The sequence below is a fragment of the Corylus avellana genome, chromosome 5, assembly GCF_965113065.1.
Source record: "Corylus avellana chromosome 5, dhCorAvel1.hap1.2, whole genome shotgun sequence".
NCBI lineage: Eukaryota > Viridiplantae > Streptophyta > Magnoliopsida > Fagales > Betulaceae > Corylus > Corylus avellana.
The window spans coordinates 18,320,600-18,392,688 of record NC_142494.1 but is presented as its reverse complement, the minus strand read 5'-3'; the positions used below and the strand labels follow the sequence as shown (position 1 = coordinate 18,392,688).

At 34.0% G+C, this 72,089-nt stretch overlaps 4 protein-coding genes, 1 long non-coding RNA gene and 1 other non-coding gene across 9 annotated transcripts; 3 read left to right on the top strand and 3 right to left on the bottom strand.

Moving 5' to 3' along the window:
* Nucleotides 1–10,313: 10,313 nt before the first annotated feature.
* Nucleotides 10,314–13,680, bottom strand: LOC132183140 (Pectin lyase-like superfamily protein). Its single transcript, XM_059596540.2, has 5 exons — nucleotides 13,274–13,680; nucleotides 12,436–12,607; nucleotides 12,127–12,333; nucleotides 10,854–11,113; nucleotides 10,314–10,511 (listed from the first exon to the last, which is right to left on the bottom strand). Exons 1-5 carry the CDS (start codon nucleotides 13,678–13,680, stop codon nucleotides 10,349–10,351), a joined length of 1,209 nt encoding a protein of 402 aa, XP_059452523.2. The 3' UTR covers nucleotides 10,314–10,348.
* An 11,332-nt stretch (nucleotides 13,681–25,012) lies between these two features.
* On the bottom strand, nucleotides 25,013–25,986 carry LOC132182532 (uncharacterized). Its single transcript, XM_059595804.2, has one exon. The coding sequence runs from the start codon at nucleotides 25,876–25,878 to the stop codon at nucleotides 25,195–25,197; it is 684 nt and encodes a 227-aa protein (XP_059451787.1). The 5' UTR covers nucleotides 25,879–25,986; the 3' UTR covers nucleotides 25,013–25,194.
* A 16,043-nt stretch (nucleotides 25,987–42,029) lies between these two features.
* CYP97B3 (cytochrome P450, family 97, subfamily B, polypeptide 3) lies at nucleotides 42,030–50,333 on the top strand. The gene is made up of 14 exons (XM_059596220.2): nucleotides 42,030–42,280; nucleotides 42,386–42,566; nucleotides 43,601–43,708; nucleotides 44,437–44,521; nucleotides 44,828–45,066; nucleotides 46,019–46,192; nucleotides 47,598–47,645; nucleotides 47,846–47,905; nucleotides 48,118–48,204; nucleotides 48,358–48,446; nucleotides 49,157–49,248; nucleotides 49,563–49,624; nucleotides 49,729–49,878; nucleotides 49,980–50,333. Exons 1-14 carry the CDS (start codon nucleotides 42,132–42,134, stop codon nucleotides 50,202–50,204), a joined length of 1,749 nt encoding a protein of 582 aa, XP_059452203.2. The 5' UTR covers nucleotides 42,030–42,131; the 3' UTR covers nucleotides 50,205–50,333.
* Nucleotides 50,334–58,321: 7,988 nt separating this feature from the next.
* LOC132180875 (protein FAR1-RELATED SEQUENCE 2) lies at nucleotides 58,322–63,728 on the bottom strand. Of its 2 annotated transcripts, XM_059593859.2 has the most exons (9): nucleotides 63,417–63,723; nucleotides 59,861–62,010; nucleotides 59,709–59,765; nucleotides 59,532–59,600; nucleotides 59,352–59,417; nucleotides 59,203–59,271; nucleotides 59,049–59,114; nucleotides 58,883–58,957; nucleotides 58,322–58,804 (listed from the first exon to the last, which is right to left on the bottom strand). In XM_059593859.2, the coding sequence occupies exons 2-9, from the start codon at nucleotides 61,961–61,963 to the stop codon at nucleotides 58,718–58,720; spliced, it is 2,592 nt and encodes an 863-aa protein (XP_059449842.2). In that variant the 5' UTR covers nucleotides 61,964–62,010; nucleotides 63,417–63,723; the 3' UTR covers nucleotides 58,322–58,717. The 2 variants fall into 2 exon arrangements, 1 of the variants encoding a protein (XP_059449842.2); XR_009440209.2 differs by lacking the exons at nucleotides 58,322–58,804; nucleotides 58,883–58,957; nucleotides 59,049–59,114; nucleotides 59,203–59,271 and having other exon boundaries at nucleotides 59,393–59,417; nucleotides 59,532–59,605; nucleotides 63,417–63,728.
* Nucleotides 63,729–65,793: 2,065 nt separating this feature from the next.
* LOC132182688 (uncharacterized) lies at nucleotides 65,794–71,597 on the top strand. Of its 3 annotated transcripts, none has more exons than XR_009440324.2 (3): nucleotides 65,794–66,077; nucleotides 66,218–66,349; nucleotides 71,388–71,597. It is a non-coding gene; the product is annotated as an uncharacterized LOC132182688 (long non-coding RNA). The 3 variants fall into 3 exon arrangements; XR_009440322.2 differs by having other exon boundaries at nucleotides 66,206–66,349; XR_009440323.2 differs by having other exon boundaries at nucleotides 66,171–66,349.
* On the top strand, nucleotides 65,848–65,948 carry LOC132183469 (U6 spliceosomal RNA). Its single transcript, XR_009440433.1, has one exon. It is a non-coding gene; the product is annotated as a U6 spliceosomal RNA (small nuclear RNA).
* Nucleotides 71,598–72,089: the final 492 nt, after the last annotated feature.

The window sequence follows — 72,089 nt, the reverse complement described above, 5'->3', positions numbered from 1 at the left end:
GTGCCCCAGCCATTGTACGCAACCATACATAACACTAGTAGCATGACCGAATCTGACCTCGGGTGGCCCACACCGCTAATGATGTTCGTCTTGTAGTGAGCGCTCATTAAGGCTGTGCCGGCCACAAAACAACCATTGAATCCAAGGCCCATTTAACACACACACACATTTGACCATAAAATGAAGTCTATATAATAAGCCTATGACCATTATACCTTACGTACCAGTGTATTATATCATACGATGCATTTTATTAATCAATTGATAAAGTAGTTACCAAGTTATTACGAAAAGTAGACATGCTCATATCATACTCATGGTCAGCCAACTGACATATCCCAAGTTTTTAAGGAAAGAGTTCGTAAGTGTTTACTTACCTCGTACGCTCGATTGAATCCTCCAACATTGCTAAATCCTACTATAATGCAATACAACACGTTGTTATGCGCAGTTCTAGAGAACCCTTACGAGTAAAATACTAAGCCTTATCTAACAAAAGGATTGTTAGCCTCTAAAATACATGCAAGTGGGGCTAAATCATCCAATACAAGGAATCAAATAAGCTTTCGAAACTATTTTGAAAACATCTCTTGTTTTGTAAGGAAAAGAGTAAAGAGATTAACATAACATCTTTTGAAATTCACAACATTTAATAAAGCAATAAAAACAGTAATACAAGCATATAGCGGGCAAGGGGTTACCTTGGAAATTGCCAAGAACGCACACAAATGCTTCGTTCCTTCCCAAATCACAAAACTCACAAAGATATTCACTCAAGGGGTTTCAAAGGGCCTAGATGCGAGAAATATGTTTGAAGGGTGATGGGGGGTTGGATATTTATAGGTCAGAAAAGCTCAAGGCGCTACCAACTATTCTGAAAAGTAGCGGACGTTCAGTATTATTACACATTGGGTAAAAGGGTTCAGCGTACGTTTTGGGTATTATCCAAGGCTAACCCAAAAGTAGTGTACGTCAGAGTGGTCCCCGGGTGTACGTCCTTATACTTTTTGCAAGCGTACGTACAGTGATCCCCCTAGCGTACGTTCGGTCAGAAACGGTTAAGCTCGGGTTTATGCTTCAAAACGCCTAAGAAGTTTTAGGTTATAAGTATAGGCTTAGGTTCTTTGTTATGAAACCGGGCTTTTCATAAATCCTTTAACCATTCATTGTAGAAAATCTTTTAACAATAAAAACTAATGGGGTATTACAAAATTTGATCAAAAACTTCTCCACAAAGCACGTTTCACTCGGTAGTATGATAGATCTTGAGGACAAATCTTTCTTGACCAAACCCTTCGCTTGTAAAATGTGAATAATTAAAAACCTAGGCATAATCCTCTTCTCCAAGATTGCTGTAAATTAGAACTAAAGGAGTTCTAGCAATATCAACAGATGGCGAACCCATTTTGTTCACAAGGAAGTCCATTGCTTTCGTGATCTTCTCTTCTAACAAAACCATACAATTTGGATACATTTTAAATGCAGAGAGGGTCATGTCCTTTGACAAACCCCACCTTATATAAAACTCCAATTTTAACTCCAAGTTTGGTTTACGCATCTTCATTAACACTTGGATTGCTAGGACAAACACAGTTTTCAAGGGCTCGAATCCCATTTCCATAACCTGATGGACGGCCTCAACAAACTTAGTATGTGTAGTAAAGAGTTTGGGGGTTGTGTGTGTGTGTCTAGAAGGGATGGGGGGGTATTTTGGGGAAAAAAAAGGACAACAGTGATCACATACAAGTCACGTGATCACTGTTCCATCAGTTAAAGCCGTTTTGACTGACGAAATGGTCGAATTACAAAAATTTGAAAGTTTGGGGGTGTATTACAAAAATTGAAACATTTGAGGTCAAATTGAAAATCGCTCCAAACTTTGGGGGGTAAAGTGTCTTTTTCCTCCTTTTTTGTTGTTGTTGTTGTTGTTGTTGTTGTTGTTGTTGTTGTAGTGATTGTGGCCACCACATGTGCTTTTAGAATGTGCACTTCAACCCTTAAATGCTAACATCGACTTAAAGAAATTAGTAATGTTAATAACTACATTTTTCGGGAAAACTTCACTTAACTTTCAGCGTTTTTACAAAAATTATTAAACTTTAAAAACTCTCAAATTAATATATCTAGCTTTAAAAAGTTTACAATGTTACCCATATCATTAGGGTTTTGAGTTAAATGAGACGGAATATAAGTGAAATGTCTCTTATACTCCTATATTTAAAAAGAGTAATGATACAGGTTACGCGGCGTGCGTGAACAGTAACGCACGCCGCTGTCGTGGCATGTGCCATGTCATAACCCCTATTTTTTTTTCTTTTTTTTTTTAAAAAAAAATTTCAAAACCAATCGTCAAAACCAATCCCCGCAATACCCATTTTTCATTTCCCCCCATTTTCTCCCCCCAACCGGCACATTGGTTCTCCCCCACCGGCGCCGGCGTGACTCCTCCCTCCCACCGTGCGTCTCCCCACCGTCACCGCCGCCAACGAACCCGTCTATTAGCTCCCGCCGGTTCTAGTTCTCCCCCACAAGACTTTTCTTCCCAAACCCGTTTTCTCCTCTACCAGTACCGTGCGCCCCTTCTCTCCACCGCCCAGTTCCCCAGCTTCCACCGTATGCTCTGATTTGCAACAGATCTAGAACAGGGTGAGAAATACATGTGGAAGCCTCTGGGTTTGCCCCAATCTGCATGGCCTTCACCGCACGTTCAGCAACAAAATCAACTCCCACATCACACAATGGTTTGGGCACCCAAGCTGTTTTTCTCGGTGGATTTGGCATGAAAAGTTGGTGCTTCAGAACTAGAGTATTCTTGCCTCGCAACACAACAATAATGCTCTGGAATGTTGCAAGAAAATAGGTACATTGAAATAGGTTTTGGGGATCTTTCGGGTGTTTCAAATTTTGACAAATTTTTTTTTTTCTTTGGAGTTTAGCTGGGCTGTTCGTGACGTGAGGGTGGTGAGCTCCACTAGCGGGGCCACGCAGGCGTCCCCGAAGACGTTGCTGCAGAGCTGGATGAAACAGATAAGGCGAGGATTCATAAAACTATACATGGATTTTTGTTTGTATGTTTTTCTTTGCACAAAACATGAATTTATAGCCCAGCTTCTCTCTGCACCCAACACCACAATCTTTGGGTTTTCCATTTTTTGTGTGTTTTTAGCTCAAATCTTTGTTTTAGTAATGAACTCTACTCTCTTGCCTGCTATGCACACCTTGTGTTCGGCAAAATGCCTAACCGACATTTTTGAGATATGAATTTCAATTTATGTTTTAAAATGCTCTTGCTAAATACCTATGGTGTTTAGTGGTGCAGGGGACTCGGCCGCATTTGTTATTCTGGTTAATATTTGGAGGGTTTTTCTTCTTGTTGCTTTTGGGTCTTGTGTTATATTTTTTGCATATGTAGATTGTCATTTGTAATTAAGCTATTTGTTTGGCCTTTTATTTTATTTTTTAAATGTTGTTCGTCGGTTTTGTGTTATGTTCTTTTGTGTTTGAAGGTTCTTGTTTGTTCAGTTTTTCTTGGGATGGTGTTTTGGATTTATTAGGTTTTAGTTATCTAGTTTTCTTAAATTGGGGGTTGATGTAGGTGGTTGTTATTGGGTTTTGGCTGTTTTTGTTGTTTGGTTGCATCCTCTTTTTTTTTTTTTTTTTTTAAGCTTGGAAAGCCATGATTCAAGTTCATATGTAAAATAAAAAGGGGTGGAACAATGGATTCGGTGAATGAAAAGAGAATGAGATTTTTTATTTTGGGGGCTTTGTTTAATTGGTTTGGTGTTAATTTTCAGTATTTGATATATTTAAAATGTAAATCAACATGTACTTGGGTTCTTGTATTCTGATTTTTTATTTTTTTATTTTTATTTATTCATAATCTATGTTTGTGACGGAAAGCATGGTGATGATGCTTTACTTATTTTGATTTTCCTTGTTGACGCCTTTAATCAAATTTATTTTTAGTTTCGACATTATGCAGAATCAGTTTGTTTGCGTCCTATAGGAGAGCTACAATGGAAGGATTGGCACTTTGGTTGGCACTATTGCTCCTTTAGTGTCAGATTCAATACCTTTTTTATAGGCTTGGATACATTTTCATGGGTGGCTTATAATTTGCTTGGAGAAGCTCATTATTTTGTCTCTAAACAGGTTGAAATAATTCTTTGTTATTTTCTTAAAATCTTAGTGAGTATGTTATAACTTGATTGATGAAGGTTGCTACTTTTCTTACATGTTTATACAAATACTTTTCTGTTTTGGAATATTCTGTGTAGATTATAATTTAATTGAAGAAGTGAAGAGGGTTGCAGAATCTGCTCAAAGAGTGAGAACTAAATTGTGTGGGAATGCTCATTTTAAGTCATCGTGTCGCCTTAACAGCCACAAATTATAATAATGTTTTTTTAGATAGTTTCTGACTTTAGTGAGGGGTTATTATTCTTGTTTGTTATGCAAATCCTTGATATTGCAAAATTCAGATTTAGGAGGGCATGCTTGTGTATTCTTTGGAATTCTGTTAGGAATCCTGTATTTGTGTGATCTGCTGTGTCAATGTTTATGATTTCAACTGCCAGAGGTAATTGTATTTCATAGTATGAGCTTTTTAATCTTTTTAGATAAAACTACATCTTTGACCAACTTTTGTTGCATTGCGTAACTGTATTAAGTCGAAGAGATAGAGCACGTAGTGTGTGGCTTGATCTAGTGTTTTTTTTTTTCCTATGATTTTAGTTAAGCAAGACTACTATGCACTGGATGATTTACTTCATTAATTGACAGTGTTTAGAGTTGTCGTGTTGATATGATTATGCATTAGAAGGGGAGATGTTAGATTGCAAATTGAGTCTCATCTTAGTTACTTCTTAAATCCTCATAGGGGAATCCATTCGTTGAAGCCATGGTTGGCCTGGTTGTGATAAAGCTCTTAATTTTGGTTGGCCTTTAGTTTTACTGAACAATTTTCGTTTTGCGGATTTTCTTTTTTAACGATCTACTTTACATATTTTTATTATTGAGGATGCTAAGTTCTTGAATAATGCTTCTATTATTGTAGGTTTTCTCCACGACAGCTGACAACCAAACTTAGGTGAGGATCAAGGTACTACAGGGCGAGCGTGGAATGGCTACTGACAACAAGCTTCTTGGAGAGTTTGAGCTGTTGGCATTCCGCCTTTTCATGTAGCCTAGAAGCACACAACAAAGTTTTCTTTTTAATCGAAAGCAGTTTCGTTGTGTAATACTCTTTGTATATATGTGTATGTGATTGGGGTAAATGTTTTGTATTAGTACCTAGACTAGTCTTTTGTATTAAGAAAAGTTCTAGCTAGTGAATTTTTTTACTAGTAGCATCTCAACAGAATATTGTCAAAAGTTCTACTGTCAAATTCAAGTACACGATATATTGTCAAAATTACAATTTAGGTTTTGCTTTGGAAATACATTGAATATGGGTAGGCATTACTTTGTTTGAAATGTATCCAACAAGTGAGTTGTGCTTCAGTTTCTAGGAAGCAAGAGCTCCTGGAGCGTGAATTTACTTGATGAAACCTTCTTCTCATTCCACAATCTTTCCATCACCCAATATGTATTGACAATATTGTGCTAAGAGACTGCCTTCTAGTCATGTTAAGTCATGAAAATTAAAATTTCTGCATGCATACAAGAAAAAATTCACTTTCTTTGTGCAACATGAACTCATAACTAAGATCGAAAAACCACCCCTTTTTCCCTTGAAAGAAATGCATACTATTTTCATAAAATAATATACTATTTATGGCCAATAAACTTTAGAATTGCATACTATTGTTTCTAATTTACCCTCAACAACTTTTGGAAGACGATTGTATATTCTTCTCAAAATAAGCAATTACATCAAAGAGGGGTGAACGGATTCTTTCACTAACGAACAATGATACAATCAAATTTAAGTGAAAAAATAAAAGAGCAGCAATAGTCTTTCCTTGTATGGCCACACTCTGAATTGCTTCAACATCTCGGTATGCCTCCTGATCATACGCATCAAACAATTAGAGATCAATGCCCACACAAATGTAATTTTTGCTATTTGATAATGCAGACATAATCTATTCATATGTACAAGCTAATTAAAAAACACCAACTAGCACAATACTAGAATCTCAGTTCATCTTCAGTACTATTATGTAAAATATACATAACCATTACAAACATGCATAGATTCTGCAAAAACAAACTTAGAAATATTACGTCTGAACACCACATAAGTCGGGATTTGGCCCCAATTCAGTCGTATGGTACCCACTAGAAACATTTTCATCTAGGCTCCAAAAAAAAGAAGCTTATTTCTGTACATGATGGACTGTACATGACACACCACATTTCTATTGAATCAAGTATCATATTTAGAAGTGCTGCATGTTTTAGTAAGCATTAACAATACACAAACGTTCAAAATTTTCTACCATCTTTTTTTTGTTTTTGTTTGCGTATTCTTTAATGATTTTGAGCATCCAAAGCAACGTACAATGAAGTAAACCATCACTAACCCCAAACAAAACATAATTCTAATACTAGGTAACTTTACGGAAACTATCTCAACAGAAGAAAAGTCAAGTCCACTTGCAGCTGCACGGGCTAAAAATATTAAAATCAAAGCACAGTACTACTCTGTTTGATCTTTTCCCTTATTATTTTTTAAAGAGACAACTTATTTTTAGAAGTAAATACAACACGACAAAGATCTAAAAGAGCATACTGGAATTTAACAAAAACTAGCCTTTAAACAAGAGCAAACCTGAAAGAAACAACATTTTTGCAAACAAAAATAAATATGGTGAACATAGAGAATGACTCAAATAGCATTAGGGTGAACCGCTTACCATGTAAAAGTATGCTATGGCATTCAAAGTGGCATAGAAGAGGGATCCCGTATTCAGTGTCTTGAAGAACATATTTGTAGTCAGCAACAATCCATGTAGAAACTCCAACAAAACATCAGTGGGAAAACATTAACCAGCCAAGTATACCCTACCATTTAAAAAAAAAAAAAACTTTTTTTTTTTTTGTTTTTCTGTAAAACAAATCAGAATGGCAAAACTATTAATTGGAAAACTATGCCTTATTATTTTTTTAAAGAGACAGCTTCTTTTTAGAAGTAAATACAACACCACAAAAATCTAAAAGAGCATACTGGAATTTAACAAAAACTAACCTTTATATAGAGGTAAAAAGTAAAGATCAAAGCAAATATAGCTACAACTTCATTGTCATAGTTGCCAGCCAAAGATCGAGATATATATATGATGGAACCTGGAAAGAAAATATAAAAAGTACAATGAATATAATGCATTTGTTCATATTTATGTGTTGCAAAGAATTACCAGTAAAATACACAATGGTTCTGCACACTGGTTCTAACTTCTTCCTTTTACAAGACCAATGTTCTAAACTATAGAATAAAACAATTCATAAAAATTCCAGAGATAGGCAGCAAGACATATTTCTTCAAGAAAAATGAGATGTCTAGCAAATAGGGAAGAGTTTTATATGGATTAAGGAAAAGGGACGTGAAGTAGGAAGTGTTTGAAATACATCATTTAGAGATGTGACTTGAGATAAATTGTTGAATGACATTGATTCAATGTGGTCAACTGAGTCTTTTAGATTTTGTTCAGTTTGCCACAAGATTGTTCTCTTTAACTTTTGACCTCGTCCATTTTATATCATCTTGCTTTTATTTCTTTCTATCTTGATTTCTTGTTGCTAATTTTCATCTGCAGGTTTTCAGTATTTACACCAAATTTGCCATCTTCATCAAGAATTGAAGAATTTTTCTGATGGATTCATCCTATGGTCTATAAATTTCAATGGTAATGTCATAACCCAAAAATACAGTGATTACATCATCTCCAACCATCAACAATCTAGGGATTTTTCAGTTTTTCACAGTTTAGGACAACAACAAATTCAGTCGCATAATAAAAAAAAAACAGCATTCTTATAATCACGTAGAAACAACAAAATCAGATATTACTAAACCCAAAACCATTCTCAATAGTCATGAAGTTTTTGTGTTAGCAAGAGGGATTTTGCCCTACCAAGCCATAGATTAAGGTTAACCCAGACATTGAAACTAAAGCAACATTTGGGAGAAAAACATACAAACAAAAATCCATGTATAGTTTTATGAATCCTCGCCTTATTTGTTTCATCCAACTCTGCAGCAACGTCTTCGGGGACGCCTGCGTGGCCCCGCTAGTGGAGCTCACCACCCTCACATCACGAACAGCCCAGCTAAACTCCAAAGAAAAAAAAAAAATTTGTCAAAATTTGAAACACCCGAAAGATCCCCAAAACCTATTTCAATGTACCTATTTTCTTGCAACATTCCAGAGCATTATTATTGTGTTGCGAGGCAAGAATACTCTAGTTCTGAAGCACCAACTTTTCCTGCCAAATCCACCGAGAAAAACAGCTTGGGTGCCCAAACCATTGTGATGTGGGAGTTGATTTTGTTGCTGAACGTGCGGTGAAGGCCATGCAGATTGGGGCAAACCCAGAGGCCTTCCACATGTATTTCTCACCCTGTTCTAGATCTGTTGCAAATCAGAGCATACGGTGGAAGCTGGGGAACTGGGCGGTGGAGAGAAGGGGCGCACAGTACCGGTAGAGGAGAAAACGGGTTTGGGAAGAAAAGTCTCGTGGGGGAGAACTAGAACCGGCGGGAGCTAATAGACGGGTTCGTTGGCGGCGATGACGGTGGGGAGACGCACGGTGGGAGGGAGGAGTCACGCCGGCGCCGGTGGGGGAGAACCAATGTGCCGGTTGGGGGGAGAAAATGGGGGGAAATGAAAAATGGGTATCGCGGGGATTGGTTTTGACGATTGGTTTTGAAATTTTTTTTAAAAAAAAAAAAAAAATAGGGGTTATGACGTGGCACATGCCACGTCAGCGGCGTGCGTTACTGTTCACGCACGCCGCGTAACCTGTATCATTACTCATTTAAAAATTCTAAAAAAAAAAAAATGGAACTGACTTGGCCATGGGTTCGCCTGGCAACAATATATATATTCATTTGAATTTCAAGTAAATGGAAACCCCTTCAATAAGAAAGTGATCATTTTTACATTTTTATTTCAACAAGTTGGGCTTGGGTGCCCGCAGGCCGCAGGCTTAGATGGACACCCAACACGCAGCCTATTAAAGATGGCAATTGTGGGGAGTCAAACCATTGCCATTCTTCTTGTAAAAGGCACCTCTAAACCATTCGGCCAACTGTAAGCGTGTTGGGCTCTGAACCTTTTCAGTAAGTGTTCTTTCAAAAGTCTATTAATAGGGGATCTATCCAACAGATTTTATAACTTTATTTTCTCGTTCCTCTCAAGTCAAATACACGATTTTGTAAAGAAACTCTGAAAAACAAACGTCATCTCCAGTTGATGTCTTGATGACTTTGTAATATCTTAGATGTGAATTGCTTGTAACCAGCAACAAACTCCTTTGAGTGAAGTCAATTATCACCTTAAATATAATGTTTATATACGCCTCAAATTCGTATTAATTTTGCTGATTATTGTTTCTTTCAACTCAATTTTCTTCAACAAATACTACATATACTTCTATTTTCACGTATTCTTGCTTTTTCTGACATAACTTTTAAAATCACAATTAGATCAAAATTCAAACAGCACCAATAACTAGTTAGCATTTAAAATGAAATTGCCTAATCTCATATTTCTTATAAAAAAGAAGTTTAAATTATCAAGACCCTCCCCCACAAAATAATAATAATAAATAAAAAATAATAAAAAATTTGATAACTAAGACATCTTGGGAAACTGATGTTATAGTTATTCTATTTTTATGTAAGCGCCTCAAAAGGTTTTATTCCAGACATCTCATTATTATGAGACACGATATTCCTCTATCTCCTATTTATTTATGGACATAAATTTCTTTTAAAGAAGAAAATATTTTTTAACCCATTTAAAATAGTGCCAAGTGTCAACAAACATTTAAAAGATACATTAAATTCTTAACGTTATTAATAACAGTATACTAACTTAGACTAGATTTAATTTGTCTTTTAAATATTTCTAGACATTTGACACTATTTTAAATGAGTTGAAAAATACTTTATCTATACTGGTTTTTGAAAATTTATACCCTTTATTTATATTCTTCAAATTCATTATTAAATTTATAAGATTCACAGACGTGGGTCTTACCGATCTATTGGTAGATTTAAAAATAAATGAATGAAAGAAGATTGGATGAGAGAATAAAAAAAAAAAAACAGCATGTCTCTATTATTACTGCTATTTTTCCTGGTATATAGTCTTGTCTTGTACATATAGGTTTTGTCACATTACAAGGCCGAACTGTAGGGTTGGAGCCACTGGTCCGCTTCGATAAAGGAGACGTTAAGGAAAGGTGAAGCTTGTGTGTCATCCAGTCTCTGAACATAAGAAGCCCTCATGCTCATATTAGCTCCACCACCCAAGCAATTGTATTCTCCATAGAATACAGTCCTGCAATAATATTTTGCAATCAAAACCAGACAAAAAAAAGACTTAGATTTTTTCAATAAAACCCATAATATATATATATATATATATATATATATATATATATAAACTAATGATTAAGTGATTAAATTTACCTTTTCTTATTAACTTAAATTTTTAAGATAATTGGTAATTTAATATATATAAACTAATGATTAAGTAATTAAATTTACCTTTTCTTATTAACTTAAATTTCTAAGATAATTGGTAATTTAATATAGTATCAGAAATTAAACCTTGATTCTGTCAATTCACCCCATTTAAACTTTTAAGATAACTAGTAATTTAATATATATGTGTACGTACTGGTCTCTGGTTATGTCGTTGAAATCATTCCAGCCCTCTGGAGCAATGATGTCTGACATTGTTGTGAAGGCAAAAATGACACGAGAAAAAGGCCTCCATGCTCGACCAAGCCATACTCTTCCATTTCCTCCCACGGTGCAGTTGAAGAATACAAAGCCAGTATTATCGTCCTTGGAAGATCTCCCATGAGCAGTAACTGCTCCATTTATCCCCTTTACTCCGGGGCTTACTGGGTTTGCCATGGAAATCAGCTGGCAATTCTGCAGCAGTGAAAAATGCATGCAGGGCATATATTACTTATTGTTTAATTTTTTTTTTTTTTTTTTTTTTTTCAAATCCAATAAAAAAAATGGTTAATTTAATCAATATTTACATGCACAACACGTAATATATTTAATTAAAATAAGAGATGAATGAAGGAGATAAAGTTTGAACTCAAGATTTTTGTTACGATACTATATATGTTAAACCACTATTTTCTTAAAAAATTTAAATCGATAAAAAATAATTAATTTAATTAATATTTTAATACAAAACGCTACTTTGGGTCTTTTTCTCCGATCCCCCCATGACATTTGCATGAGCAGGAAGGTTGCTTAAACCTATGAAAGCAAATCTAACTGATTTTGGTGATTGTTTTAAGCAAGCTGAGTCTGTCAAGTTAACACAAAATAGGATTTGTCTAAAATCCCTAGATTAACCAACTTGTTGTCGTGTCATTGAAGGCATGTGGAAGTATGCTAGCATTACGTCACCCTAAAACAAAGTACTTAAGGAAGCCAGCAAATTGGCTGCTTATCTCATTACTCTGCCGTGAGTAATGATATAAGGAAATTTAGAGTCATTTTAAATGTGATGTGGCTTTAAATTACCATTGAATTTAAAATAGTCATTATTGAATTTTAATTTATTGGTGATTTTAAAAGGCACATCATATTTGTGAGGACTTTAGTCCCCTGCCACCCTCTCTACAACAGTTTGGCATGGTGATCAATCAGTCCCACCTAATGTGAGGAGACAAATATGGGAAATACACATTTTCTAAAACCCTAGTGTCTTCATTTGTTAAATCACCAATTATTTAAAAAATTGAAGTTGATCATAAGAATAGATGAACTTAATCAAATGCTTCTCCTCATATGTGGGCTTAAACTGTCTCTTAATAAATAAAGTCAACACATAAAATATTTAATTGAAATGAAAGGTAAATGACAAAAACAATGTTTAAACTCAAAACTTTCGCTCTGATTCCCTTGAAATCAGCGACGATTACCTCGTAAAATGACCTTGCATTGCCAAAGATGAAATCAATGGAACCTTGGATATAGCAATCCTTGAAGTAATGACGACCCTTATCGTCATGGAGGGTATCTTGGGCTCCAAAGAATCCACAACCCCAGAACGCAGCTTCATCTCCAGATATTCTTATTGCTACTGCTTGGGCTCCCATATCACCAGGGCTTGGAATAGGAGCTACATTCTTCCATGACAAAGATTTTGAAATGTTAATTATGTATGTGTTATGTATGTATGTATCTTACCATGCATGAAGCTTAATTATGCATGTATGTATGTATGTTACCATGAAGCTTATGTTCTTGGCAATGAAGTTTGTAGAGAAAACTTGAACGGAGCCGCTAAAAAATGTGCCATGAGAGGAATTGGCGGTGTCATTGAATGCAATGGCAGTCGATGCAAAGCCTTGTCCTTGAAATGTTATATTCGGTTTGGTTCTTGGAACAGTCACTTTCTCGCTGGTAAAATCAAATGGAATATTGCCATGCAAGTTTCAAAGCCAGGGGAAATTAAGAAATGCCAAAAGAAAATAATGAACAAAAGAAGGTTTAAATACATTTAAACTCCCTAAAGTAATCGTTATTTTCAAAAAGGCAATACAAACTGACAGGTGTGATATTTAGATACATCAAGATATCATTTTTTTTATTTATAGCAAATTAGCCACTTTGTTAGCTTTAACCGTTAGGTCGGAAGGAAAAGTAGACTTTCTTGCATCTTCCAATAATACTCCTATTTTCTTAAAAAATAAACAAAATAAAAAGGCTATACAACCTCAAGGGCGGGGTGGTTCGGCCACCTTAGATTTTTTTTATTTTATTTTTTAATGTACTATTTTTTTAGAAGTTAAAATTATAAATGGTAAATTTTTGGTTTTGAAAAATGGTGAAGATATTCGAAAGATTTTGATCAAATTTTATTTTTCTTTCCATTCTAACCGGTCAACGTTAGCGGAGTGACATTTTTGCTTCAGAATGGTAGTTTGATATATCTAAACATCACACCTGTTAGTTTATATGACTTTTTTGAAAATACCTGATAGTTCAAAGAGTTTTAAGTATATTTAACTCACGAAACAAATTGGACGAGGAGGAAATCAATAAAGAAGATCGAGCAAAACTTACAAGTAAATGCCAGAGTTGATCCATATTATGGTCCTTTTCATGCTTAAATTTGGAACAGCATCAACAGCTGCTTGCACCGTCGTAAAATTACAACACCCATTTTGATCAACACAAATGTACGAGGTTGTGTTTGTTTCCGGAGGAAAGTCAGGTGGAAAATCATCCCAGCAGAACGATCCTATTCTTCCCTTATTAGGATGCTTGTGTTGGTGGTGATGATGATGATGCCCTCCCATGCTGTATGGGAGAAGTGTTGAGATAATAGCAGATGAGAAGAAGGTGAGATCAGTAAAATGATTATTAATAACATATTTGAAGAAGGATGGATTGGGGTTTATGAAATGGATGTATGCCAAAACAGCAAATATGGCAACTAGGAAAGGTAGAGATGTGAGATGGAGCTTCATGACCACTAATTTTCTAGTACGAGGGAGAGAAGATGGGATATTGATACGTTTTCGAAATGAAGGATATATATAATATATATACACAAATACTGTATGCACTTGAAGTGAAAGAATTGATAACATGTCTTGCAAATCACCCTGTCGTTGCGCATTTTTGTGGTTCAGCAATATCCCAACCTACCAAACTTTACTTAAGGATGTTATACTTTTCTCTTTTTTATGGGACAAAATTCATACAAACTACATGTGTTTTTAAAGTGTGTTCTTTTTTTCTTTTTTGAATAGAAAAAAAAAAGTTATTAAAAAAAATATATGTGTTTTGATATGTTATTTTGTTATATAGACAGGTGTAGAGCTATTTTTTGTCCAAAATATTTCTATGTAAGCGCTTTGAAGATCTAACTCGACTTTTGTATCGAATACGTACGAGGCCCGTTTGAGAAATAATTTTGTTGTGTGTTTTATGTTTGAGTAGTAATAAAAAGTAATTTATGTGATATAAAAGTGAAATTATATTTAAATTTTTTTTGTTAAAGAACAATAAATAAAGTTGTTTGGTAATTATTATTATTATTTTTTTTTTTTTTTTGAAAAATGAGGTCCCAAACACACCCATTATAATGCTACTTTTTCATGGTAGCCTTAGGGCCCGTTTGGGAGTGCGATTTCAATAAGTGCGATTTTAAAAATTGTAATTTTAAAAATTGCGTTTTTAAAATCGAACAGACGTTTGGTAAAACATGCTAAAAAGTATTTTTTTTTTTATCAATTAAGTGTTTGGATAACATTAGAATATAATTGCGATTTCATGACCAAATTACCAATAAGGACATTTCTTTATAACAGTAAAATAACTAACATTGTCTATAAGCCTCCATTTTTAACACCTATGCAAACAAAAGTTTGACTTATAATTTGACATTAACTTTGAGTTTTCTACTTAGGCAATTATATATTGCTATATTACTTGTTTCTATATGCTTTTTTGTTTTTGTATTTTTTTTTTCTTGAAACATATTCTAAACAGACATATAATAAAAAATACAAGAACAATCCATCAAATTAAACTAATAATGTTTATCAAATTTAATTGTTACATAATTCACCAATAATTTAAATTAGTACTTGATAACTGTTTACTACCCATTAAAAAATATATATATAAAAAATTATCACTGTTTATTACCCATTAAAAAAATATCACCAACTGTTACAGTGCAATACCCATTAAAAAATAAAAATAAAAATCCATCACAAATTGTTACTGTACAGTACCTTTAAAAAAAAAAAAAAAAAAGCCATAAAAAATCCTCACTGTGCACATCACTATGCAGTGCATAGTGACCTGAGAAAAATCATCATCTTGGTCACTGTACAGTATTCTTTTTTTAAAAGAAGAAGCTTCACACGATTACTGTACACGCATTATCACATTACTGTGCGTGTACAGTGATCTATCACTGCATACTATGTTGGATTGTAGATCACTATGCATCCATGGTAATCTAAATAAATTTTTTAAAAAAAAATCACAACTTTACTCTGCAGAAATGGTCGAAGAACATAAAAGCATATATAAAAAGGCAAAGTAATCATACAAACCACATAAAATAACACCGAACACTAAATAGTGGAAAGTTTTACAAAAGCAAAGGAGTTATATAGAGAGAAAGAAAATATTATGGTGAGATTATTACCTGGTAGAGGGGCAGAGAGATGGACAACATGGACGTACACTGCTATGAAGAAAAAAAAAAAAAGAAAAAAAAAGAAGGGTTTTAATATATTTTAGGTGGGTATTCTTGATATTTTTTTCATTCCCGCTCAAAAAAATGTAACTATTGCGCCAAATATCTTTTTAATAGAAATCATGATTTTGTTTTAAATTCGCACTTTTTCAAATAAGTACCCTCTAATCAGCTTATGAAAATCGCAAATTTTTTTGCGATTTAAAAATTTGTGTTTTTAAAATCGCAATCAGGGTCCGTTTGGGAATGCATTTTTTTTAAAATAATCTGTGCTTTTAAACAAAATTGCAATTTTTGAGTGTTTGGGATTGCAATTTTAAAACCGTAAATTTTTAAATTGTGAAAAAATCTGCGATTTTTATAAGCTGATTAAGGGGTGCTTATTTGAAAAAATGCAAATTTAAACCAAAATCACGATTCAGCTTAAAACAATATTTGGCGCAATATTTACCTATTTGGCCATGAAACCGCAATTATATGCTAACGTTATCCAAACACTCAATTAAAAAAAAAAAAAAAAAAAAAAGTATTTCTTAACATGTTTTACCAAACGCCTATGTGATTTTAAGAAGTAAAGATTTCAAAAGTGCAATTTTTAAAATGGCAATTATACATATTAACTTTTTTTATTTTTTATTTTTTATTTTGATAAGTAAAATAGAAAGTTAAGTATATTAAAATGAGCTAATAATTTTTGTAAAATTATAATTTTGTCATATTTACAAGGCCTAAAACGGTGCGTAGGGTTGGAGCTACTTCGGTAAAGGAGACGTTAAGGGAAAGGTGAAGCTTGGGTGTCGTCGAGCCTCTGAACGTAAAATTAATTTTTCTGCAGCACGCGGGGACCACCGCATGAGGCGTGTGATGGCCGGAAACGGTAATTTTTTGTTGTCTCCGCATGGGGGCTGGACGGAGCGGCTGCTTTTCGCCGGCACAGGCTCTGGTCTCTGGGCCGTGAGGCACTCCGGTTAAAAACCCATAAAGTTACCCGGCGGCACAATTTTAAGGAATTTTGGGTCAAGCAAAAAAAAGGGCCGGTCAGATTTATGGGCTGACTCAAATGGGTCAACCCAATGTGGCGGACCCATTTTTCGGCCAGATTAAGGAAGTGGACTGACCCGATAAATCAGCCTATTATTGTAACCCGACCCGAATGTGGCCCATCTCTTAAAGCCCAGTCCAGATCAAGAAAAAAAACATAGGACTAAAGGGGACTAGAATCTTGGGTACTCCAGGTTCATAAGTGACAGCCCCTGGGCTTTGTTTGGTACTTGATTTACAGTTAAAATGGTTATGAAAATAACTATAATGGGCCCTCGCTTTCATGTGGATTGCCTTGCGAAATAGCAATAGAATTTTTCCAGCCATTAGTAATTCGGGGTCGAATTAGATAACATCTTGCTTCGAACATAAGAGTTAATAAGAGTAAAATTTGGAAAAAAGAGTCGATTGTATGGAAAGTACTTCAAGAAGTTATGTAGGGGCACCCCGTGTTGCTCAATCGAGATGCTTATTTCAATCCCGTGTGATTACTTATTTCAATTGAAATCTTTTGTTGAGTATAATTTTAATTTTATAATAATAATCACATAAAGATTATCTGCACAAACTTTATAAAGAAAATTAATATCTCTGTTGTCATTAATTCATAATTTTAATGACTTTGCCCTAAAGGGAGGTTATTATTTTTATGATTTAATGAGAATAATATGGTAAATTTGGCATTAAAAATATAAAATTTCATACATAAATTTTTTCTAGGCCAATAGGTATGAAAGATTTTATATATTGATGTTTAAATTTACTAGTCTTACTAATAAATTTATTTAGTATATCATGCGTAATGCAACATTTTAGTAATCTACGCATTTTTGAAAGTACTTCAAAAGTTTAATAACTCTCAATTAAGGGTATCAAACTTTTAATTTATTTCAATTACTCCATTATGTTAGAATTTTCAAAATTTCCAAAATACACACTTTTTTATTAAAAATAAAAATTTACAAAGATTCATGCGTTTATTTATTTATAAAAAAACATCTTTGCAAATTTTAATTTTTTTTTAATAAAAAAATAGGGGTATTTTGGAAATTTTGAAAAAAAAAATTAACAAAAAATGCTAACGGAATTGAGTAATTGAAAGAAATTGAAAGTTAGAAAGTTTTTAAACTTTGACGGGGTAATTGAAAGAAATTGAAAGTTTCATACCCTTAATTGAGAGTTTTTAAACTTTGAGAGGGTAATGTCAAAATGAGTTGAAGTTCAGGAGTTTTTTTTTTTTTTTTTTTTTTTTTTTTTTTTTTTTTTTTTTAAGTTTCCCCTAAAAGATTTATCTAGACAGATCACTAAGAGCTAAGACATACCTAACAGTTATTATGCTTCTTCTAGGGATTATTCTAAAATCAGATTGGTAAAACAAATTTCACAAAATGAATAAAGCTTGAGCCAAATCAATATGTTATCCAAATCCTAGAGCTAAAATAGATATACTAAAGTTCAAAATGTGTACTAAAGTTTTACCTGCACTAAAATGTACGTTGTTCAAATCAAATTAACAAGTGATTACATGCCCAAAACAACAAATGTTAGTAATAGATGGTATTTTCCTTAAACTAGTTTTGCCATAAGTTTGAGGAGAACCACTATCTATTACCATCAATGTGCATCGAAGCTAGTCACAGACTTTTGATATAAAACATGATGAAAAGCAAAGATAGAGAAGGGTTTTGTTGGGAGTAATCTATGAGATGTAAAATGAAAACACATATAATGAATGAAAACACAATGAATAAAATAAAACACATATTGGCTTCTCAAAAATGGGAGTAATTAATGAAAACACAACTCAGTGAACAAAACATAAGAAATGAAAAAACATATGGGGAGAAAATAAATGTAATAGCTAAAAGCATAACTTTGCTATTTCAGTGCAAATTAAAAGCCTAGGAGCATAACAATGTCTTGAAAGCAAATCATAAGAGGTAATAGAGAAAACCTTGGAATTATATTTAGAAGAGAAGGCATTATTAAACCTCTCAAGCAATAGATACAGACTATACAGTACAAAGATGAATGATGTTATATTGGAAGATCCCACACTTCAGGAGATAGGTACTCAAATGTTCAAAAGAATCAAAAGTACAGATAATAAACTGAAACTTTTCCAATCAAAAGACAAAGAAAAAACTCATCAACAATAACAGTAAGGTCAACCACAAACAGACAATATGGAATTTCAAAATGAACAAGTATGTTTCACTAATCAATCAATGGTAGTAGACTAGCACTAGCAGTAGAAACATTATACCAACAGATATTGAAATTAGGGCTGGCAATTTTAACATAACCCGCTAACCCGACATGAAATTAACAGGTTTTGGATTTGATCTTAATGGATTCGGGTCATAATTAGGTTACCCGTTTATGACCCAGTTATTTTTCGTGCCTGACGGGTCAACCCGCCGGGTTAAGCGGGTGACCCACCAAGACCATTTTTTTTTAAAAAAAAAAAAGTTAAAAAACCCTAAACTAACATTTTTTTTTCTTTTTTTCATTCAAATGTGTTGGGTCGTGTTACCTTTTAAGTAAACGAGTCGGGTCGGGTCAACCCGATATGACCCGGTTATTTTAAATGGGTTAAACGGGTTGTGTCGGGTTATACGGCTATTTTTTGTGTCATGTTCATCTTTGAAAGTTCGACCCATTTAGCTAAACAGGTCGTGTTTGTGTTTAGGTTAATCATGTCACGAGTCATAACGGGTCGTAATCGTGTCAACTCGCCAACCCGTTTCGCCACTCCTAATTGAAATGTTCAAAATTAGAGGTAATCAAATGAAACTTCTCCAATTAAATTAACAAAAAAAAAAATGTTTATCAACAATAACAATAAAGTCAACCACAACCAGACAATATGGAATCTCAAAATGAACAAATATGTTTCACTAATCTGACAATGATAGCAGACTAGCAGTAGTAGTAGAAACATTATCTCAATAGGTACTGAAACGTTCAAAAGTAAAGTTAATCAAATGAAACTTCTCCAATTAAATTTTAACAAAAAAAAAATTATCAAAATACAAAACCATATTTAAATTACATATATAGTCCCTACAACTTTGAAATTCATGAATCATGGTAACATCGGGAAGTCAACTTTAACCACTTTCTACCAAAACAAACACAAAAAAGTTAATAAAGTGACTTTATACTTAAAAAGGAAATAATTCATGCATATAATAAAAATGGCATAGTAAAATTTATTTTATAGAAATATTCATATAATAAAAGTGTGATTTACATTTACAACTAATGCAAAAATTTTCTTGATTCCTTTGGGTTGATCTCCCTCAATATAAACCACATAAGAGTATTTGAATTGTTTCGGTTAATAATGATGCTCTATGAGGATCAATAACTCTACCATCAGCACTTAAAGAAGATTATGAAGCAACTGTAGTGATGAGAACAGTTGAAATATCTTGCACTATCTTAGACAAGATGAGATACTTCAAAGTATTAAATTTCTACCATACTAGAGCCTCAAAGTTTGTATCAATATCTTCTCAATTTTCATCATTCTCGGATATGTAAACATCCTCTTCAAGATATACATCTAAATCAGTTTTAATGGGCCGCATAATGTCATTATTTATAACGTGTTCCAAATACCTTGATCACCTGTGGGAATCTTGAATACAACCTCTCTAGTAGAACCACTAGAAGAACTAGTATTTTCATAAGCACTCTGTTATATATATAACAGATGAATTATGAGCCAACACATAGACCTCATACAACTCATGAAGAACATACATCAAATTATCAATGTGCATAGAAGCTTCATGCAGTAGATAAATTAGAGGAAAACATAAATTTATCAACTTCATTTTATATCTCGAATCCAAAATATCAACTATGATGACCATAGTGCCAGATAAGCATTTTGCCAAATTACCTTAAAATGTTTGAGTTGATGAAAAAAAAAAGAAAAAAAAAAAAAAGAAAAAAAAAAAAGAGGTGTTCTAAATTTTTTATTCTTTTTATTTTTTCTTTGCTGAGGGGGTTGAGGAGATGAAAAGCCACATATAAAAAAACCCTAATGTAATCTTTAATCCTTTCGATGCATATGCATTTCAGCGAAAATATGCTGCCATGTCATTATAGCCTCTTAACTCTCCGCAAGAGGAATTTGTCAATGACTAAAATAAAAGAGAAATGCTAGGTGTTCTTCTAGTGTTTTTCTGGTGTCCTCTCAACTGTACGTAATGTGACTTTTAAAATCACTAATATATTAAAAGTCAATAATGATAATCTCAAATTCAATGATAATTTTAAAAGTCACATCACAGTTAGGAGGACACTAGGAGAATACTAAAAGAACACTTAGCATTTCCCAACAGAAAATAAAATAATAATTACAAATTTATTTACAATCTAATATAACTTTAATCCCAGAAAACCTTTATTGGGTGTTTGATGATAGGATTTTTGTTATTATTTATATTTTCAAATGAAAGTGTTATTATTATTTTATTTATTTTTTCTTTCTTTTTTGTTTTTGGAGAAAAGCTTGATCTTTATATATGAACACCTAATTATGATAAATGTAGTGGGTTCAAGTAGGGGTGTACAAATGTTTGCGGTTTGCAGGAATTACCTCTAACCGCAACCACCTTAGGTGGTTATTGAATTTTCGTAACCGCAACTGCTCTGCCTTAGGTTTTAAAACTGCTAGTTTTTTTTTGACATGTCTGCACAAGAGGGGGAAGAGGGATTCGAACTAGTGACCTCCGCTTCATTAGGCGTGGTCCTAGCTGATTGAGTGGGAACTTTAAAATCGCTAGTTAGCGGTTATTGAAACTCATAACTGCTTTTTAGAAATTAGCATTTTGGGCCAATTTTGGTGTTTTGGGACCTTAAACCTCTTTTTATGACCTATTTTAAATGGTTTTGGATCACTTTTAAATAATTAGAAGGCTTCAAAATGTAACAGAGTTCAAGAATATTATTATTATTATTATTATTATTATTATTTTAATGAATAAAGCTCAATTTCATTAAACTCAAAACGAAAACCTTATATCAAATGCACCAAAACGACGTCATTTTGAACAGCCTACCTTTACCCCTAAAACTGCTAACTGCACCGCCTACCTTTACTCCTAAAACTGCTAACTGCACCGCCCCAACCTTAAATGTCTGGTTCTGCCCCTACATATCACGTCATCGTACAAGAGTTATATATTTATCATATGTTTGTATATTTGAACTCAAACAAGAAGTCCTTGATTAGGAATTGATGATAATGGTAATGACAACAAATAATGATAGCAAACAAGAATTTACAAATGGAGAGAAAGTTGACCAGAATAAAGAAGAGGGATCAAGAGCATTCACACACTCCATAAAGTGGTTTAGTATTGTAATTAGGAGGTGTAGAAGAGTAATTGGAGTGCATTAGAAGCAAACAATATTCTAACCATCTTTACCATAACATTATGTAAAAGTTACACACCCCACGTGTTTGACAATATGTGTAATAAGGTTGAAAATGAAGGTAGCTAATAATGCCCTGCCTACCAATTAAAGATTGATGTAATCTTAGTGTATCAAAAGGCACCCATTTTGGTTCAAATTAGCAAGGATTAGGGTTCCTTTGACTTTCCCAAGTGCAACTTTTCCTTTCCATCCCCAATGGGCCCCCTTGATGACCTCTCATTCACCCCCTCTTCCCAACCCATTTCTCACTCATATCTATCGCTTTCTATGAAGTTTTCAGGAAAGCGCCGATCAACCCATTGGCTTGATGATGATGCTTGAAACATTTTGAACATTTTCGATTAATTTCAGGAAGGCAAAATGGTTTTTTTATTTTATTTTTTTATGGTACAAAAAATGTGAAAAGAACCTTCTTTTGGCCTCGTGCGAAGAAGTTTGAAGTTGAGAAAGGGTAGGATTGGAAAACAATTTGTAATTTTTTGAATTTTTGAATTTTCTAATTGTTTGGCCAAACATGGGAAAAATTGGGCACAAGTTGAAATTCTTGAAAAAGGAACAAAAATTTGTCAACTATAATGGGTTCTTGTTATCTCTTGTGGTATGACTCATAATCAATTATCGTAATAATCCTTTAGTCATCAAATTGTATTATTTTGTTTTAAGATATATGAGAAAGTTTGTAAATAACACGTGGTTTAATAAAACAAAATGTTCTTTTTTTAGATGGATCAAGACATGTGATTTAAAATTTAAACAAGGAAAATATATATATATATATATATATATATATATATATATATATATATATATATATTTTAAAAAAAAAAAGATGGATTCAAAGAAGTTAAATGACTTTATCTTTGAAAAGTTTTCTTCTATTATGATATCTCAAAAGAGAAATAATAATATCGTGTATTATAAGACAAAGAAGAAATGTTTATAGCATTTTTCTTTTACAAGTGGAGAGTTATCAAATATGATAACTTTGAAGTTATCATGGTGTTACGATATTAGTGTTTTATATGGGTTTAAGTCTAATCTTAACCATGTGTATATAAGTTTTTGTGCACCTTTTCCTTGTAAGCCAGTTTTCAAGGGTGAGTTCTACCCAAGGTTTGTAACATTTGGTATCAAAGCTAGCCACCATGTCGAGAGGTTTAAGTTATGAAAGGGGCAACCTATGGGCTAGATTAAAATACTGATAGGCGAGTGGAGCCGCCAAAAGAGAAAGGGTTACCATCGAGTCGGTATTAATAGAGTGGTCCATCGTGGTAGGTATGTTACGATCCACCGTGGTAGATATGTTATGATCCTAGCATCCCACATGGGTTAAGTAGAAAGGGTTACCATCGGATCAGTGTCAATAGAGTGGTCTATCGTGAATGTCGGCCACAGACGCGTAGTAGGTATGTTACGATCTTAGTATCTCACATAGGTTAAGTCTAAACTTGACCATGTGTATATAAGCTATTGGACACTTTTTCCTTGTAAGTTGGTTTTCAAGGGTGAGCTTTCTACCCAAAGTTTGTAACACATAGTCAATTTAGTTCAAAGTACTAAGAACCGTAGTTTAAAATAAATCAACTAGTAATTTCATATAGATTTTCTCATGTTATTTTTTTTATTTCATTGCTTTTGTTAAACTAAATGGAAATAGAAAAAAGTAACATTAAACTAAAAGATCATTGGCATGAATTCTAAATAATAAAACAATGGGATTTGTAAAAAGAAAAAAAGAAAACAAAAGAGGGTTTAACTAAATTCAATAAGTAATACGTACTCAAACGAGGAGAGTATTGGAATATTTATTAAATTATGAAATTCATTATTTTTTATAAGTTTAAATTTTTAGAATAAATAGTAATTTAATATGGTATCAAAAACAAATATTATGAGTGTGCAAACACTGTTACCTTCAATTCACCCTCAAGTTTATTTAAAATATTTTCAGGTGTTGGGTATCCCTTATTAAAGGAAGTTTCAACCCACACGTGAAGGAAATTGTTAAAATATCAATTAAATTATTAAATCAAGCATTTCTTATAAGAAAGCTTTTGATATAAGTGATGATATGGTATCAAAGCAAATCTTATGAGTTCGTACTCAAACTCTCACGGCTTAGAACATTTCAATTAAATACTTTACTTATAAAGAATGAGTTATTTCCAACACATGAGGAAATAAGATCCTCTCCATTTTCAAGTGAGATTAGAAAGAAGTCATGGAGAATATTATTTAAATAATTAATGTTTAAAAAAAATATATTTATCAACTTAATAAGTGTTAAAATATTAATTAAATGATTAAATTTATCATTTTGTATTTACCAAAACTTTTAAAATAAATGATAATTTAACAAGTCTACTGTTTTAGTAAACAACATTAACAACAAAATATGCCACGGTGAAATGTAGCGGACATGATTGCTGTCAAGTGACAATGATATATATAAAGGGCTTGTAAAAATACTGATCCAAAGCCTGATTTTTGTTTTTACATCATCCTAGTCGTATGCATGATTGTTACATAACAGCCTACTAAACATCATTTCTTAGAATTCTGACTCTCACAATTTACCCTATTTTAATTAAATACCTTATTTATTAAGAAGTTTTGACATACATAAAAGGACGAATTATGTCTATTTCAAGAGAAAATACTGTGAAATAGAGAGAAGCCGTGTTATATTTAAATGACGTGGCATCATTTATACGGTTAAATGCAAAAATATTAAATCTCGATAATGAAATAGCTTCTCTTTATTTCAAGTAAAATAGAAAATATTATTTAAATAACTTAATTTGTTATTTTCTATCAACTTAATAAGAGTTTGATCGAAAACACTAATTAAATAATATTTAAATTTATCATTTCTTATAAAATGATAATTTAAAGTAGCCCATTATTTAAGTAAACAACAATAGAGTTTTGAGTTTTTTTTTTTTTTTGAAGAGTTATTTGTTAATATTTTGAATTTTTGGATAAAAAAAATTAGCCAACAAGCATGTTAACAAAATATGAATCCATTGTTTTGGTAAACAACCTTCCAGCAACAACAAAATATGAAATTCAAAGAGAAAAAAACAAAAAACAAAGGAAGCAAATCCTCACCAAGCCACATTGAAATGTTTAGTCGACATGATTGCTAACAAGTGACAAGGATATATATTTAGATATATATATATAAATATAATATTATATATATTTACATTGGTCAACAATTTCTCCCTAAAGACAAGTCAGTACCTAACATTCTCCTTTGTCTCTTTCAAAATATGAAACTGTTACTCCTATTCCCATTGCCGGAGCCAGAAGGTCTAGCAGGACCAACTTGGCCGGAGGAAGATGAAACGCCGTCCATCACAAACCCATCGGAGCCGGCCCCCAGCCCGGCAGCTCTCGAGCCGCCAAGCCTTTGAAGAAAAGCGTCGCCGGCTGCGTTGTTGTTGTTGTTGTTGTTGCTTAACGAAAACATGTACTGCGGCGCTTGCTGCTGGTACAGCTGCTGCTGTTGCTGCGGATGATGATACCCATGTCCCGGCGGCAGCATCATTGCCGTCGGATTGTGAACCTGAGCTTGCCGGCCGGCGGCTAACCCAAAACCAAAGCTCGGTCCACACGGGTGCGCGAACGGTGCGCCAGGGCCGCCGGTGAACTGCTGAACCATGGCACGGAAATTCGTAGTGTCTGTGTTGAGTAGGGTGGTGGGTGTTCGCCGGGAAGCCCTGGACCGCCGGCGAACGGGCTTGGAGACGCGGCCGTCGGGGCTGAGGTGGCCAGTGTTCGAGCTGGAATTGACGGCGGTGGTGGAAGTGACGGTGGTGGAGACAACGGTGGCTTCGGATACTCGATTGTCCACCACCTGAGCTCCCGAAGACGACGTCGTTTGAGTAGAAACGTTTTGGTTATAGAATTGGAGCCAATCGGAAGGGCTAGACATGGTTTCGCTCATGGCCCAGCGAAAACCAAAAAAAAAATAAAAGAAAGAGTGAAGAGAAAAGGAGGAAGGAAGAAGAAGAAGAAGAAGAAGACGATTCCTCTTCCTTCGGTGAGAAGGGAAGTAAAAGGGCATAGGGGTATCCTATTTATGGAGGATTTCAACGAGGTCAAAGCTTGACTTTGAAAGAGATCCTGGCCTTTGATTAAGGGGGAAAGGAAATCAACGAGATGACACGTGAGGTGGCACGTGGGGGCTGTGGCGGAGAAATTGTTTCTGGAAGTCCTTTTTGATTGCGTAGATCACCATGACGAATCATCATCAGCATTCAGCAGCATTGGGATTCGTGGCGGTAGGTGGAGAAAGGGCGACTTTTTTCGAGTCTGCCGAGCACGTTTTGGGTTGGGCATGAAAAGTATGAGACTAGAGTATCACTTTTTTGGGCTTCCGGGAAACACCCAAGTAACTTCCAAGCCATCTCTTGCTCCTCCTCCCTATCTTATTCATTCCGATAATCATTACATGTCGGATTTCGATTGAAATAACTCAATTAGTCGAAAATCACGACTTATGAAGCGGGGTTATTAATTTGAATTTATCTTTCTCTTTGTGCGGACATGTCAAAAAATATGTCAGAGTTAGAAATCGTGTTAAAAATTATTAGCCTTAAAATGTGTGTCCGGTAATTTATATTTTAGGGATATTTTTATCTTTTTACTTGTTGATGGACCAAAATACCCCTAAAATATAACTAGATGAATATTTTTCGGTTCTTGAGAGAATCTTAATTTAGTCGGATGGGGACCATACCTCATAAAGTTAATTCGAATCCCTCTCTCCCATTTCCCTCCACTTGTGCCGACAAATCCATTAATTCTACTTTAGATTTGAGAATTGTGTTAAAAATTACTAGCCCTAAAACGATGCTACTATTTTGTGGTCAAAAAGATTACGGTTTCATTTTTAATGTGTTTTGAAAACTGTGTTGTTATTTTTTATTTGAAAAAGTATTTTGTCGTGGCTAAAGAATAAAACTATTTTTTTTTTTTTTATGTTTTGAAGAGTATTTTCTGTTTAAATTTTTTGTTATTGTTTTTGTTTTGAAAAGAAAAAAATCAAAGACAGAAAACAAATATTTTTTTAAAAAAATAATATTATTATATTTAATAGTGTACATAATATCACTTCATTTAAAATATTTTTAAATAATTACATCATTAGGTAAGGAAAATTAAATTCTTACCATAAAGTGAGTCCCTATTGCATAGGAAGGGGACATAATTAATTTTCTTTTAGGGTAAAGTAAGAAAACAATAGTTAATTAGGGTGGCTTGTGGTCATAATTCTCCACTGTCAATTCGGTAATACAGTTGAAACTAGTGTTGTAGGATAGGAGTCTAGATTTTAGGCTCAACCACTTGTTGCATCAAGGTTGACCGAGGTGATTTTAGCCATGCCTAGTATTTCTTTTCTTCGATGTTTGCCTCACTCAAACACCCTTATATTTTGGAAACTTCAATCAATTCTTCTTTTCAAGCTCAACATTCCAAAAGATTTTTTTTTTTTTTTTTAAACAAAATATTTATATATACATAAAGAGAAATGTTATGGTTTTTCATTATGAACTTACATAAATATTATTTTTTTAAAAAAAAAAATAAGGAACTAATGGGGTAACTTTTTTCTAGCTTTTTAGAAAACAGTATCTACATAGAATTAGGAAAACACTAAAAAAATCCGTAACAATTTATATATATATATATATATATATATGCGAAAGTAATTTTGAGTGTTTTATGAATTGAATTTGTTTGTTAATATGTTTATTTTCTAAAAAACAAGTTTGAAAAGAATTAGCAAAGAAAACCTCAATATTCTAAAAGATCATGACCATAAATTTTAGGGTCATATGCATATCTTATGTCTCACATATTGAGACAAGACCCTTAAACCAAATATTAAAAAATTAAAAAAATTAAAAAAGAATTGTCAAAGCAGGATCATTGTGTATTGTTTCTCATTTCTTCTCTCTCTTTTTTTTTTTTTTTTAAAAAAAAAAAAAAAAATTGTGGACTTTTTCCGCCTTGAGGAAAAGATGCATCTTTCTTGTCTAGTAGTATACTATATCTCAGTATTATTATCTCACTTTTTTTCTTTTTCTTCTAATTGACGAAGGGAAAGGGTTCAAAGGGAATCTCACTTTTGAATTGTAAAAGACTCGGCCAATCGCAAGAATGTTATTGAATTGAGGTAACTTCCAAACCTAAGTAGTTAGTTTCCTATATCCACCATTTGACTCACTCCTTTGTTTTCTTTGGTAGAAAAGTGTGCATGTACAAATTAGTATTTAAAAGTGACAAGTGAGAAATAAGAAACGTAACATCTTCTCTTTGTGTTTATCTCATGCCTCTCAAAATTAATGTAACTTTTAAAATCACAAGTAAATTTCTGATAAATTATTATTAGATTTTGATCTAATGGTGATTTTAAAAGGCATATCATTTTTAATGAGAAAATATTTATTTGCAATATCACGTTCATTTTACGTACAATTCTGCTGAGTTGGTATACTCTATCAACCATTAATGGTGGATGGAGCATGACAACTTAGCAGAAATGTACGCGAGATGAATGCAAAATACAAAGAAGCATTTCTCTTTTTAAAATAGCATCTATTTTTCACATTTTATTTTTAATAACTTACAAAGACACATCATTTTTAGGGGTAGTGATATACTACACGCCCGGCGTGCATCAACAGTGATGCACACTGGGCAATTTTTTTTTTTTTTTTTTTTTAAAATAATAATAAAATAATAAAAAAATTTTGTTTTTTGCCCCGCGTACATCACTGTTGATGCACGCCGGGCGTGCAGTATATCACTACCCCATTTTTAAAGGTTGGTTTCCTACAAACCACTATGTAAAAACAATTGTGTCAATATATATAGTGATAAGAAAATATATATTCGAGACAATCCTCCACTTTCCCGTCAAATAATAATAAAGTGATATGAAATATAATTATGCTATTAAATAAAAATGCAAAAAAAAAAAAAAAAAAAAAAAGAAAAAGAAAAAGAAAGAAGAAGAGGTACACAACCTCCAAGCTATGGAGGATAAGGTTGGTCACAATCTACCTACGTACGGCAGTGTAGGTTGATGGCTTAGCAACCCATCCATGATTTGGGCTATGTGCCTCTCTTTTCTTTTTCTTTTTTCTTTTTTAATTTTTTATTTGAGGGACATAAATATTGAAATCTTATTGGAACTGTTCATATCCCATAATCATATCATTTGTATTATTAATTTGACTGAAAAATAAACAAAAGTTTCAGAGTTAGGCTCCATTGGTTTCGACCTTAATTATTGAAAAATGATTTCTTATATATATATATATTCAATAGTAACCTAGGACAAGTCATGAGATGACAAGTGTTCTAGGTGTATTGAATTTTGTTTTTATTTTTCCTCTAATTAAGTCCATCTCTAAGCCAATTGTTTTGACCTACTATACACAAGCACGCTAACTTTACTTGGCAGTGTATTTGGATTAGAGGGTAGGGTTTTTCCTAGCAAACGATTAGATGATACAATGTATTTGGATTAGTTATTGTGTGATCAACCAGTGTAGCTATTACCTAAGTGTTTCTTAATTTCATTATTGCTACATATTCTTTGAATTTATCCAAAGACAATCATTTGGTCATAGGATCATCCACCATCTTTATTGAGAGAATGAATTCAACTTTTATTTTCCTTCTCCCTACTATATCTTGAATATAGTGATAATTTACATTAATATGTTTGCCCTTATAACTCTGTACTCCACTTCTTATTAAAGAGAAAACATACTTATTATCACAAAACATATTGACTAGTTTATTAATTATACCTAAATTTAAAATATTTACAAAACGTTTAATACACACTACATTACTTATTGATGTGTTGCACGATAAGTGATCATTACATGGTATCAGAGCATTAAACCAACCAACATGATTTAACAAGATTTTTTAAAAAAACTGTGACATGAGTAATTTTGAGTATTTTAAAATAAAAATATTAACAAACAAATTCTGAATTTGTTTGTTAATATTTTTATTTTTATTTTCTGAAAAAACAAGTTTTAAAAAGAATTAGCAAAGAAAACCTCAATATTCTAAAAGATCCGGACCATAAATTTTAGGGTCTTAAATAGCTTATGTCTCTCATATTGAGACAAGACCTTTAAACCAAAAAATTAAAAAAAAAAAAAAATTGTCAAGGCAGGATCATTGTTTTGTTTCTCTCATTTTTTTTTTCTTTTTTGTCATTTGTTTTTTTAATTTCTCCGATGTGGGACTTTTTCCACCTTAGGGAAAAGATGCATCTTTGTTGTCTACTAGTCTCTACTACATGTCAGTATTATTATCTCACTTTTTTTTTCTTCTAATTGACGAAGGGAAAGGTTTCAAAGGGAATCTCACTTTTGATTTGAAAAAAGACTTGGCCAATCGCAAGAATGTTATTGAATTGAGATAACTTCCAAACCTAAGTGGTTAGTTTCCTCTATCCACCATTTGACTCATTACTTTGTTTTCTTTGGTAGAAAAGTGGGCATATATGAGCATGCCAACTCTCAGCTATGTAATCCTTTTGATCCATTTTAAAAGTTACATTGTTTTCAATAAAAAAATATTTTTTTGCATTATGGCGTCTATTTTACGTACATTTTCACAGTTAATATGTTCCATCAACCCTTAATTAAAGTGGATAGAGCATGACAACTGAACATAAATGTATCCAAGATTAACACTAGAATGTAAAGAAACATTTCTCTTTCTTCAATAGCATGTTTTTCTCACATTTTTTTTTTTAATAATTTAAAAAATACATATCATTTTTGGAAATTGATTTTCTACTAATCATGTCAATATATAATGATATGCAAATAAAAATTCGAGACAGTCATCCACTTTTCCGTCAAATAATAATAAAATGATATGATATATAATTATAATGTTAAATAAAAATGAAAAAAACAAAACAAAGAAAAGAGGTACACAACCTCCACAGCTATGGAGGATATGGTTGGGCGCAATCTACCTACGGCATTGGCAGGTTGATAGCCTAGCAAGTAGCAACCCATCCATGATTGGGGACGGAACGACCATGGCATTGGTTGGGCTGTGTGCCTTTTTAATTTTTTTTTTTTTTTAATTTTATTTGAGGGACATAAATATATGCTCATAGTCATATCATTTGTATTATTAATTTGACAGAAAAATAAACAAAGGTTTCATATTTTGGCTCCGGTTATTTCAACATAAAACATTTTCTTAAAAATGATTTTCTTTATAACAGTTTTTGATGTTTGGCGCAAAAAATCATAATATTTTATATATATTTTTAATAATAATCTAGGACAAGTCATGAAATGACAAGAGTTCTAAGTGTGTTGGAGTTCAAAAATAAATAAATAAATAAAAGGTGTGTTGGAGTTGGTTTTTATTTTTCCTCTAGGTCCATCTCCAAGCCTATTGTTTTGACCTAATTTACACAAGCACGCTAACTTTACTTGCCAATGTATTTGGATTGAAGGATAGGGTTTTTTCTAGCAACTTCTAATAGCTTGCTTGATCCTATAATTTGCTGGCCTCGAAGTTTAATTAACTAGTAATTAACTCGGTGCACCTCACAAGACTTATTTACCATGTAAATAAGTTCAAAGAGATTTCTAAGGCTCCATTTGTTTCGATATAAGTGGAAAACATTTTCTTGAAAAATGCTTTCCTATAAAACATTTTTGGTGTTTGGCGCGTAAGGAAAATCACACACACACACACACACACACACACACATATATATATATATATATATATATATATATATATATATAAACTTTAAATTACAAAAATGTATATAAACTTTAAATTACAAAAATGTCCCGAGCAAGTCCTAGAGATGACCTAACCAAAACTCCTGCAAGTCACGAAGGTGTCCTAATCGGGTCCCAATCGAGTCCCTAAGGTGTCCCAACCGGGTCTTGGCGGGTCCCGTCTGAGTCCTGGTGGTGTCCTAACTGGGTCCCAGCAGTATCCTAACTGGGTCCCGTTGATGTACTGGTTAGGTCTCGGTTGAGTTTCTTATCATAACCTTCATGATAAAATATGGGGATGACAACACTAGTTATGGTGTGATCATCCCTAAATCATCATCTCGCACTTAATCACACTATAACACCTGTTAAGTAACTTAGTTGAAAATAACCACTTTGATACCAATGATTTTTCCATATGTCAACTCTCATATGTAGAAACTACAAATTGACGTTAGATTATGACATTTCTTAGTGTATATACAATTTTGTCATCTTATTTAACCGCACATTTTACCATATACTTTCTTACTAATTTTATATTAGGGTGACTTCATTTCGCTATTTACCAAACGAATGACATCAATTCTTTGTGGTTGGGAACATAGTTTACACCCATTACACAGTTGGTGATTTTAGCCGTACACAAAACTATGTGTTGACCTGCTTCGATTTTTTTTAATTAAGTACTTCCTCAAAAAATATTATTTATAAAGTTTTCTTTAATACACATTATCAGTGTCTTTTACACTTTTAGAGCATGCATATTACTCATATTTAAAATAATGTCTATTGGTGAACTTTATATTTATGTGAGCTGTAATATCCGTATCTTGTTAGTGTCTTCTGTCTTTGACCTGACCAACTATGTCCCCTATCAAACAGAAGTGCACATAATCATTCATTCACGCGTCCTCGAATCCTTCTGTCTGTGCATCAACCCTTGTAGCTATCAACTAAGTGTTTCTTAATCCCATTGTTGCTACATATTGTTTGAATTTATCCAAAGACAATCATTTGGTCATAGTATCAGCCACCATCTTTATTAAGTGAATGAATTCAACTTTTATTTCCCCTCTCTCTACTATATCTTGAATATGGTGATAATTTACATCAATATATTTGTCCTTAGAGCTTTGTGCTCCAGTTTTTATTAAAGAGATAGCAGACTTGTTATCACAAAGCATATTGACTAGTTTATTGGTTATACTTAAATTTAAAATGTCTACAAAACGTTTAATACACACTTAATTACTTATTGATGTGGTACACAATATGTATTCAGCTTCCATAATGGATTTTGCAACACAATTTTGTTTCTTACTTATCCAAGAAACATCTGTTCCACCAAACAGGAACACATATCCACTAGTTGATTTCTATCATCATCATCTCCTGCAAAATGTGCATCTGTGTATCCTGCAATTTCTAGATCACTTATATCAAAACATAAGCCTATGTTTTTAGTACCTTGCAAATATCTAAATATACGTTTTATTGTTTGCCAATATGTCTTCCCTAGATTAGATTGATATCTGCTCACCAATCCTACTACATGAAAAATATCAAGTCTTGTACTTGTCATTGCATACATGAAACTGCCCACTACTTGGGCATAGGGGATCGATTCCCTTTCTTTAATCGTTGTCTCATTTTGAGGACACATTATTTTGCTTAAGTACTAATGTTTCAAAATAGGTGTACTTAAGGGTTTGCGTTTGTCCATATTAAATCTCTTATGTATTTTTTCCAGATATTTTTCTTGATCGAAATATAATAATTTTGATTTTCTATTTCTTGAAATTCTTATTCCCAACACATATTTGGCAACACCCATATATTTCATTTCAAATTTGGATGACAAGAAGCAATTTTTTTCATTTATCATATCTAGACAATTACCTGTCAATAATATATCGTCTAGATATAATGATAATATTGTTAATTTTTCATTCTCATTGCATATGTAAATATAGTGATCTAGTGAACTTACATCGAAACCAATTTCTAGCTTTTAACTTGTAGACTTTCTCCTCATGTCCTTCAATTTGGAATCCTTCGGGTTGTCGCATGTATATCTCTTCTTTAATTCCTCGTTAAGAAAAGTCGTCTTAACATCCTATTGATGTAATTCCAAATCCCTTTTTTCTACAATAGACATGATTATCCTCACCGATGCGAATTTTGCCTTAGGCGAATATGTGTCAACAAAGTCTACACCGGGTTGCTGAGTAAACCCTTTAGCCACTAACCTAGCTTTATGCTTATCAAGGCTTCCATCAGTTTTGAATTTCTTTCTAAGTACCTATTTGCATCAAATTACTTTCCTTTGACTTGGTAATTCTGTGAGCTCCCACACATTATTTTTATGAATTGATTCAATCTCCTCATGCATAGCTTCAATTCATTTTTTAGGATTGTCACTGGCCAACTTCTTTGAAATTCACTGGATGATCTTGCAAATTTACATCGTTTGTACTTAGTACATGTTGTGCACGAAATTAAAACACAGGATCCCAAAGAAGCAGAAAAGAGTAGAATAGAAAATAGATCAATCACACACGACACTAAGATTTAAGTGGTTCAGCTTAACAAGCCTATATCCACTGGCGGAGAAGATCCAGAGGAAATTCACTAACAAAAGATGGAGTACAAAGGTAACGGAGAGAAAATTACTCAAAACCCAAAGCCCCAATACACCCAAATCTCACTCTCACACAAAAGAGAAAAATACAAAAGAGAGAAAAAAATTGACAAAGAAAACTCTCTTCTTCTTTAAGTGCCACAAGGCACAACAAAGTGAGAAAACCCTAATGAAATATGTGGCTTCTAATTTTTCTCCCACGTCACATCTCTTCATGTTGGGCAACACTCCTTTTATAATCCAAGTAGTCGGTCTACTTTAAGGAGGTTGTGCAAATTTATTTAACTCGCAAGTGCACAAATCGTTTGTAGTTTAATGGATTGCAAGTGCGAGGTCGAACCCACAGAGAATTGTATTTTTGAAAGAGCAATTCAAATCTAAAAGAATTTTATCCTAACCTAGTTTCAAAAATGGTTTTTGATTTTAAATTTGGTTTTTTGAAATTAAAAGACTAAACATAAATTAAATAAATTAAGAGATAAAAGACTAAGGTTTGAGAATTCACACTCATCGAATCATAACAACTTACTTCCATGTTTATCAATATTAATCTGAAGTTCTCACAATTAAAATCTTAGATATATTTTAGGGGGAAATGCAGTTTACCCCCCTGAAGTTTCAGGAGTTTTTCAATTTTAATCCCAAAGTTTAAAAATTGGCAACCTACCCCTCTGAAGTTTAAAAAATTGGCAATTTAAACCTTTCGTTTAATTTTTCCGTCTAAATAGATGAAAATCTATGAAATTACATCATTACCTTCAGGCTTTTTTTAAAAAAAATTCGTCTAATTTAATAGAAAAATTAAACTGAATGTTTAAATTGCCAATTTTTTAAACTTCAGAGGGGTAGATTGCCAATTTTTGAACTTTGAGATTAAAATTGAAAAACCCCTGCAACTTCTGGGGGTAAACTGCATTTTCCCCTATATTTTACTATGCTTCAAATAATTAATCAAAACCATCCCATGTATCCATTCATTGCACAAATCACAAAAGGAATCCAATATCAATTAAATCATCAGATGTATCTGTAAATCACAAAAGATATCCAATCTTAATTGAAACACCAAATGTATACATAAAACAAATCACAAGGGATATCCAATTATTTAGGCAACTTAAATCAAGCAATCAATTATGTGAAATTATCTTAAATCATCAAGTGTATCCTTGAATCACAAAATATATCCAATAATCACTTCACACATTGAAAAGAAGTAAAACAATTGAAATATTAAACCCAATAAAATCAGATAAATAAAGACTTACATGAAAGTATTGATATTCTTCATCTGTGAGGCTTCATCTTCAACCTTAGTTGTGAATTAGCTCCACATAAAAATAAAACTAAAATCTAAACCTAAACTAAACTAAAGATAAACTAAACAAAATAATTTTGTTCTCTGGGATTGTATATCTTTTCTTGAATGCAAAGAAGTCTATTTATAGGCTTAGTAAAGTCCTAGAAGCCCTATTAAACCTAGATAATTCAGAGGTCTGTCTCCCAGTAAAAATAGAAGTCTGAAATCGGAATAGGATTCGTCTAGATTTGTGACCTTTTATTGCGGGACGATTTTAGCATAGTATCCGTCCGAATTAGGAAAATCCTATTTCACAATGAATTGTGAAATCCTATTTGTGACCTTTTATTGCGAGGTGATTTTGGTATAGTATTCGTCCGAATTAGGAAAATCCTATTTCACAATGAATTGTAGTATTTTGTGTTAGCTTTCCAATGCCAGTTGAATCACTTCAATTTGATATTTTAGTGGAAAGTTATGATCAAAATACTGAGACATATACAAAATCTGAATTTGAATCCAATCCAAAATCTTATCCAATCTGATCTTTTATCCAATTTAATCTGATTTAACATTTTTCTTGGATTTGGTTCAACTTAACCACATCATCTAGGTCTTCTCAAAGTATGCTTTCTTCTAAACTTTATATTTTTTCCTTTAAAGCTGTAATTTTTCTTTAATGATTTATAAAACACTAAAAACACAAAACTAACACAAAATATTAAATAACGACACAGCTAAATGATTAACTAATATAAATAAAGAGGTCCAAGTATGCAATATTTGACACTTATCAAAAGACTCCAAATCCCACTAGTAATAGAAGAGTAAAGTCGGTTGTCTCCTATTGCAAATCTGATAGGAGAGATAACGTGGCTACAAATCCAATCCAAGTCATAATAGAATATGATTGGGCCCCACGCTTGACTTTAGAAATCAAGTCATACCACAACAAACTCCACCTTGACTTGAATTTCATCAAATCTACAACACAAATCTCCTCATGACGTCTCCTCCAACACCCACACGGGCAATCACAAGCTACAAACAACAATCAAGTCTAAGCAACTCTTGAACTTGCAAACCGGAACTGGCTTAGTCAACATATCCACTGGATTTTCCTCAGAGGCAATTTTCTTCAAAATGATATCTCCTCGTGTCACAACCAGATCACCAGCATAATCTAAATCGACATACCCAATGACACTGGAACCAATACCACTGTCTCTGTCAAAGACGGAGCCAACATCTGTAACACCCTGTAAATAACGGAATATCAAATTCACTGCCGACCAGTAAACCTTGCTAAGATTAACAACACTGACTGCATGTCAAACATCTGGACGAATGCACTCCATAGCATACATGATGCTCCCAAACACACTAAAATAATATAGATGCGATATGAAACGCTCCTCCCTTGATGATGGAACCTTGCCATGCAAAATCTTTGCCAAACCTTGTTGTCCCATTAAAGAACGCGTCTTGATACGCCAAAGACTGAAACTATTCCGACCATCAAACTTTTCTACTTCAAATTTTGCAGAAGTCATCCCGCAAAATAAAGAACCCAGGGTCTGATACCATTTGTTGTGCACATAATTAAAATACAGGATCCGAAAGAAGCAGAAAAGAGCAGAATAGAAAATAGATCAATCACACATGACACCAAGATTTAAGTGGTTCAGCTTAACAAGCCTACATCCACTGGCGGAGACGATCCGGAAAAAATTCACTAACAAAAGATGGAGTACAAAGGTAACGAGGAGAAAATCACTCAAAACCCAAAGCCCCAATACACACAAATCTCACTCTCACACAAAAGAGAAAAATACAAAAGAGAGAAAAAATTGACAAATAAAACTCTCTTCTTCTCTAAGTGCCACAAGGCACAACAAAGTGAGAAAACCCTAATGAAATATGTGGCTTCTAATTTTTCTCCCACGTTACACCTCTTCACGTTGGGCAACACTCCTTTTATAATCCAAGTAGTCGGTCTACTTCAAGGACTCCAAATCCCTCTAGTAATAGAAGAGTAAAGTCGGTTGTCTCTTATTGCAAATCTGATAGGAGAGATAACGTGGCTACAAATCCAATCCAAGTCACAATAGAAAATGATTGGGCCCACGCTTGACTCGAGAAATCAAGTCACACCACAACAGTACATAATGATCATTGAGTACGCTTGACAGTTGCCTTTGTCTTTTACTCCCATTGTTTTGATTATTTATATCCAAGTAAGGCGGATCTTTGGATTTTCTTTTGCTCCCACTGTAGATCTGTCTCTTGTTCATTTTTTGACAAAGCATCTTGTGGCATTAGAAACTTAAGATCTTCACCTTGTAAAGTCTCTTGTTCATTTTTTGACAAAGCATCTTGTGGCGTTAGAAACTTAAGATCTTCACCTTGTAAAGTCCTGATTTCATCCACAAGAGTAATTTGGTTGATGTTTTCTAGGAATATAGCATCACTACTTTCTATTAATCCATTTTTTGACCGGTAAAGTCTATATCCACTACCAATTTTCTACATATCCTATAAATCTACATTCCCAAATTTTACTTCACAACCTATCCCTTAAGGGTTTTAGGATAAGTATATGTGCCTTACATCTCCATACTTTGAGGTTGTCAACATCTGGTTTTAGGCTTACCCAACATTCATATGGTGTTAGGGGTTTTGTTTTAGCGTTAATTCTATTAAGAATATATGCTGTAATGGATAAAGCCTCTCCCCAAAAATGGATGGATAACTCAGCATATGCTATTATGGATCTTGTCATATCCATTAAAGTTGTGTTTCTCCTTTCTGCAATTTCATTTTGCTGAGTCTTATAAGGCATTGTGTATAAATGTCTTATTCCATTTTCCCTACAGAAGGAATTCATGACTTCATATTCACCTCCCTTACCATTAATCAAGTTTTTAATGGACATTCCCAATTGATTTTCTACCTCCAATTTATATTCTTTAAATTTTCAATGGACTCAGATTTATGTTTAATAAAGGTAGATATGTCCATATCTTAAGTAATCATTCATAAAAGTAATAAAGTACTCAATTCCTCTATGTGCTTTAGTTCTTAAAGGTTCACATATGTCAGAGTGAATTACTTCCAAAAAATCTAATGATTTCCGGTCTTTTGAAAAGGACTTGTCATTTTTTCCTTAATACATGATTCACATGTATTAAAATTTTCAGAATTAATTTTGGGCAGCAATCCACTCTTACTCATTCTGATCATCTTATTTTTGTTTATGTGACCTAATCTTAAATGCCATAAATTAGAACTATTTTCAGACATATACAAATAATCTGAAATGGAAACTTTATTATTAATTTTGTTAAGTACACATTATCTACTTTTATACCCTTAAGAGATACATTCCCTTTTCTAATATATACCTTCCCAGACTTAAATTAATCACGTATCCTTTACTATCTAATATGGGAACATATATTAAATTTATTCAGAAACTAGGCACATACAAAACATCATGCAAAACAATGACTAACCCTTTAACATAAATCTTACATTTTCCTTCACTTAGTACATTATTGTAAGTGTTGTTGCCCATGTATACTTTGTGTTCTCTAACTGCCTTCTTCTTGAAGTCTACAAATAATTCTTAGCTTCTCGTGATATGCCTGGTTGCTATTGAGTTGTTCCACCAAGAGTTTGTAGTCGATTCTGCCATCATCACTTTAGTTATGGTTATAGCTATTTCTTTATGTTTTTTGTTGCCATTGTTTTTCGGACAATTAGCTTTGAAGTGTCCCATTTTTTTGCATTTAAAACATGCTCATCTTGCTTTGTTTTTACCTTTCAGCTTACCTTTCGACTTCTTTTTGAATTTATGAGGTTTACCTTTAAAAGCTGGAGCACGTGAAGTCTGAGCTTTATTTTGAGCCATCATTAAGTTGCTGGATGTCCTATCTATTATTTTCCTTTTCATCCACTCTTCTTTCAACACGAGTAACACTGATAGGGAAACCATGAATATATCTTTTTCACTGTGTATTAATGAAGTTACCACATGTTCCCATGATAGAGGAAGATCGTTCAGTAAGGTAGTTATTTACGTTTTGTTTGATATTGGGTGACCAGCAGATGCAAGTTCTTTTGCAATAAGTTCCATCTGATTCATAAAGTCACCCACATAGTCTTCCTCACTCATATGTGGACTATTATACTTGTCCAATAATAGTTGTATATGTATATCCGACCTAGGACCATACTTTTCTTCTAGTGCTTCCATCATGTCCTTAGTTGTCTCATGTTCTTCAAAGAGATGGATGATATTATTTTGAGAAATGCTTGGGGTACTAACTACTTTACTAACTTATGGATGCTAAAATGATGTGAGGCTTATTCATTTGAGATAATCAAAATAATTAATAAAGAAAAATACTATGAATACCAATAAATAAGCTCAACATCATGTTAGTACTCTTCTGTTAGTAAAAGAGTTAGTACCCCTAACATTTCTCTATTATTTTTTATACTACTATGTAGGAGAGTGGTCATTGCCATCAGGTCATCTTCCATCTATTTTTCATTTTTCTTGATGACTTCATCATCTTTTTGGTCTTCTATTTTTGGTTTATTTGTTGTTAGGGTGTACAATGTTCTTTCAGGCGTTTGTACATAAGAGATATGTCGTTTTCACATTCTAAAATTAATTCTGTTAAGGCTTTCAAGCTTTGAGGAATTTATACCACCTTAAATAGCTATCTCAAAATGTGGAGACAATAAAATAACAAAAATATATATACAAATAATTGTAATATGTTTAATATTAATTACAACACACCAACAGAAAAATAAAAATGTGATACTAACTTATTATTACAAACCAACAAATGTAAATAAATAAGTTACTTAATAGATTACTTGTCTCTATGATAAATCAATCTTCCATGATAATTGTTCATATAGGCCCTATAATATGGTAAGTTTGAATCTGGTGAGTTAAACTGATCATTTTTAGGTGGAAGAGTATAACGATAGTTGTTCATCGGCCACGAGTCCCTTGGATTTTGCACAATGGTCCTTACAATCCTTAAAGGACGTTAACCCCTCAATTGTCTATCACTTGAAATATCTTATTGTGCCAAATCCAGTACTGTGAGTGCCACTTCTTTATGTTGCCTAGGTGACAGTCAACATAATTGAATAAACCTCTGATCTATGTTCCTTTGGCCTTGGTTAGAAGATTCTTCCCTTTCCCATTTGTTTATTTATTTTATCATTTTTCTTTGAAAATTGTGGCTTGAAAAGCCTGTAGTACTCTTCCCCTTCTAATTATCTTTCTAATGGCTTTGGAATGGGCCAAATCGGGGTTGAAATGAGAAACAGGCTGAAAAACCACTTTTACCTAGCAGCTTCTTCGTTTAGGCCTGAACGTTTGGTGGTTTTTTTGGCGAATGTTTGGTTAGTGCTGAAAAACCCCTAAAAACTCCTCCAAATGGGTCCGAAAGACCCTAAGAACCTTTGCTAACCCTTTGACTAAGTTAATCACAACCTAGTAATTACCCAAGGCACTATAGCACCACCCCCAGAGGGCCTAGTGGTGGACCGGCGAGGCCCTCTAGGGATGGCGCGACTACCCTTGGTGGCATTCGGGGTGACTAGGCCACCTTAGATTCTTATCGAGGTGGTCTTAGCCACCCTCGATGCCACTGGAGGTGGGTGCGCCACCCCTAGAGGGCCTTGGTGGTCCACCACGAGGCCTTCCGATGGTGGTGTAGCCATCCACAAGTTTAACCTTTTTATTTTTTTGAAGTTTTTTAAGTTTGAGAGAAAACCTTGTCTATTCCTCATTTTTTAGAGTATTATCTATTTCTTTTTGTAAGGGATTAATTATTTTCATGAAAATAATTATTCATAGGAATAGACTATTACCAAACAAAAGAATAATTATTCCATAAGAATAATTATTCAATTTCAGAGATTTATTCCGCAAACTAAACATGGCCTACTTGTAAAAGGAGAGTCAAATATTACTAGCGCACTAAAAGCCAAAGACAACAAATGGGCCTACGGGACAAGACTTGATAAAATCAAGCTATACATAACATTATCCGTAACATTTTTCTTATTAATTGTTTTGAACATTTTCAATAAATAAGTTTTATATAATCTTGATATTCATCTCTTGGTAAAAGATTTGAAATTTCTAATATTTCTCAAATAAATATATATTTAAAATTATTTTTCGACAACATTAAAAATAATATAATTCTAGTTTTATTTTCAGTTTTGACTTTTGAATTCAAGAAAATATGAAAATGTTTGGTTATCGAATTGGAAGGGAAACCCAAATTGTAATCAATATCTTTTAGATGTTGCATCATGCTCCACTTATACAACCACAACTCCTGGCAGACAATGCTCCACTATGTTCACAAGTGACAACACAATCACACTCACCTCTCAAACCCAAAAGTTTGGCCTTGGCCATGGCTGCTCCTCTCTTCTGGCTCTCTCCAGCTTTGGGTAATGGCAATTGTCAGAGATTTGATCCTGGGTTTTTCAGTATCAGAAGACCCTCATATTTCGGGACTACAACTCAGTTCCTTAATTCTAAGCCAAAACCGATTGCTGTTAGGTGCCTCACAGTTCCCTTTTTTTTTTTTTTTTTTCTTTTTTTTTTGCAATATTTTCTCTCTATGCGATGCTTGTGCGGCTTAGAGCTCTTTTCATGGTGTTGTAGATGTGAATCGACAAGGACTGATGAGCCAAAAACGAAAAGAAATCTAGTGGACAGTGCGAGTAATCTCCTTACCACTTTGTTGAGCGGGGGAAGTGTAGGGTCTATGCCTATAGCTGAAGGTGCTGTCACGGATTTGTTTGATAGGCCTCTCTTCTATTCACTGTACGACTGGTTCTTAGAGGTACTTTCCTTTTCCACAAAACTGCCTTAGAATGAGATTGATTGGTCCTGGACTCTTCTGAATGAAGTTGTGCAATCAGTGGCGGATCTAAAAATTCGAATTAGGAGGGGCGGAACTAAAATAATAATTTTAAAAAAAATTTTGGAGGAGTGGGAGAAGGTGAAGTAGGGGTTAGGGTCAAGAAAACTAAAAACATTACCCTTAGAAAAAAAATTTTCAAAAATTTTTGGAGCGCCAGCCCCCTTTATATCTGCCACTGCTTGGGAAGGTTTGGTATGCAGAATAGACCCTTAGAATGAAATGGCTATACTATATGAATAAACTTTGGTTGCATGCCATTTCTTGGAATATCCATTCCCGTGGGAATGATTATTTAGCTATTTATCGATGAATAAACTGTGTTTTCCAGAAAAACCCACACTATCTTTATTATTAGTTTTTTTTCAAACCCAAATTTATAAAAAGGAAAACTGAATGAATTATATGGGTAGCACCCTTACAGAACACCGCATGACTGAGGAGTAGTCGCGGCCACCACCTAAACGTCGTTGGGGGTGGTCGCGGCCACTGGGGGTCCACCACAAGGGTCTTCGGGGGTGTCGCGACCATCCCCGTGTTTTGTGCGGGTGTTTAGCCACCAGGAGAATTTTCCAGGATTTGTTTTAATAATTATTTGCTATTTTTGGAATATTGGTTTGATTATAGTAAGAGCATGTGTGTTGTCACCAAACGACAGAATAGGAAAGGTCATTACATTTCAACCTCTTGTATTCCCAGTAATACCCATTCCTATTCCTAAAGGAATGACTATTCCGTTTATCAAACATGCCCTTAAATTTATCGGTTGTATGGCAGACACAGAGGCGAGTGGCAGTGCAGTGGTTTGGTTGGATGTTCCCTTGCATATACCAGATTGATATTTTTATCACATTATTGAATTGCAACCTCAGTGTCCTTGACTCCCATTTCCTTATGTGTGCTTTTTGCCTTAGTTATTTGATATTTCTTAGTTGTGAATTTGTTGGATTTGGCAGCATGGCTCCGTCTATAAACTTGCTTTTGGGCCAAAAGCATTCGTCGTTGTATCAGATCCCATTGTTGCAAGACACATTCTTCGAGAAAATGCATTTTCTTATGACAAGGTACTACCTCATTTTATGCTTCTGGACTTGACCTCCCTCCTGCCAATTAGATTATGAGCGTTGATGTCAATATTATGATTATTATGTGAAATGCCATCCATCTACACGATCGTGCATGAACTTTCTTATTTGGTCTATTTGTGTATAAGACTGCTTCATTCGTATCTCTTGTTATAACTTACATAATTTATACAATGACAGTGTGATTGTTGGGAGATAAAGCGGTTATGGAGTTTTTACCAAGAGTACATTAATATACATAGTTGAACACAACTCTAACCCAAAAGCCTAAGCTAATGGGCTAAGGTCTACTTAGGTATATTAAGCACTATTTTCTTTTATATTTTCTCAATGTGGGACACAACACTCACAAGTGCACTCACAATAGTGATGATCCTAATGGAGATCTTATTTCTTTTTCTTGACAAACATTGTTTTGAACCTTTGCCAACATGTCATTCCGAGGTTGCTCTAGTTTTAGTTTGTCCCAATTGGTTCCTCGGGTTAATATCTAGTGCAAATTAATTGAGAAAAACGATCTATCACAAGAAGAGAGATGATGATGCCTTATTATATGAATTCCAACCATTACGAATACAGATAGGTGTATTATGTCTGACCATTCTGGGAATTAGCTTAATTTGAATTATATGTTATTTTTAAGTACTTTCTGCATATCATTTATGTATTCTAATCTATTGTACTCAACTTCTTGCAAACTTAATTAGGGAGTCCTAGCTGATATCCTAGAACCAATAATGGGTAAAGGACTTATACCTGCTGACCTTGACACTTGGAAGCTGCGGAGAAGAGGTAAGCAAGTAACAATTTTGTACTGTGGGCTTTGCACCTCAGTTTATGACAAAAAACCAAAGTACCTCAGTTATTGGGTCATTCAGTATGGCATTTGGTGATATGCAACTTAGTGTATCACTATTTTCTAGATTGAGGGTCCAAGTCCTGCTAAGATTAGTAATAGAAGTCTATGCAGTTTGTAACTCTATATTAATTCTTCATCAGTTGTTTCATTAGTAGTCCATTATTTGAAAAAAGAGGTTTTTTCATGGTTAATACGTGTTGGTACCTGCTTCTTTTAATATATTTCAAAATGCTTTGCAGTTATTGCCCCTGGGTTCCATGTCTTATACTTGGAAGCTATGGTCAAGATATTTACTGATTGTTCAGAAAGAACAATACTGAAATTTGAGAAGCTTCTACAAGGAGAGAATTTGGGTGGAAGGAAGACAATAGAGTTGGATCTTGAAGCAGAATTTTCTAGTTTGGCTCTTGACATTATTGGTCTTAGTGTCTTCAACCATGATTTTGGATCTGTTACTAAAGAATCTCCTGTAATTAAGGTATACCCATCTGTTCTGTCATGGTATGTATTCATTTTACAGCTACTTTGCCTCTTCCTCTTCTTATTAACAGTGGTAATTTATTTGAAAGACATGCATCTCATAATTTGCATTAGAAGGACAATGTTTCTCGCTTCTTACTGTTCTTCCACAGTGAGAGGGGCTGATTAAATTTTCAAGATTTTTTTTCTTGTCTCGTCATTTATTTTTAATTATCATTTATGGGATATGCCTTTTTGGGTTTTCTTCACCGTAGCTGTTCTACTAAATCATAATAGAAACTGCAATTGTACAAAAGAACAGTAGTGTGACAACATTTGAATTGTGAGATACTCTGACCCACTAGCTTCCAAAATTCTTCAAAAATATGATAGGTTTAATTAAAATATTTTCCTCTTTTTGTAGTCAATGTCTTATATGGACTTTTAGATTTTCCTTGCTATTATCCTTGAATATGGGTTGTCTAACTATTTATGGATGCCTTTCTAGTCGAAATAGCTCTATCATGAATGAGCTATAATCCTACTCCTAATAGAAAGCCACTGTAGTGAAGTAAAATTTCATTGCTGTAGAGGGAAAGAGTTGGGTGGGATGGGTTTTGGAGATCTGTATTGCAGATATCTGGTTCTTGTCCTAACTGTTGCATTGGGATTCATATAATGGTATGGGGTTCCACTTGGAACCACTGTTTGGATTTACGTTTAGGTAGCTTGTGAACATCTTCAAATGTGGCGTCTGACTGGAAAATTTTTGTTTTCTTATCTCTGTGGTGAATAGACAATGACAATTGGGTCTTTTAATAATTATCTAGGTGTAGTCAGTTGAAACTGATGTTCTTTTCGAATAACAGCATCACCTTTCCTTTTTTAAAATTTTCAGTAGAATGTGTATGCATTCATGTAAGCTGAGTGGTATGAGGTTCTTGATTGGCTATTTCAACAATATGTTTCAGGCAGTATATGGCACTCTTTTTGAAGCTGAGCACAGATCTACTTTCTACATTCCGTATTGGAATATTCCTTTGGCAAGGTGGATTGTCCCCAGGCAGCGGAAGTTCCAGAAGGACCTTAGAGTTATCAATGACTGTCTTGATGGACTCATCAGAAATGCAAAAGATACCCGAGAGGTGAGAAGATACTCTTGCTCTTTGACAGATTGAGTTGAAGATCGAATGTTGTTTAAATAGGCAATGATGTGAATATGGTTTAGTATATATGTGAGTAATTTGTATACATTTGAAAGACATTGAATATCCATTAATTGTCTTGAAAGAACTTATCAATGTGTGGAAGGTACTATGTCTGTTATTTACTTTAAAGCCTGAAATGTGCTAAAAGGTTACAGCATTTACTATGACAATATTTTATTACTTCATTAATGCATTTTATTCTTCCAGGGTGCTACAAAAATAACTATCGGTGACAGTTAGCATGTTAACGCTATCAGGGTGCTCTGATTGCTGGAAAATTCCTGAATGAGTTCTGTATGCAAAACATGACAGTTTTTGTTTGATGGTAATTTAAAAATGTTATGTTTTTCTCTCTAACAAAGCAAAAAAATCTGCTGTTTTTCTCTTTTCCCTTTATAGTTTAATTCACTGAAACATCTTTCCCTTTTATAGTTTACTTCACTAAGATCCATCGTTTATTGAGAATTTACCGGAACAGACTAAACATGGAGTCTTTCAAGTTTCAAATGTATCTGCTCCATTTTTTTTTTTTTTTTTTCAGTTTTTTTAAAATTTGAGGCTTGGGGAAGCAGATTATCTATCATATAAAGAAAGGAAGCAATAAGGGAATGGCATGAGAGGATCCTTGAAGGAGGTTAAGAAGGCCTCACTCCTGAGGATTTAAAGGATCATGTATAATTGTAATTTCTCGTCTATGTTTGAACAAACTCAGACCTGTTAGAAAAGTCTCGATGGTTCCTTGTATTCTTTGAAAAATTAGAAAATAAACAAGATTGATAATGCAAATCATAATCCAAGTGGAAAAAGAGTTTGTGTCAACTGTAGGTGGTAGTGTATTCTTAATGCACACAGTGACATTTAAAAGGTTGGTATTCTTTCAGAACTGAGGGATTGATGAGGACCTTGAAATTTGTAAATTCTTTGGTTTTAAGAACTAGCTATATACCCTTTTAGGTGAGTATGTCTAAGATGTTATTTCTACTTGAGACTTCTCTTGCAATCAATGCATTTCCAATAGCTAAGAGAGGTTCAATGTGTAGTGAAGGTTGGGGATACTGGAAGATGCAATACTAGTTCTGGATCTCCAAAATGATTCTTCATTAATATGGAAAACCATACCAAATTGCTATTGGACGAGCAAAATGTGATGAATTCTATTCCTTCATATTTTATTTCCTAAATAAGTTCATTAATGCATATGAGGGTGTACATGTTCGTAGAATGAACTGTATTTCATATATGATTGTCATTGTGTGCTTAGCCTGTTCTTAGTAGCATGTGCATAAACTCTTACGATATAACCTGTTTCAAGAACTTGTTTTTGTTTACTTTTTTATGACAGGAAACAGATGTTGAAAAACTGCAACAAAGGGACTACAAAAATCTCAAGGTGGGAATTTATCCTCTACCTTTATTCGTCTTTCTTTTTTTTTTTTCCCTCTTTCCATGCTCTTTTCCGTATTTATCCTCTATTTAAAATACAGCAGACTTACATTTGCTAGATAACTGTAAAGTGCAAAGATGACTATGTAGATGTAGGAATTGTACACAAAATTTGAGATTATGGCATTGTAACTATAAAGTATGCAGGATGCAAGTCTTTTGCGTTTCTTGGTTGATATGCGGGGAGCTGATGTCGATGACCGTCAGGTAAATATTTTTCCTGTCATACTATATTTGCTTTTCCTATCACCTCATTCTAGATAATTGGAATAGATTCTTTTTCTTATTCTGTGTGTACCACGCACATGTGCATCATTTGTTAGTTGGACCTGTCTTGGACCAATTATATTCCTCTCACTCTTCATTTTTGCATGTATGATTACAGTTCAAAATCATTTCCACCAATGTTTTTTTGACAGCTTAGGGATGATCTGATGACAATGCTTATTGCTGGCCATGAAACAACAGCTGCTGTTCTAACTTGGGCTGTTTTCCTGCTTGCACAAGTATGATTCTTCGTTTCCAACTTTTGGATACGGCTTTGTAAGTTTCACGAGAATTAATGTGGATTCAAGTTCTTCTGTGGCTTCTTTTCGTCGATAGCACTTTTTGTCCAATCAGTGTGACCATGTCATTCATTTTTATTTGTGAAATTGTAGAATCCCTCCAAAATGAGAAAAGCTCAAGCGGAGATTGATTTAGTGCTTGGACAGGGGAGTCCAACTTTCGAATTGCTCAAAAAATTGGAGTAGGTCACCAAACTAATACTTTTACGGATTTGTTCTATTAAGCAGTAATTGTGTTGTGAAAAGCCTTTGGGTTGGTACCCATGCAATTACATTTTAGTAAATTGCGACAATGAAACAAGTAGATGGGGGAATATATCATAACTTTGTGGTAGGAATATGGTTAAAGTGTGAGAATGAATAGATACCTGATTTTAGAGTTTCACCAATATAATTATTCATGTTGATGCCTAATGGACATATAATTTTTTTGTTTTAGCCGATGGTCTTTGGATTAAATGACATCTCTTTAACCCACAAGGGGTAGAGTCAAGGATTCAATCCCGTATGGGGGTGCAAGTGGTATTATTCAAAAAAAAAAAAAAAAAAAAAAAAAGAGAAAGAAAAATAAAGGTTATTTGAATTTTTAATATTACACTGTAATTTTTTAGAGACATTATTGAGAACATAAAAATCTTGAATAGTGTGAATGACTAATGCTTAAAAGTAATTTATATTTGAAATTTGCATACACCACAAAGGTACGTTTTCTATGTTTTTAATTGTTACAAACCTGAATATCAAGTCTGTAACGGGTTACTTATTTATTTTTTTTGATAAGTAATCGAAATATGTCATTAAAAGTATGCAAGAGAAAGCACCTAACTAGAATGAGCTTACATCCTTTACTAGAACCTAAAAGTTTAGGACATGCTGTGCTCCATGCTTTCAGGTACATTAGACTTATTGTTGTAGAAGCTCTGCGTTTGTATCCTCAGCCTCCTCTACTAATTAGACGTTCTCTCAAATCAGATGTATTACCAGGTATTAACTCTCGCTGATAACACTAAAAAGATGGAGAATATTATTCCTATGTTTATACAAACATGTTACTCTCTCTATTCATTTTAAGTTAACTTCGAAATTTGTATGAACATTGTTCTTGGAAACTGAACTGTTCCATTATGATTCTCTTGATGTTCCTTCAATTCATGCAATGACAATTTGATCTTGTTGATAAAACTGAACTGTCTTCAAATGATATGCTCGTCTTTTTCATGCATAAATAATTCTGATAAATATATATACAAATCTTGTGATATTTGTGTTAAGCATGGAACTTTATTCTATTTCTGCAGGAGGGCATAAGGGTGACAAAGATGGTTATACCATTCCTGCTGGGACTGATATCTTCCTTTCTGTGCGTAGAAACATTTATATTTCCTTTTCTCCTTGCGCATACACTTGTGCTTACAACATTCTTCTTCTCATTCCGTTTTGAGCGTGATCTTCCTCAATTTTCAGGTATATAATCTCCATAGATCTCCGTATTTTTGGGACCGACCGCACGAGTTTGAGCCGGAGAGATTTTTGGTGCAAAAAGAGAGCGAAGGCATTGAAGGATGGGCCGGTTTTGATCCATCTCGAAGCCCTGGCGCATTATATCCAAATGAGGTGTCTTTATAGTCTCCATATTTTATTGAAGCAAGCATACTTTGATGATCTTACAATTTTCTTTATACTAAATGAATTAATGGGTACGGTTGCAATATCAGATAATATCAGATTTTGCCTTCTTACCCTTTGGCGGAGGACCAAGAAAATGTGTTGGAGACCAATTTGCCCTAATGGAGTCTACGGTGGCACTGGCTATGTTGCTGCAAAAGTTCGACGTGGAGTTGAAAGGTTCTGCAGAATCGGTGGAATTGGTCACCGGGGCAACAATGCACACAAAGAATGGATTGTGGTGCAAGTTAAGAAAGAGAGGTGATGTCCATTGACATAGATTCATTACTTGTACGTGTTCGGACAATAATTGTATGGTGCATACTATAACTGTTGTCACCAATTACAGACTCGCAATTTTTTTTCTTTTCTTTTTCACAGAAATAGTGAGATTTGAATTTTGTGGCATATGTCCCAATGATGAATAAACATGTAAATTTAATCATAAATCAATCTGTGGGGTGGTTCCTCCAAATGCAAAATGAGGATAGTTGAACCACCCCCGCCCCAAAACCCGAAAGAGTAATGTTACACATTATTATTTTATTATTATTATTATTATTATTATGGATGAATAAGCAAATTCATTAAAACAACTAAACCAAAACCAAAGTATCACCAATTACAAACCCTTCCAACGGGCTAAAAACACAGCCTCACAGAGGCCAAAACCAACTAAAACCAGAACAAATACACGGCTGCAAAACCCAGCTAACAGCAAACTAAAACAACTAAAAACAAAACAAGCCCTTACGAAGGACTAGAAACACAACCAGAGACAACCAAACAGCAAGAAAACCTGTAGGAACTGCATCAACAAAGCAAGGCTGCAGGCAAGTTCCATAAAGAGCAAAGCACAAGGTTCTCCCTAGTTTTTGGAAACTTCCTTTCCCCAATTGCTCTGGTTCGAACTTCCCATAAGATCTTCAAAATTTGCTCCTTTGTGCTTGGATGGCCTGCATGCTTGATTTCATTCTGAGTGCACCAGATATGATACACAGCAGAACCCAAAACCAAACGACAAAGCAATGCTTTTAGAGTATTACAGGAGGATTAGCTACTCTGCATCTAGACAAACAAAATCTCCCAATTCTATAGCAAAAACTACATTCAAAAAATAAATGGTCACAGCTTTCTAATTGGTTCCTGCAGAAAGAGCATTTGACATCTCCTTGGTAGCCCTAATTGAGCAACCTATCACCTGTAACCAGCCTTTGCTCATAGTAAGCCACGAAATGTATGAATGCTTAGGAATGGCAAGGGGAAACTAAACCAACTTCCAACAATCAAGTTGCTCTTTTTTCACCCAGAGAGAATCCCAAGTATCTGAACTAACATACACCCCTTTTCTTGAGGCAGTCCAAATAGGTTTGTCACTAAAACTCAAACTAATTTCAGGGAGCCTGGCTTGGATTTTCACCAAAGCATCAAACCTAACTGGCCTCCATAACCAATCTCCATTATGAATAACGGAAGAGAGTTTTGCCTCCACACTACTTTGAGCATCATACACAACCCTGTACCCATATTTTTCCAATAAAATGCCACCAAGATGCCAAAAATTCATCCAAAGATGAATGTTAGCACCATCCCCAACCTCAAGAAAAATTTTGGGGAATAGTATAAAACTATTTCCTTATGCTCTTAGGAAATAAGAACATAAGTTCCTTATGAGGCCTAATTGTCACTTTTTAAGATTTGGAGGATTCCTTATGTTCATTTGCTTCATATTTTTCCTGTCATGGGTTCACTTTTTAAGATTCATAAGTTCCTTATGTTCTTAGGGTTTTTAAAACTATCATTGGAGTTGGGATAAAATTTTATTGAATTTTAATTTAATAGTGATTTTAAAAGCCACCTAAGTGAGCGTGTAGCATTACTCAACGTTTATTCTTTAATAATTTGAAAGGCATTTTGGAAAGAAAAATACAAAAGAAGTCAGGTGTGCCATAGATGACCTCTTTTTTGCCCAATTTGACGATAATTGCTTACAAAGTGTCTTATTTGACACATAGTGATAGTTTTTGAGGCCTAATTGTCACTTTTTATGATTTGGTGGCGTAAGTGTTAAAGTGGTAGTAATTTAGAGACGAAAAGTATATTTTTGTCCTTTTGCACCTTATACGATAGTATTTACCACAGCCATCCATTTCATCAAACGGATGCAAAGTTGACATGTCAATGCACTAAGACCCAGCCAAAGAGTTACTTTTCTCGTTGGCCTAAGTTGTCCTTCCCCACCCACCCTCACTTAGGAGTTAGGGCATCAACATTACCTACAATCTCTTCGGCGCCCCTCATATGAGAAAGTCCAATGTAAGAGATTATCATGTTTTCAACGTTCAATTCCATTGCTTCTTCTTCTTGGAGAAAACAAATCATGGAAAGCATGACGCAAGAGACCCTTTACTTCAAAACCCAACCCCACCTCTCACGTAAATCTCTTGTTTCAATTGGACCCAAGTTTTCTCTAAATACAAAACTCAATTATCTGCCCATGAAAGACTCAGAAACCAGTCATATGTGCAAGAAATACAAAATAAGAAATGGGCCTCTAACATTAACAAGGCTCATAACCCGAATTGATATCAATGATGGCGGTGGAAATGGAAATGAAGGTGTGATTTTGGATGGTGTTTGGAGGAGCAGGCTTTGATGGGTGAAGAAGAAAAAGGAAGAGTCCAGGTTCTTGATAATTTCGGCCCCGTTTGGGCCAAAAAGTGTATAGTTGATATGTATTGGAGATTTAGACTCTCACTAGTTATATAGTTATGATATGAAATAATTACATTTAAGAACAAAAATATTTAAATATTTACATGGAAAATGGGTTGGCCAGAACAGGATTATAGAAACATAAACACTATCACGATGTGCAATTTTCATTGGTAACAGAGGCCATTACAAAAAAACCGAAGAAATCCTGTGCAAAATTTGACCAACACCCATCTCACCGGCTATCATAAGATTGATGCTGACTCATGTAGCCTTCTTACATGCCTCCACAAACTCCTTCACGGATCTACCTGAAAAGTGATCCGAGGAGAAGCCTCATATTTGTCATATATATATATATATATATATAGAGAGAGAGAGAGAGAGAGACCAAACAAAAGAATCAAGAATATCAAACAAACAATTCTCCACCAGAAGAATGAAATATGTGGCTAGATTTCTACCTTCTTCTGGCCATGTTGCCAAGAGATTGGGTTTAGTCAAAAGCTCAACAATAATGACTCCAAAGCTATAGACATCACTCTTTTCCATATGGTAGTACTTACTTTTTTTTTTTTTTTTTTTTTATAACGTAGAAGAACTTTACTCAGATTCATTGCACGTTGCAAACGCATACTGTACAAAAATCTTCACCGTTGATCAAACTCCTACGGGTAACTGACCCCACCCGCCAGAACCAATTACCAGGTAATCCAGGAGCTTGGTAGTACTTACTCTTCTCCATAAATTAGCTTTAATTGGAAGTACTATGCATCAAAATACCCAAAAGCTCCTTGTACTTGAAATTGATATATGGCAAGTGATATACATCTCTACTAGTTTTGCTCTTCTACTTATCATCTAAGAACGTATCTGTAGACTTGATATCACTGTGATATATGGGTAAGGAAGCTGCCGAGTTGCAAGGCAGAGCTCTTGCAACAGCAATTCATAAGCACATTTGCCACGTCATTGGAAGCTCCTGATTATGGTCATGGAAGGAAAATCAGTCTCCACAAAACAACCCAATAATTTCACCACATTTTAGTGGTTTATTTGTGAGAAAATTAGTTACCCATCATCGACCACCTGGGACTTCTTCACCACAGCAATTCTTCCATCTGCCAGCATAGACAGCACCTTGGCCTACCTGACCAGCTAATTCTATTTACATTAAAATGAAAAGTATACTTTTCTAGCTCCTTTGACTTGAACAGTTTTGTCCTCAACATTGACTACAGAATATAGTTTTTTTTTTTTTTTTTTTGAGAAACTCCAGAAAATAGTTGTTGTAACAATAAACCAATAATTTTGTTTGAAAAACTTTTACTAGCAATTAATGTTCTTTCTTTTCTTTTCCTTTTGTAAAACCACCAAGCAACGATGAACTAGAAATAATGGTCCAAATCCGACATAACTCAGTAAGGAAAGTTAACTTCACTATGTTAAACACTGTTACTATAATAAATTATGCTAGTTTAAGGAGCATCAACCAACTTTTTGCTAGAAAGATAAGTTTTACATTAGTATTCTAGACTAGGAAGATAAAAATAAAAATAGATTTTTGGCATCAGATGGGAGTTCAAAACCCCAAGATAGGAGTATTCTTCAGTTGGATTGAAATTCTGAGAATCCTTTTAGCATAAACTAGGCTTTAGCAACAGTTGGGCCAGGCTCATTTTGAATTTGAGATATCTTTTATCCAACATAAAACTAAAAATGATTGGAAAAAACAAGAAAGGGAGCTATGAAACAGGGATATTTCATTTTCCTTACTCTTTTCTTGTTTTTCTATCCTCATTTATTAACTAAACGATGAAAATTTGAGAGATTTAAAGCTTTTTTTTTTTTTTTAGTAAGTAAATCAATCTTATTAAAAAAACAGATGGTGCAGCCCTAGTATACAGGAAGTACACAAGAGAAACCCCCTATTAAGGAGAAAAAGAAGAACAAAAATCTAAAAAATTGGAAAAATGCAGACTATTATATGCCACTATCCATATATAAAGAGAATTGAACACGACATTCTTTAGCTCTTCCACCGAAATCTCGCAATCTTCAAAGGACTTTGCATTCCGCTCTCTCCATATGCACCACATTAAGCACAAATGTACCATTTCCAAGCTTCTAAAAAGTTTCAACTCCCCAACTGACCTCTCTAACTTGCTAACAACTCTATTACCCTCCTAGGCATGACCCATTCTACAACAAAGAGACAGAAAATTAAAGCCCATAAATATTTTGCCACTTCACAGTAAAGAAAGAAGATGATTTATAGATTCTTCACTTCTCTTGTACATACAACATCAACCCAACACTATGACTTTCCTCTTCCTCAGATTATCCAAAGTCAATATCGTCCCTAGTGCCGCCGTCCATATAAAGAACGCCACTCTTAAAGAAACCTTAGCTCTACACTCTTCCAAGAAAATGTAGAATCAACATGAATAGACAACACATGATAAAATGACCTAACTTCAAACTTCCGTCTCTTGAATGGGATCCAATATATTTTATCCCCACCACCTTGCCTCAATTTGAGAAAGTACAATAAATCAAAGAATGCAGTAACTAATTCCACCTCTTAATCCTGTGCAGGTCTCATCAAAGATAAATTCCATTGAAGATTACTATTGGAAAACTGCATTTGATCCGCCACTCACACCTCCTTAAATCAAGCTATACTAAACAATTTCGGAAAAGTTACCATCAGGGGCTGGTCCCCACACCATACATCATGTCAAAACCTGATCTTAGTCTCATCTCCCACTTCATATCAACAAATCTCGAAAAAACTCCCCACCCCCTCATATATTTCCGCACTCGCACTCCAAAGGATCCTACTACCTCCGTTGAACACCAACATCCAGTCATGCTATTATATTTGGTTTCCACCACCAACCTCCACAAAGCCTCTCTCTCCATAGCATAACGCCATAACCATTTTCTTAATAAAGCTCAATTAAAATGAAACATATTTCTTACCCCAAATCACCAGTTCGTATCGGAGAACAAATCTTCAACCGATTGACTAAATGGAAACTCATAACCAAATCCACGCCACAAAGTCTCTGAAGTTTCTCAATCCTTTTGGCCACACCAACAAGAATTAGGTAAATTGGATGGAGTGCCACCACCTGCTAGACTAATGGGATGGAAGTCCTTCATATCCACGACACCAGCTTTCTTGGGTATAAGAGAAATAAAAATTGCATTGCTGCTCTACTCAAACTTCCCTATCTATGAAACTCCTTGAACGACCATGATATCCTCTTTAAGGATATCCTTTCCGTTATCCCATGGTGAACCTAGCGTAGTGATGGAACAGAAATTTTGTGTTCAAGGTCTCAGATGGAGGGAAAAAAGGTTAAATAACCAAAACTAGAGCAACAATGGCCATCAAAAGCTGTAGATGCTACTTTGCAACTCGGTGGTATGACTTTCATGGGTAGTTTTCTTAGGCTTTTTGAGTGCCGCAAATGTTAAAAATGAAGTAATAAGGTTTACTCAAAAAATTATTTAGTGAATATAGCAGAGAATGAGGTTTTTCTCCAAATAATAACTAAAGAAACAAAAAAGGTTGCATATAGCCTTGAAGATAAACACTGAGCAAAAAAATGAGGTCCTTTTTTCTTTTTAATAAGCCAAAAGTGAAGTCATTTTTAAAAGAGGCGTGAGATAAAAAGGAACTTATCTACTTGAAAATTGGTAGCAGAATGGTTTGACTTACCAAAAAAGGAGTTTATTCTCTAATACATCTATTATAGTTCATATTTCATCGTATATGACATGCTTGTGCAACAGATTTGGGAAAACCTTTTTAAAAATAACATAACTATGTACTAGACTCTGTGTGTATTAAATTCAATCGAGCCAACAGGCATACCTAAAAGGAGATTTTCGGTTGATATTCTGCGCCTGTAAGACCAGCATGATCCCCAAGAATTCACAAATACACCCTTACATGAGTAGAGAAGAGGGTTCTCTCGTTCATTGATATCTGACATGTAATGACAAACGTATTAATTTGATATGGAAAATAAATTGCATGATTAAAGCATTCTACTCTAAATATACTCATGGATACGCGCACATATAAAAGAGCTACACTGGTGCGAGGCAAAGTATTTCTAAACTTGCAATTTTAGACTAAGAAACTGAAATATCCAAATGGATAGTTTCTTTCCATTTTCGTTCCAGGAGTTGGTTTCAATTCTCAGCTGAGCTTCAACCTATATTCTAAAAACACCAGTGACGGCCAGAACCAGCAACTTATAGATTCCTACTTTCCCAATTCAAATATAAAATAGATATTCAATGAGGATGAAAGTCTAATGACTTCTACAGGTTTGTAATTCAGTCTAAACCATCTGCATGGATACTTATCATTTCATTAGAACCGCGCTCATCATTTGCCACGATTGTCTGCTAGAGGATGCTACTGCACAAACAAATTAGACATCATTCAATCATATTGATCAAAGAACGTGCATCCATTTCAAGAAATATAAGCTCTTTGGTACACCTGTAAACAGCTATTAGTTGCAAAGAATTGCAGTACCATTGTCAGTACTTAAGATCACAGCCAACAGGTATTCCTCCCATATCTTTGAAGTTTAGGCCTTTGTGAGTTCCTTTCCTAATCACCTAAAATCCTAGTCAATAGAGAGAAAATTCCGATTAAACCTTTCAACTAAAAATAGTGACTTACCATGATTGCAGTGGCATTGAAACCTTGAGCGCTGGTATCTAGAACAAGTAGCATAGGAGTGTACTCCATTATCTCACATCACATTAAAATCACTCAACATGTACCTGAACCATCGATGGTCCAGAAGGAATGCATACTTGCACCCCTCTCCACTTCCATCAACTATTCTTTGAAAAGTTGCATTGAAGAAATAAGGTTCTAGGAAATCATGGTCTGGCAGCAGTTCATACCATTGGAACCATTCTTTTCCATGCTACTAATGCTGTTGTCAGAAATCTACAAGCACCCACCATGTTTGAGTCATTTGAGGTAATTTAGACAAGTTGTGGCAACCCATGGCAGTGAATCTGTTCTTCTCCAAGAGAAGAACAAATGCTTCCCTTTAAGTTCACACCTTTTATGACAGCCCTGCTACAGTTAGAATAGATAATCGGGTTTCTGGCTTGAATGGTACCTTGAAGAGAAATAGGAAGAATCGGCTGGGTTCAATGTTCTTGACTAGTTGTTTGGAAAGTTTTTGCAATGGAAATAGACATATTGCCCATTCTAGCCACAAACTTGACTGTCTATATGATCATTACAATGAAATTTTCCTATTGATAGTTTCACTGAAATATTATTTTATGTGTTTAATATCAAATCCATAATCCCCATTCTGGGTGACACGTTATCATGGATTTTGATAGAAATACAAAATATCCTATTGTATTCACTTTACTCTATTTGCATGGATTTTGCAAGCTGCTCGTAAATACAACAAAAAACTTTTTGATGGCCAACTGTATAATGGTCCAACTTATTTAAAATACATAAGGCAAAATTCCAGAGAGTGTTTGGACGTTGAAAGGTGTGGGTGAGGGTGGAGGTGGGTGACAGAAGAACTATTAGTTGCTCAACATGAGAAAGACAGAAATGGGAAATATGAGATGACAAAACCTTTTGTTCTAATTATAAAAGGGGGAAAAAGATACCAACTGATTCAGCCATTTGATAAATGTAGTAGAATAAGAGGTAACATAATATCTTCAGTAAGAAATTATACAGGATACTAAAGCTTCCAAAAAAAAAAAAAAAAAAGGAATACAACAGGATTCAGGATTGAGACATGAATCTTCTTAAATGATACAAGATTCAAGTCATCTCACTTGAAATCTTGAGTTTACCAATAATTGGTATAGAAGAAAGAGAAGAGAAAAAGAAAAATGACAAAAAGAAGATATATACATTGTATCCCTTAAATACACAGCTTTTTAACGACTAAAATGCATCTTTAGAAGAAAGAAAAATCAATTAACTAAATTAAACTTGGGAATTAATACAACTGCTCTATCTATCCTCATCTAATCTGAGTGGATGGGCATGCTACCTTTCCAGCTGCCGAGAAAGGTGCTTATTGTGCAGATGTTTTGAAGCAATATTGTGAAACTGTGAGGAGCCCATTGACTGTTCCTGCAGATAGAGAGCATATTCTCAAGAATTAAATTCCATTTGAAGTAAAAAATCAAAAATCCCAATATAAATGCATACCATATCTTGCAGATTGTCCTGCACGTCAAAACACCCGTGTATGTCTGGTGCTTTGAAACTAAGCTGTCCGTGCAACTGCAAAAACCCAATCCAAGACATACTACTTTATAAGCATTCTATAAACAAAATTAAATTAAAGGATGAAAAGGATAATCAAATCCAGTACCAGTCCTTGCATGCTCTGTTGGGTCCCATATTGACCAACACGTGTTGCTACTGAATGCAACTGTCTCTGACAAAATGAAGACAATTGGTCAGAATCATATGCATCTTGCTCCTGAAATATCAGGCCAAATTATCAAGGTTGAATTGCAGCATACCAGCTCCTGGATGCCCTGTTGATTGCTATAATAATCATCGCGTATAGGAGAATTTGGGTTCAACTGCCCCTGTAATGAGTATAAAACGCACCTTGTAAAAATGATCATCAATTAGAAGATTAAAAGCAAGTATGAAGACTATGCCATACCACAGCATGTATACTCTGTTGAGCATCAAAATATCCTTCAAGCGTAGAAGCTCTAGAACTCAGATCCTACAAAAATGTCAAAAAAGCCACTTGAGAAACATCATAATTGCCCATGGACAATACTGTAATAGTTCTATAAATCCTCTTGAATTATCTTAGGTGATACATGATATTTCATACCACCCCTTGCATGTCCTGTTGAGATACATAACAATTATCCAAGTTGTGTGCTCTTGAGTTCATCTGCTCCTGCACTAGTAAAACCCATAATGAAGTGCTTGCCATCATAAAGGTTATCTTGCAAATAACATATTTTTCTAAGATGAGTATGAAATTCAGAATTAATATGGGACAAACCATCTGCGGGCAGTTCTCTTGCATCCCAATAGTTCTTCCATCTGGCTCACAACGTCCCTAAAATACACATAGAATCTATTTTAAGATGCCTCACTGCATACGGCTTAGGAAATTTGTAACACTTGCATGTCAATCATTAAGCCTTAACTAACCTTTCTTTTGTGATATGTTTTCTTTTTTTTGGATGATTTAGGCATGCTGTTGTTGTGATTCTCTTCTTCGACGTCAAGGAAACCATGAATTGCCATTGTGTTAGTCTCTGAAATACTCCTAACAGAATTGTTCACATCCACACAATGATTCAATACTTCCTCTAATGCTTGAAATGCTATATTATAAGTCTCTTCCGATAAAGACCCTTCTTCAATCAATCTAGTGGCATTTTTGCAAAGATCATTGAAACGTTGTACCCTGTAATGAAGGCCATTTGATATGTGACTAATTGTTTGCCTGACTTTTGCATCTTTTGTCCAGCGTTTCAAAATATAGCGCGATGGGATGTTAGTAACACCAGAAATTTGAAGAACAAGTAGTGTATGTCTACAAAGAAAACCCCTATATTCAAATGAACGACATAAACAACATATATTTAACTCTGCTTCATTCCAAGCTACAATGAAATTCTTTCGTTCTTCAAAGTCATCAACTCGGAATATCACAGTTCCTTTATCTTCCCTTTCCTTTTGCAGATGACATGAAACTACTCCAAGAACCTCAACCTGAAACTTCTTAAATATTGCATCAGTATAAACTCTTGACATTTGTTTCTCAAAAGGTGAGAGAGATCTTAATGCAGGTTGTTTGTAGCGTGTTTCAAAATCAGCTTCAGTTTCCATTTTATATCTGTCTTCCAGAAATGTTTTATACTGCTCAATAAACTCCTTGAATGCAGTTTCCCTACACATGTACTTATCAAAGAACGAGGGTACGCTTTCAGATCTCTCAGCTGTAGACAGTCCAGCTAAAAAGGAATCTCCCATGAAAGCCGGCACCCACTTATTACGATCTTCATACAATGAGTGGAACCATTCATCGTCCTTCAGTTCAAATTTATCAGCCATTTTCCACCATCTCCTTTCAAAATGTTCGTCAGTCCAAGACTGGTAAATGCATTTGTTAAATTTTTCCATAAATTTTTCATTTACATTTACAATACCACCCAATTTTTCAGGAATCCTCCTCAATATATGCCATAGACAAAAACAATGGTGTGTATTAGGAAAAGCATCTGCAACAGCTTCTTTCAAGAACTCATCTTGATCAGTGATTATTACTCTTGGAGCTTGGCTACCTACTGCTTTGAGCCATGTCTGCATTAACCAAACAAAAGTTGATGTAGTTCCCTCACCAATCAATGCACATCCCAGCAAAATGTACTGGAAGTGATGATTAACTCCAATGATAGGAACAAAAGGAACTTTATATTTATTTTTAACATAAAAAGTATCAAAGAAAACTACATCACAGAAATTGTTAAAATCAAGCCTACCCTTTGCATCAACCCAGAACACACTTCTTAAAAGCTTTTCATGGTCCAAGTCTATTGCATAAAAGAAGTTGGGATTTGAATCCTGCATGTGCATGAAATTTTCAAGCATCACTTGCACATCTCCCTCATCTAAAGCCAGTTGCAGACCCTTCTTTTGACAAGCAACAATACCTGATTGCTTGTTATGTCCCCTGATAGAATTATAAAAATCATATGGACAAATCTCATGGTTATGCTCCTTGATAAAACTATGCACAACCCATTTCCCATCAGATGTCCTCTTCATATGCATGCCTGCCTTGCAGTCTGTCTTTATACATGGCCGTGGTTGCACAGATGTGCTAGAGGCACGCTTGCTTCCAAATCTTGAACACGCAATTTTTATATCAATAAATTTTCCTGACTTTTTTGAGCGCCGACTAGCTTTTATGGTGATGCCAAATCCCACAGACCGAGCATATTCTCTGTAGAAAGAATATGCTGCCTCCTTTGACTCAAATTCTAATCCATTATGGGGCTCATGAATGGCCCCTTTATCAACATTCAGCACAATGGTGTCAACATCAACCTCATTACAAACACCGATAACACTTTCATTTGAATTTGGTCCATTTACTTCCTCAACTTGTTCACTCGTTGTAGGAGAATTTAAAACCTCTTCCTCAACATGTATTCCATCTGCACTAACCACATCATCGACATTTGAATTTGATCCAATCTCTAATTTCTCATGTTCGCATGAAGGCAGTTCAAGATTTATCTCCATGGTAAAATATAGTTTATTCAACAGAAAATGTCATTTTAAAAAATTACCTGAAAGGACATAAATTAGGTATTAGTTTTTTTTTTTTGATAAGTAATAAATTAGGTATTAGTTGACAGCCAAATGAAGATTTAATATGAAAAAATACAGTTATATAATTTAGAGAGAAACAATCATATTTACCAACAAGATATCATCATCTAGAAAAATAACAATATAGATCTTGATCTATATTGGTAATTATGCAGCTTACGCCCATGTTTTAAATTTTTTTTAAAAAAAAAATGAGAAACTTTTACACTTTGCTTGCCAATATAAACACAACTTAGACATGCAACAAATAAGAAATTTTAAATTTTTTATGTCACTAGGCTAAAAAGATACTTGTTCAACCCAAAAACAGTATCAGAATTTATAAGACCAGTAGCCACAGCTGTCAAGGCCAAATACTAGCAGGTGAAGTCTAAGAAAAACGAAACCAGTCTCTCGTATCATGTCAAAGCATGCACCTCAAAAGCTTAAGCTAATAGGTGGTACATAAACCCATAACCAAGTTCATGAGCAACCTATGTGGGATCATTCCCCAAAAACCCCCACATGCATCAGGATGATTATATCGAAGAAATCATCAATGCATGTATCAACTTGTAAAGGGAGTTTACTGTTGAAGAACAAATAAAGAGGGCCCTTGGTTCATAACTCAAAATGCCTAATTCAACAAAGGAGTGAATGAGATTGATTGCCTCATGTGCCAAGGAATGATTAGGACATAGCCATCTGAGCTACTCTCCCCACCCCCAGCCCCGTTTTCTCTGATCAGGGTTAAACCTCGCCATTAGCACAAGGAAACTCAACAGATCCTTTGCACCAACCATAAATAACTCCTTTGTCATCCTTCTAACCAAGGTTATCATTTCTGAAAAATTAAAAACCAGTGTGTTTCTTGATTTGCATCGTTGACTCTCGAAAACTTGTTAATATGCACAAAACAAAACAAATAAGCAAACCTTGCTCATTCAAATTCACCCCAATAGACAGACTACTGTCCCCAGAGTGAACTCTCTAGAACTCTCTAAACACTCTCCATGTGATTCTTGGAAAGGATGACAAAAAGAAACCAAATATGCTAGAACTGATAACAGAGTGACCTTTTCCAATTTCTCTTTTTTGAAGCAATTATAAACAAGTTTGATTCAAAGCACAAAAACAAGAAAAACAAGCCCAAACACAAAATCAGCATTAACAATATTACACCAGAAAAATCTACATGCATGCACAAAACCTACACTGAAGAATCCCATTCCCGACAAAGAACATCCTCAGTAAGATGATCCATTGGAAAATATAAAATTCGAATAATGCAAAAAAAAAAAAAAAAAAAAATTACAGCAAGTTGAAGAGCCCCTGAAGAGAAATATAAAAGAAAACTAAAGGAATTGAGAGTGGAAGTGCTTACAAAATTGTTTGAAATCTCAGCACCCAGAAATAATCTCCACTCAAATCAGCTTTTCAATTCCTAAAGACCCAAAAAGATGATAATTTTACTTCACGCTCACCATTTCTCTTCCCCCATTTTCCAGAACAAGCTCAAAGAGAGAGGACGAGAAATCAAATTCACCTAAACAAGCGCAACAAGAGAAAATCGGAGAAATTCAATACTTTGCGCGCCCCAAACTCTACGAAATGAGCGAGTTTTTAGAAGAAATCTGAAGTCTGAACTCCGACTACTGAATCGTAACTGTGAAGTTTTTTGTTTTGTAACTGGCTTTCGTAATGGGCTCATGGGTCGGGTTCATTCGGATCCTATTCTTATTCCGTTTCGCAATGGCAGGAGAGAAACAAAATAAATAACAGAGGACAGTAAAAGAAGATACAACTAGGGCTGTTAAGTGAGCGAAGCGTCTCGCGAGTAAGCTCGGGCTCGGCTCGCATAAGCTCGGCTCGTGCTCGACTCGAATATTAAATGAAGCACTTCATGAACATAAATCCTGGCTCGAATATTAAACGAAGCAAGCTCGGCTCGACTCGGCTAAGCTCGTGAACAGCTCGTATAAGCTCGAGTGTATATATATATATATAAACTAAGTAATAGATAATTAATTATAAATCTCATAATTATTAAAACCTTAAAATTGCATTTATATTTAAGCGTTAGAGAATGAAAAATTCTAGACCTTTCGTGATGAAAGAGAGAGAGAGAGCAATCATTAAAAACACCTCGATTTAATTAGAGCAGATTCAAACGAAAGGAAAAAGAATCAAGCAGAAACTATTGAGGGAGATTGCGAAAGGTATAAACTATTGATGAATCAAACAGACTCAAACACTATCACAACATGTCTGGTGAGTGAGAGTGAGAGAGTGAGAAATGAGAGTTCAGGTAGAAGATCCGTTGTGATTGGTGAGGGGGATTGAGAGAGAGACGTTAAAAAAAAAAATTTTGTAGGGGGCGTTGTCCCAATGCAGTCTGAATGCAACCTGTTAACTTCTCCCACATTATGAAGAAAACATCAATCTCCAAGTTTACTTATCTATAAAATGATGCATATCCTCTCTCTTTGAAACCAAATGCCTTGCTGTATTGACTCAGGCTCCATATTCGATTAGCCAGGTTAAGCAAATACTCATATGTAAATTAACTTCTTAAGCCATTTAAGAGTACTTGAAGTTAAAAAAAAAAATTTAAAACAAAAACATTAAATATAAGAGCCAGCTCGCGAGCTGGCTCGGCTCGACTTATTATTAGCTCGTGTTCGATTTTTTTGGCTCGCCCTTGAGCTCGAGTCGAGCTCGAGCTCGAGTAATATTTAAACGAGCTAAGCTTGAACAAGGGAAGCTCGTTCAAGCTCGGCTCGTTTACACCCCTAGATACAACAAAACAGAAAAACCATCTCTTCATTTCAAATCCCCTCTATTAATAACACAAGTCAATTTTTCAAATTAATTCACTTAACTTATGAGTGACCCACATAACTTGTATAAATTAAATTAAACTTTTTTTTTTCTTTTTTTCTTTTTTAACAATTAAAGAACAAAACCCTAAAAGGCCAAAATTATTATTATTTTTCATTTAAATTCATATATAGATCGAAACGGATAGTGTTTGGGTTAACCCAACACAGCCTGTTTTAAATAGGTTATATTGATTGAATCAGGTCAAGTCAACCCAACATGACCTATTTATTAAAAGAGTTATGCAAGTTGTGTCGGATCATCCGCTTATTTAAATGATTTGTCATTTGTGCCAAGGTTGAAGAGTAATTTGTTTAACTAAATGGATCGTGTTTGGCTTTTCCCATATCGGGTTGACTCGTGAGTCAACCGGTGAATTCGACACACTAACATGAATTATTAGCCTTAATTTTAATTTTTAATTTTTTCTCTTTTTTTGAAAAAAGTGTTCTTAAAAAGATATGGTAAAAATAATTTTAAATGTTTTGTAAGTATTTTGTATTTTTCATTATTTGATAATATTTTTGTTTTGAAAAGGAAAAATGAAAAGGAGAAGGAAAAAGCTTTTATAAATTGCATATTTTATTAAAAGATGAGGAGGTAAATGACCATGTTGCATTAAATACTAATGAAGTGAAATATGTGTTTGCCTTTTACACGACACGAGGCATGTTGGGTAAAAGTAAAACGTAAATGGTAAATAAGAGGGAGAGATTTACTTTTAAAAATAAATAAATAAAAACAAAAAAGAAAAAAAGGAACGATCCATTCCTTTGCGGAAACGAAACTAGCGAATTAGACAAGCCCGCGTGGCATTATATTTGAGTAACCAGTAAGTATGCCTTTTGGCTTTTAGTTGAAAACCAACTAGTCCCACATCGTTCGCTCATAGCGAAGAAGATGACGATATAGTATGAAGCAGAGCAGAAGACAGTGTCCTTCGGGACATCCGATAAAATTGGAACGATACAGAGAAGATTAGCATGGCCCCTGCGCAAGGATGACACGCATAAATCGAGAAATGGTCCAAATTTTTTTTTCTTCCGCTGCGATCAAAGATCTGATCTTGAAAATTTGTTCTTCTATGGCTTCTTCCTCTGTCTTCTTCCTTCTTCTACACTTTCTGTCTCTTTCATACGTTTTGGGTGTTGCTCAAACAGTAAAGGTGAGATTTTGCTCGTATAGTCAAATCTTCTCAAATTGAATTGAGTTTTTGTATTCTTCAATTGGGTTTACTTTTGTATTTCGTTTGGTTCAGAGGTGTGAATGTGTGATAGTAATTCGTGGATATAGACTTTTGAACAGATTGATATTTGGTGCAATTTTGAGTCTTGGTGGTTGATATTCTATTAGAATTGAAGGTGCTGGACTGGATATTTTTGGATGTGCCAAGAGGGGTTATTCTTCAAGCCACTTTTTGTTTATTCGGCAAGAGAGGTATTGCCTACATTTACCCCCTTTTTTTTTTACTTTTCTTTTTTCCATTTTCAGAAGAAGAACATAAACATAGTTTTTGTGGGTGTGAGTGAATCTTCTTCTTTGCTGCCTTTGAGATTAGCTACTTGCATTTTAGATTATATGCTTCAATGAATGTGCACATAATGTATTGCTGAAACGTAATGGATTACAAGTCCACTCTCTTGTCCTCTTCGGTAGTCCCACCTCGGGTAGTTACAAGAAAACAAATAACTTTATAACTGGAAATAGAGCAAAATGTGGATATCATCTTTATTAGGGATATGGGAAATATGTCTCACCACAATCTGTCTTAGAAAAATTTTGAGAAACTTTCATCCAGCAATTTATAAGGCTTTTGGGCACAAATTATTTTTGGTTGTCATTTTTATTCATTTTTCATTCTTTTTAACATATATATATATAAGACTCGATATAATTGAGTGATTACAAAGTTTATTAGATTTTGTGTAGCTTAATTGTACAATAATAGAATTCTCATTTGATTTGATAAAATGTACATGGAGAGGCTGGCAGTCGTATTTAGAATATGGGTTTATAAGATGAAAACTTTAAAATAATTTTTTCTATAAAAATGTACATGGAAGCATAGTAGAATTATTAAAATTATTAAGATAATTTTTTTTTTTTTTTTGACGGAGAACCATGCAAAGCGCCCTCTCCACACCAATTGTGTAAAACTTTGACTTTGCCGGCAAAACCAATGTTCTTACTACTTAAGCCAACTCCTTAGGTTGATAGGACACAGTTTTATTCCGCCATTATTGCTCTCATGGAAGCCATGAGAGCTTGCCAAACCAACTCTTGAATTCATTTATATTTATTCGTGTATACGGTTCTAGGGTTCTTGAATCTGCATGCTCTTGTTCATCTTGTTTTTGAAGGCCCATCATATGGGTTTTATCCATTTTTTAGGGTTTAGATTCTGCATGCTCGTGTAGAAACCACACATGATCAGAGCAGTGTCATCTTTTAAAGTGATACAGAGGCCAAGCATGCAGTCGTAATTTTGAAATAGCTAGCTTCCATGAGAGCGATAATGGCGGAATAAAACTGGGTCCTATCAACCTTAAGGAGTTGGCTTAAGTGGTAAGAACATTAGTTTTGCCAGCGGAGCCAAAGTTTTACAAAATCTAGGTGGAGATTTTGCCAAAAATCCTTTCTTGACTTAAAAATTAAACTTTTGCCAAACAACTTTTTTTACTTAAAAACTTTATTTCTCAAATACAATCATAAAAAAGCTCTAAAACTATTAATCACAAGGATACATTGAATGTTTTTTTTCCAATGTGATTACAGTCATATTTGTATCCGTTTGTTGTCAGGTTTGCTATTACCTTAAAAACTTTGGACTCTTGCTCATGGAAGTAGTCTTAGTTGGCTATGTTAGAATAAATTAGGGATTTTAATTTCGAAGATTTGTTGTAATTGATTGTAATCTTCTATAATTATATTTGATGGTATGTTAGAATTAGGGGTGGCAATTTGTGTTTACGTATCAAATCAGGTTGTATAAGGGCATGGGTATAAGACTATATAGGTCAACCATAATCGAACCAATTTAATTAAACAGATCAAACCCCTCAAGATCTCAACCCTAATCTTCTAATTTTGTATTGGATTCATGTCGAGTTCACAGATTATGTCAAAAATTGGTAATCATTATGTTGCGTGTCAAGTTCTGGTCATGTCGACGCATAAGTATAAGGGTCAATTTGGGTTTGCGATTTCAAAAAATGGGATTTAAACATATACAATTTGAAAACATGATTTTTAAAAACTTAATTAAATATTTGGCAAAATCGTAACAATTTTAGCCTTTTAAAATTGTGCATTTTCAAAAAGCACCTCCTTACCTGTGAATTCTACATTTTTAAATTGCAATTTTTTAAAAATGCAATTCTAAACAATCAATTTTCTGCGATTTAGTTTAAAATCACATTTTTTATCTATAAAATCACAATGTCAAACGCATCCTAAAATTATATATGTCAATTATAATCCGACACATTTAATTAAACAAGTCATACTCCTCAATCCTAACTCGTTAATTTTATATTAAGTTCATATCGGATTCGCAAGTCATGTCAAAAATTGTCAAATCTCCTAATATATTCCAGCAAACTACTTAAATTTGACCATTTATATTTTAATTGAGTAGATTTGATTTTTCTCATGAAATTTCTTTTGCTTCTGTCTGGTTCATTGTATTGGCAAGTTGCAACAAAGGGATGTTAGGTAAACTTTTTTATGAACATTTATGAAGAAAGAGTAGGTAAATTCTATGCACAAGTTTTATCCATTCTATGCAATTCTATGCGAGATGGGTTTTTTTCTTTTGCAAATTTTTTATACGATTGATGGGTTGCATTTAATTTTGGGTTAAATGCGTTTTTGGTAATTGGGTTTTAACGCCTTTATTTATTTTTTTTACTTATGTTTCGTTTTGTATTATTGATGGACTGGTACCTTTGTTATTGGTAAATTCGGAGTTAGTAGCTCCATCTAAGTAATGTTAGAAATCACTCTTATGTTCTTTTTGTGTCACTCAAAAAATGATATGGCTTCTAAAATTACCATTGGCCTTCTGATTTATTATTATTGAATTTTGATCAAATGATAATTTTAAAAGTCACCTCATTCTTAGAGTGACACAATAGTAACTTCTAGAATTACTCATTTACATCTACATTCCGTCAATAAAACTAATGGATTTTAATATCAAATCAATCACAATGTGCTACGTGTCACATACGACATAACCCAACAAAAAACTAAAAACAAAAAATAGAAAATTTTGAAAATGAATAAAAAAGACCTAATTAAAATAATCTTGGGGTCAATAAAGAATATAATCTCCATTTTTTAGTGTAAGAGTCTAATTAGCATTCTAGTTTTTTAGTTTAATTGTTATTCTCCTACTGCAAAATATTATCTTTGAAACTTGTATTTGTCAAAAGTTCTCTTTTGTTATAGTCTATAATGATATATAAGTAGAATAAATATCATTGAATCATTGCTAAATAATTAGATTTTGTGTAGCTTAATTAGATTTGATAAAATATAATTGGAGAGGGTGGCAACCGTATTTAGAAAATGGGTTCGTAAAAGATGAAAACTTTCAAATACATGTTGAAGTCCACTCCCTTGTCGTCTTCGGAAACCACGCTAATAGCGACCTAGTCCCACCTTGGCCAATTACAAGAAAACAAATGACTTTATTAGGGGAAACAGGCACAATAAGGCTATCGCCTCTATTGGGGATATGGGATATATGTCTCACCCCACTCTTTCTTTAATGGGGGCGTTTTAGAAAAATTTCAAAAACTTTCTTCCCTTAATTTATCAGGCTTTGATGGATTGGAGGCTGGCAACCCTATTTAGAATATAGGTTTATAAGATGAAAACTTTAAAATAATTCTTCTCCATAAATTGTACATGGAAGCAGAATAGAATTATTAATTTTTTTTTTTTTTTAAATGACAGAGAATCTCTTTGGCAAATCTCGACCCATGCAAAGCGCCCTTTCCATATAGATTGTGTAAAACTTCGGCTTTGCCCTGCAAAACCAAAGTTCTTACCACTTAAGCTCCTTAGGGTTGATAGGACCCAGTTTTATTTGGGTCTTTTGCAATCTAAGAACTTACTAATATGAGAAATTCTAAGTTTACCAAATTTTTTTCCCAAAAGTTGGTTCTCAAATGATGTGTCGCCATCCATGAGGTGGTGACAAATTTTTCAAAATAATAGATGTCATAAGGTGGCAACTCATTACTTAAGAACCAACTTTTAGGAAGAAAATTTGGTGCTGCTCATCATGTATAAAAATATATTGCACTATTCTTTGCACAACATGTATATGTTGCGCATTGTGCGTTGTCAAGGTTAACTGCACCGGCCATTACACTTTTTTTTTTTGGCAGGGGGGTTAAATGTGTTTTTGGTAATTGGGTTTTAATGCCTTTATTTATTTATTTATTTATTTAATTTTACCTAGGCTTCGTTTTGTATCATAGATGGCATGGTACCTTTGTTATTGGCAAATACGGAGTTAGTACCTCCATCTACGTTCTGTCAATGAAACTAACAAATTTTCATGTCAAACCAATCACAATGTGCTACATATCACATGACCCAATAAAAAACTAAAAATAAAAAATAGAAAACTTTGAAAATGAATAAAGAAATAAAAAGAAGAAGACATAATTCAAATAATCTTGGAGTCAATAAAGAATATAATATCCATTTGTTAGTGTAAGAGTCTAATTTTCATTCTAGTTTTGTAGTTTAATTGTTATTCTCCTACTGCAAAAAATTATCTTCAAAACTTGTATTTGTCAAAAGGTATAGGTTTCTTTTAGGTCTAAGTTCTCTTTATGTTGCGTGTCAGACTTGGATTATGTCGAGGCATGAGTATAAGAGTTCGTTTGGGTTTGCGATTTCAAAAAATGTAATTTAAAAATAGCGATGTTAAAATATACGATTTGAAAACGTGCTTTTTTAAAAACTCAGTTAAGCATTTGATAAAATTGCAGTTTAGCCTTTTAAAATTATGAGTTTTTAAAAAAGCACATCCTTACCGGCGATTTGATAATACAAATTTTCTATGTTTTCAAATCGCAATTTTTTAATAACACAATCTCAAACAATCAATTTTTTGCGATTTAGTTTAAAATCGCACTTTTTATCTATGAAATCGCAATGTTAAACGCATCTTAAGACTATATATATCAACCATAATCTGACTCATTTAATTAAACGGATCATACTCATCAACCCTAACCCTTTAATTTTATGTTAGGTTCATATCGGATTTATAGGTTGTGTCAAAAGTTATTAGCTTTAGTTAGAATGTATTAGGGGATTTGATTCCAGAAATTTGTTGTAATTGATTGTAATCTCCTTTAATTAAATCCCCCTAATATATTCTAGCAAACTAAATTGAGTAGATTTGTTTTTTCTCATGAAATTTCTTTTGCTTCTGGCTGGTTCATTGTAGTGGCAACAAAGGGAACAAAGGCTTCACCTATGCACCTCGCCAAAAGTTGTTCATGTGCCCACCCTTTGGATCATCGTCTTCATCATGATCACTACCCTAGTTTTCTTTATACTTAGTATTATGATTATTACTATTATAATAGCATTTTTTAACAACAAAATCTCAAACAATCAAGTTTTTGCGATTTAGTTTAAAATCGCATTTTTTATCTATGAAATCGCAATACCAAACGCATTCTAAGACTATATATGTCAACCATAGTATGATATATTTAATTAAATGAGTTATACTTCTCAACTTTAACTCAGCTCACGGAGCATTGTTGTTAGTGATCTATGCCTGACATTATATCCTATTGGGTAATTGATCATAGCACAATCATATACTCCAAAGTCGCATTTCAGCAATTGATCAAAGAATTGGCCAGCATATGGTCACATGGCTCATATCAGATTATATTGTGCAATTAGCTAACATATAGTCATGCAACCCATATTAATCACTTGAACATCGCTCTCATTCCAACACAGATCGACCCACCTCAGTCAATTGTAACATTATCTATAAGGTCATCTCAAAGATTGTGACTAATGTCCCCATATGGATGGGTTATCAGCAAAATTATCTCATCCATGCAGTTGGTCTTCGAACTTGGATAGCTCATCTAAGATAATTATGTCATCGCTCAATTTGTTTTCCAAA

Bases quoted from the DNA above. Each gene is read 5' to 3' on its own strand.
- LOC132183140 (XM_059596540.2), bottom strand. From the start codon at position 13,680: ATGAAGCTCCATCTCACATCTCTACCTTTCCTAGTTGCCATATTTGCT. The intron at 12,334-12,435 runs GTAACATACATA...TTGTCATGGAAG, and splicing joins CCAAGAACATAAGCTTCATG to AATGTAGCTCCTATTCCAAG. The intron at 11,114-12,126 runs GTAATCGTCGCT...TCACTGCTGCAG, and splicing joins ATGCAAGGTCATTTTACGAG to AATTGCCAGCTGATTTCCAT.
- LOC132182532 (XM_059595804.2), bottom strand. From the start codon at position 25,878: ATGAGCGAAACCATGTCTAGCCCTTCCGATTGGCTCCAATTCTATAAC.
- CYP97B3 (XM_059596220.2), top strand. From the start codon at position 42,132: ATGGCTGCTCCTCTCTTCTGGCTCTCTCCAGCTTTGGGTAATGGCAAT. The intron at 42,281-42,385 runs GTGCCTCACAGT...ATGGTGTTGTAG, and splicing joins CCAAAACCGATTGCTGTTAG to ATGTGAATCGACAAGGACTG. The intron at 42,567-43,600 runs GTACTTTCCTTT...TGGATTTGGCAG, and splicing joins TGTACGACTGGTTCTTAGAG to CATGGCTCCGTCTATAAACT.
- LOC132180875 (XM_059593859.2), bottom strand. From the start codon at position 61,963: ATGGAGATAAATCTTGAACTGCCTTCATGCGAACATGAGAAATTAGAG. The intron at 59,601-59,708 runs GTTTGTCCCATA...TTACTAGTGCAG, and splicing joins AAGAGAACTGCCCGCAGATG to GAGCAGATGAACTCAAGAGC. The intron at 59,418-59,531 runs GTATGAAATATC...ACATTTTTGTAG, and splicing joins AACAGGACATGCAAGGGGTG to GATCTGAGTTCTAGAGCTTC.